The 72,089-nt window shown below is 36.6% G+C and overlaps 3 protein-coding genes and 1 long non-coding RNA gene across 5 annotated transcripts; all 4 read right to left on the bottom strand.

Annotated features, from left to right (window-relative positions):
- Nucleotides 1–2,501: 2,501 nt before the first annotated feature.
- LOC110930023 (ISWI chromatin-remodeling complex ATPase CHR11) lies at nt 2,502–9,678 on the bottom strand. 2 transcript variants are annotated; one of them, XM_022173232.2, is made up of 24 exons: nt 9,372–9,678; nt 8,720–8,848; nt 8,521–8,627; nt 8,121–8,233; nt 7,777–7,874; nt 7,499–7,678; nt 7,189–7,410; nt 6,899–7,033; nt 6,529–6,811; nt 6,354–6,427; nt 5,829–6,049; nt 5,653–5,740; nt 5,472–5,565; nt 4,896–5,084; nt 4,710–4,818; nt 4,543–4,632; nt 4,354–4,426; nt 4,151–4,205; nt 4,011–4,069; nt 3,677–3,842; nt 3,397–3,575; nt 3,098–3,313; nt 2,897–3,004; nt 2,502–2,756 (listed from the first exon to the last, which is right to left on the bottom strand). In XM_022173232.2, the coding sequence occupies exons 1-24, from the start codon at nt 9,573–9,575 to the stop codon at nt 2,739–2,741; spliced, it is 3,210 nt and encodes a 1,069-aa protein (XP_022028924.1). In that variant the 5' UTR covers nt 9,576–9,678; the 3' UTR covers nt 2,502–2,738. The 2 variants fall into 2 exon arrangements, with proteins under 2 accessions (XP_022028924.1, XP_022028925.1); XM_022173233.2 differs by having other exon boundaries at nt 4,357–4,426.
- Nucleotides 9,679–12,585: 2,907 nt separating this feature from the next.
- On the bottom strand, nt 12,586–17,493 carry LOC110930024 (sucrose nonfermenting 4-like protein). The gene is made up of 13 exons (XM_022173234.2): nt 16,811–17,493; nt 16,605–16,692; nt 15,669–15,851; nt 15,457–15,591; nt 15,303–15,362; nt 14,561–14,650; nt 14,315–14,449; nt 14,057–14,201; nt 13,800–13,973; nt 13,630–13,693; nt 13,470–13,539; nt 13,072–13,186; nt 12,586–12,963 (listed from the first exon to the last, which is right to left on the bottom strand). Exons 1-13 carry the CDS (start codon nt 16,930–16,932, stop codon nt 12,872–12,874), a joined length of 1,473 nt encoding a protein of 490 aa, XP_022028926.1. The 5' UTR covers nt 16,933–17,493; the 3' UTR covers nt 12,586–12,871.
- A 2,397-nt stretch (nt 17,494–19,890) lies between these two features.
- LOC110930025 (sodium/hydrogen exchanger 2) lies at nt 19,891–25,543 on the bottom strand. Its single transcript, XM_022173235.2, has 15 exons — nt 25,220–25,543; nt 24,825–25,076; nt 24,634–24,752; nt 23,897–23,994; nt 23,510–23,569; nt 23,365–23,411; nt 23,081–23,275; nt 22,957–23,003; nt 22,341–22,407; nt 22,042–22,142; nt 21,840–21,941; nt 21,562–21,700; nt 21,366–21,428; nt 21,043–21,126; nt 19,891–20,482 (listed from the first exon to the last, which is right to left on the bottom strand). Exons 2-15 carry the CDS (start codon nt 25,002–25,004, stop codon nt 20,135–20,137), a joined length of 1,650 nt encoding a protein of 549 aa, XP_022028927.1. The 5' UTR covers nt 25,005–25,076; nt 25,220–25,543; the 3' UTR covers nt 19,891–20,134.
- Nucleotides 25,544–58,855: 33,312 nt separating this feature from the next.
- Nucleotides 58,856–60,994, bottom strand: LOC118490194. The gene is made up of 3 exons (XR_004888580.1): nt 60,863–60,994; nt 59,412–59,469; nt 58,856–58,997 (listed from the first exon to the last, which is right to left on the bottom strand). It is a non-coding gene; the product is annotated as an uncharacterized LOC118490194 (long non-coding RNA).
- Nucleotides 60,995–72,089: the final 11,095 nt, after the last annotated feature.

Below are 72,089 nucleotides of genomic sequence, written 5' to 3'. Positions count from 1 at the left end.
ATATGTTATGCCGGTATAATGACATATAGACAAAAATATAAATACAAATCAGACGCTAAAGGGCTTATGTGTATTTTGATCATAACTATTAGGTTTTAAATTGAGGCTATAGTATGACTAATGGGGGTCCTGAGTCGAATGATGATTCAACGGCTGTATTTCTCTGTTATAGTTCTTGGTTTAAGGCTAAAATGAGTGTTAACTCCTGGCCAGGCTCATCTAATACTCATGATAAATGATTACTCGGCTAAGTGGGAGAATGTGAGATTAAATATATAAATATTGTAATATTTAATCTTGTAGCCATTATAATCATTTATATTATATAGATCAAAATATATTAATAACCTATTAATAATTAGTTGGAAATTGTTGATGGACCATATTACCCTTATTAACTAATTGGGTTTCCTCTTGGGTGTATATATAAGGAGATTATTAGAGAGTTTAAGGGTTAGACAATTACACAATACACACAACCCTCATAACATCACAATCGGCTCTCTCTCCTTAACCGATTCTCTCCCTAGTCTCGGTTCATCACCATCATAACTTTACACCCTAAGGAGGAACCAGATCATCCTGACAAGTATGTCGAACTCAATGGCTGCATCTCTAACTGGATTCTCTGCTGGCCTGTCTGCTGTAACAGGTATGTTATTCATGTTTTCCATAATGTTTAAACAGAACTGATCAACATCTTCTTCCCAAAACATCTTGATTGTAGCGGTCTCAGTTACAAATTTGGATGTTGTGGCTCATAATCTTACGGATTTGGAGCATAACAAGGTGCATAAAGTCAAGGGCTTCGATAATTCTATCTTAGCTACACCCTATAATGGCTCTCTTAGACCACCCGTAGTGGGGCGGTATTTTTAAAAAAAATTGAAAAAAAAACGCCGCAAAACGCCAGACCCCTATTACATGGGGCGTTATGTGGCGTGTTTTTTGAAAAGAAAAAGGGTTTGGCGTTTTAAATATAACGCTTTGAACATGTTTGACCCACCAATCACTTTTCAACTAACCCCCACATGGTCTGACAATCAATTAATGGAGGCCACTATTTAAGTTTTTAATTAAGAAAATAATAATTGGAAGGGGCGTTATTGGGCATTATTCCCACTACGCCACTTTTGCAATAACCCCCAATAATGCCCCATGCTGACTAGACTGCCACGTGTCGCAAAACGCCCCATGGTGGGGCATTATTGGGGTAAACCACTACACATGGTCTTAGGCTATGAGGTGTGGATGGAGCCCCATGGGGCTTTATCAAGTCCACATAGGATCCACGTCAGCTATGGAGCCCCCTTTTAATTTGGAGGGTGTGGATGGAGCCCCTATTAAACAAAATAATAAAAAAAAAACATTTGATTGGTCCAAATTGAAGGTTTAGGCGCTATAGAGTGTTACCATGATGGAGCCCCATGGAACACCCACATGGAGGGTGTGGTGATGGATGGTGACGTGGCAGGGATGGAGCCCCATGAAGCCCCCACACCTCATAGCCTTACAAGCAACAATAGAGTATTGAGAAGCAGGGGCCAAAAATCCTCTTCAGGAAATGCTGAATTGGATGCTATTCAAGCTCAGCACGTGGCTCATGATGCAAAGCTCCAACGGGATTTTGACAAGGCCCATGGCGTATCTCGGTCTTCAAGATCTCGTTAAGCAAAGGGAAGTCCAGATTGTTGGCTTTCTGAGAAGGGGTTGTCACCTTCTCTTAACTCTCACCAATGAATACCCACCGCAAACGTGAAGATTGTAGATCCCACGAACATGATAACGAACAACTACCATCAAAGCCACCACCCCAGCCACCCCATCTCCTCTTATTTCAGCCGTCCTCTTTTATTTTTCTTGTTCAGATCATTGTTGTGTTGAATGATAATGTTTGTCGATGAAGGAGAGGTGTATGATGGTGGCTTTATGAGGCATCAAAAGCTACAATGGTTTTGGAGCTGAGGGTTGGGTGGCTGGCCAGGGTTGCAGCGTTAAGGGTTGAGGTGGTCGAAGTTGGGTGGGGGTTGAGAAAAAACAGAGAGTTGAAAGGGTTGAGGTGGTCGAAGTTGGGTGGGGGTTGAGAAAAAACAGTTGAAGAGGAGTGGGGCGGGGTAGATTTGTTAATGTTATAAATATTATTTTAATAACATGAGTATTCTAGTCATTTCACATCCACTTAACACCCAAAACTAACCTCCATCCGTTTCAAGGACCATCCAAGAACAAATTTGACAAAGTTAGGAACTATAGCTACAATTTTGAAAATGCAGGGACTAAAGGTGAAATCCAAACAAATCTATCCAGGCACTTTTCTCTTTTTAAAAGAAAAACTTGTCCCTTCTACGAAAAGGGTTTTCTTAGCATCCAAATATCTGTTCAGAATGTTGCATATTTCAACTTTTCTTCATCACAATCTGAATATAGCTTTAGATGCATTATCTGCAATTTTGTTTAACATTTTAAATTCTACATGCCTCCTAAAAATCAACATATAAAGATACAAGTAAAAAAGCAGATTCACTTGCAAGTCATAACAAGAGTATGAGGTGATACAAAAACCATATCCAGTATTCATGTTTGGAATCTGATCACGTTCTGAAGCCCGAATGAACCAAAACCTAAGTGAATAGAGATCCATGGGCCTACTAAGGCATCATCTAACAAATGCCAAATCCATGTATATACTACTACAATTAATAATCCCAACACCTCAAAAATCAAATATCAGTAAACAGTCATTTGCCCTTCTTTCCCTGCAAAAAACACCATTCACTAACCATCAGTCATCACCAACTTATATATCAATCACACTGTAAGGTGCAACAATTTTATTTAAAAAATTATATATTTATATATCCAAAACTTATAACTTGACAGTAAGAGATGTCCTTACCGAGTTAACATAGTCATCCATCAAAGATTGCTTCCGTTTCTTCGTAGAAGAAGGTGGAGGACTCTCGGTAGCTTGTCTTGCTAAGGCCCGCTTTGATGGTGTCGAGTTCTGTAATATTCAAGTTATAAACAATAGCTTAGCAAAATATACAAAATTCAAGGAAAGAGATGAAACGCGTGAAACTTAAGCCAATAGTCAAACCTTGGCTAGCTTCTTTTCTTTACGAGCCTGCCTCTCCCTCTCATCATATTCTTGATTCTCCCTCTCAACCAAACGAATAAGAGTATCACATCTTCTTGCTAGTTCTTGTGTGGTTCGAGATTTCACAAACCAATCGAATCTGAACAAAGGTGATGTCCTAAATGCTGCCTTCAGCTCGTCCCAGTTGCCATACCCAAGTTTGTGAACCATGCAAATCTGTAGATTTAACATCTAGTTTAGCAAAAAGATTACAGGTTTGTAGAAATGTAGAGTATAAAGATTATGAGTGGAATCAGTACCATAAATCGATCGCATTCTTCATTGTAAAGCTTGCCTTTGTTCTGACCGTACTGAATTTTAAGCTCCAGCCAAGGATTCTTGTAACGGTCTAACTTCTTTCCTATTGCCTTCATTATTTCATCCTTACGTGAAATTCTAGCCTCACCTCTTTCTATATTTTTTATGATGCGATCATAATCTGTGAATACATGTCATACCATTAATGTGGATTCATATACATACATATATACGTATACGCATATAAAGTATAAACACATGCGCACGCGTATACACACTTACCATTCAATTCCTTGTATCTTTCTTTAAATACCCGAGCATATCTTTCAACTTCCTCTTCTGTTTTCCCTTCCATTTCTGATGCAATACTACCCACATCACTGCGGCCATACTTCTCGCAGGCCCTAATGAACGTATTGAAGTCTCTCCTACTCCATGTAGAGAATCCCTGGGATGAAAAAATACCAAATTTTTACATTTCTACTTTCAAAGATAATATTAAAAGCATTATAACAAATGAAGAACTGGCTCATAGCAAGACTTGAAATCATAAACAAAACTGAATACACAATATGAGGCTGTTGTATCATAGTGATCTAGATAAAAATATACATACTTCTTCAAGCAGCTTCTCCTTTTCTTCTTGCTCTTCAGCAGTCAAAGGGTCTCCCGCCTCTAAAGAATTAACAGATGATTATTCAACACTAAAATTGTAAAAATAAAATAAATAAACAAATATAACAACTTATAATTTACCTTCTGGCTCATCAACCTCTATTGAGTCTTTAACTTGATTCTTCTGCTGTGCCTGCTGAAAATTCATGAAATTGAAAAGGAATCAGTATTCGAGTACAAAAGTATCTGCAATCATACCCATGACAACAAGCAATAAAGAGAACATAGTGACACTTCAAAAAAAATGAAAACACACAAAAAAGTTTAGGATATAGAATTAATACCACCATGAGATAGCGCACTTCCTTCTCATAGAGTTCACTGAGTCTCTGTGTGTTGAAAAACTGGAAATCATGCCTACAATAACATGTAACAAGTTCAAGGGAAATGTTGCGAATGGAAATAATGTTAAATAAAAGCAAAAAAAAATTGAGTATCTAAACAACAAAAAACAAATTAAGTTAAAAACTTACAGTTGTGGCATACGAGGAATCCTTGGTTCCTTGGGTTTTGCGGGACCACTTTGACGCATTGTTTGCTTAAAGTATTCAGATTCTGAGTAGCTGGAAAAAAATAGCAAAATATAAGCAAATGATTACAAGATAGTTAAATACCATGAATCAAAATGAATAACTATTACTTTCGCTTTCGCTCTCTTTTTGGAGGCTCAACCCAATTATCACTGACAATCTTCTTAAAGTCAACTTTGTTCTCATCCTTATCATCATCGAAGTCATACAAATCAGCAGCTGCATGTTAAAAATATGGTAAGTTTGGTGTCTATAAATCTGCATTAACACAGAATAAGCATATTAAATATACGTACTGTCGTCCATCTTAAACTTAATTGCATCCTCTGTAAACTTCTTCATCTTAGCATCAAGTTCAGCAGTTGCCTCTTCTCCTTTAGCAATGATTCTATCAATATCTTCATCTGTGATTGTACTATCCTTAGAGCTGAACACCATTTCAGCTCCAAACCGCACCATTTGTAGCAACTCATCTTTGTTTACAGCTGTACCAAAAAAATAATAGATATAATAAGGCACATAGAAATCTAAAATAGGTATGAATATATGAAAATATAAGGCCACACGGGGTGGTCCCGTGATGGCAATGTATAACACGTGAAATGGTCACGCTACACCGCCGCCGGTGTGTTGAACACGCGTGGAATTCACAACGCGTTAAGCCGGTCACGCGTTGAACTTTTGATTTTTTCGAACGCTGGATCATTTAGGAGTGATAGAATTCCATCACTAGTGATTCCACCCCTCCTACATTTCTATCACTAGTGATGGAAATTTGATTGATGACATGGCATGATTTTATTGGACATTGAGAGTGATAGATTCTATCACTAGTGAACCACCCCTAGTCCCCTAATAGAAAAAATGATTACTCTTTTGCTCAGCTAAACGTCCTTGTTGAATAACCAAAGCATCAAGTGCAAGCTTCTTATATGCTCTTTCAATGACCTTTTCCTCTATCGTGTACTGCAATCACCAAATAAAATATACGATAAATTAGCAAAGAGTAAGTAGAGCAGCTTTTAATCAAATGCAGAAAAAATTAGAACAGACCTCAGTGCAGAAACGGAACACTTGAACTTCTTTTTTCTGCCCAATTCTATGAGCACGATCCTGAGCTTGCAAATCCACTTGTGGATTCCTGCACAATATTTACATTTATAGTAAATATAATTTTCCAAAAAGGAAAATGAAGAAAATCAAAAAGGAATTGATAAAATATGGCTTACCAGTCACTATCATAAAGAATGACAATATCGGCTGTAGCAAGATTGATACCAAGACCTCCAGCTCGAGTTGATAACAAGAAGACAAACTTTTCACTTCCTGGCTTATTAAAGGCTTCAATAGAAGCATCACGATCTTCACCACCAGTATTTCCATCAATTCGGCAATATTTATATCCACGATACATCAAGTAGTCTTCTAGAATGTCCAGAAGCCTTGTCATCTAAAAAATTAAACCACATGCTTTAAGCAAAAAATATTATAAAAGATATATACAGTACAGATATTGTTTTTGTACACATGTTTAGCAAACAATTTATAACGAAATTTTGGAAAAAAAACAAACAAACATGTTTCAACCAGCACACAATGACCCACCTATCTTGCCACCTTTAAAATACATACAATGACATTCACTAAAACTAACTAAACAACCTCCGCTGAGCTAAACTATTCTGTAATGGCTCCAACAATAGGCTGAAAATAAAAACATTCAAAATGAAAAACAGATATGCTAAAGTATGAACCTGTGAGAATATCAAGACCCTTGAATCACGCTCCTTCAATTTTGGAAGCAACTTGTCTAGTAGTACCATTTTGCCTGTGATTAAAGAATAACTGTTAATAAACAACAAAGTGGTGAATTCATGCGCATCAACTAATATGATACAGCCAAACAGAGAAAAGAAGTAAGATATTGACCGGCATTTTCTACAAGATGGTCCCCAGTAGTATAAGGAGGACCAGGTTCAGCTCCTTGAAAAAGATATGGATGATTACAACATTTCCTAAGCTGCATAGCAATATTCAACAGACGTTTTCTCTCACCACCAGCATTTACAACCTCAAGATCTTTCTGCAATAAAGCTTTGTAATACTGTTTTTGCATTTGAGACATTCCAACTTTGAGAATGGTTTCTTTCTTAGGAGGTAAACCTTTCTCAACATCAGACTTCAATCTTCGTAGTAGAAAAGGTCGTAAAACCTGACATGATTAAAAAGCAAATAAGATATATAATAGTACAACAAATAAAGCATGGACACTTTTCAAAAAACAAAGCACTCAACATACCTTGTGAAGCTGTTGAACAACCTCCTCTTGATCATTTTCACCAGAAATTTGAAACCACTCATCAAAAGTTTCAGCTGAACTGAAGATCTCAGGCAGTAAAAAGTTTAGCAGTGCCCAAAGCTCATGAAGGTTGTTCTGCATAAGGAAAATAGCAAAAAAACTTTGTGTTTGGTTAATAGAAATTGCTACAGTATGAGTCTAATAACAATGTATGAGAATATTTAACTTCTAACTAATCACCTAATATGAATCCCATTTCTAAATAAACATATAAATATCATTTTCAATACCTGAAGTGGTGTGCCCGTAATTAGAAGACGGTAATTGGTGTTGTAGATCCTCATGGTCTTTGAAAGAAGTGAATTTTCATTCTTTATTCGATGAGCTTCATCAATTATAATGTAGCGCCAGCTAAAACGACGTAGAGTAGACTTTTCTTTGATAGCCATCTCAAAACTAGTGACACAAACATCAAACTTTCCAGCAACAAGTAGCTCTTCTCGTATATATTTCTGTAAAAACAAATGTCAAGATTTAAACAAAAGCTTATAAAAGTAAAGCTAGCAATAAAACTAGCTAAACACAAAACCTGTGACCTACCCTTTCATCTGGGTTCCCAAGAAACTTTACAGGACGCAACACTGGGCAAAAACGTTTAATCTCATTCATCCAGTTTCCAAGTGTAGACTTAGGAGCAACAACCATGTGAGGGCCAGTAATTCCTCTAAATTCATGCAAATAACCAAGCAATGAGATGGTTTGTAAAGTTTTACCAAGACCCTGTACAATTAGAAAACAAAGAATAATTAATCAAGTAAGCAGAAAAAAAATGATTGCAATATAAAACGAATAGCAAGAATATAGATCACTGGTAGTACCATTTCATCAGCAAGAATGCCATTAATACCATTCTCATATAATCTTATAAGCCAATTCAACCCTGCAAGTTGATAATCTCGCATCTTTCCAGTAATACCTGTAAAAAAAGTAAGTTAATCAACATAACCCAAAATTAAATTCAGAAACCCACCTAAACCTTATGCCACTAGAATATATAAAAAGGCTGAAAAAGTACACTAAAATGAATACTTCCAAATAGCATACATATATTGGATTTTTTTAAATTGTGTGCCCCTCGAAATCAAGAGCCTTGTGCAGAGGTCCTCCCCACAAACTATCAAAGCCGCCACTGACTGAGTTATACCAAAAAAAGGGAACTTACAAGATGGCTGCACCAACAAACGTGTATGTCCTGCTCCAGACAAGCCATCTTCTTCCTCCTTAAGATACACCTCATCCTCTTCTTCTTCAGTCATTTTCGATGCATGACGACCCCTAGTAACCAAAACAGAGCAAGGACAACAATTAAATATGTCCATGGTATACTGACCAAAGTTGTTACATATAGATCTTTTTTACTTGTTAACTATCAATAATAGAAACAACAGAATAGCACCTCATAAGACCAAACGGATAAAACACTAACACCCCAACTCGTTTACAATTTTGCATACAACTCAAATATATTCTTTAATACTTCAGATATAAAAAACAAAAAAAAAAACAAAAAAAAACCCTCCACTATGAAGTGACAAAGTCCACAAAGTCAGCAAAGTTATTACCTTCCCTTCACCTTCTTCTGAGATGCAGATTGGTCACTTTTGGCAAAGTGGGCAAATAATTCTGTCTGCTGAAGTAAAAACTTCAATTTTCCTTTTCCCTTGTTATTCTGTCAATAATGTAATGTCAGTAACACACTCACATTTACCTCAGTTAACTTATAAAAAAAAAGCAACAAGTATAAAATCCTATATAACACACCATATCAGCCTCAATAGAAGCATTTTGTTGATCCAGTATATCTTGTATCTTTTGTCTTTTCAACCTCTGCATTTCCTTTAGCCTAGCCTTTTCACGATGGCTAATGTCATCATTTGCCTGTTCACCATCCTGCAAATAACACATAAAAAAAAACATGTAACTTATTTTATACACACAAAGATAACAATAACAATGCTGTTTCACCTTATTTATCCTTCAGTTACATAAAAAATTACTTAAAATCATCTCACCAATGTAAATAATGAAAACCTAGACAAATCCTACATTCCTACATACATATCCCTACTACCAGTGACGTAAAACTCAATTACATCAAGCATATCAAAGCATAAGTTCTACAAATCAATAAAAAAGCTATGCATACTCAAAGCATATACAGAATACATACAACAACAGAAAATGCATGTATAAACTGCAGCTACACATACACACCAAACCAAAACCCTATAAAAAAACAACTCAGTACCACACAACACAAAATCATACCAAACGAAACCAAATCCAGCTACATAAAACCACAAATCAAACAAATCGGACCATAAATTCACGTACCACTACAAAACCTAAACCTACAGCAACAAAAGTAACCTAACCTAACCACAAAACATCAACATCCAGAACAAAACCTAACCTCATCATCTTCGTCTTCCTCCGGCTCCTCGCCGGCGGCATCAACGGCGGGGGTTCCGGTGTCATCTTCATCGGAATCAGCAGTGCGAGCAACGGCTTCGAGTTCTTCCTCGTCTTCTTCCTCCTGAATGTCGACCTGCTCCTCCTCTGACGAATTGGAGAGAGATTCCTCCGTTGAGTCCTTGGATTTGGAGCGTCTAGCCATGGCGATCGACGAGGGTTTAGGTTTCAGTTTTCTCCAAATCTAGTGAGAGAAAAAGGGGGAATGCTGAGTTACGAAGAGAGAGAAAGGGCAAAATGGGAGTGTTAAAAAATAATATTTATAGGGGTTTTTTTGGTTTATTTTGGAGAGTGGGAAAATTCCCGCCGGGTTAACATGGGAATTGTTTGTTTCCCGCTTTGTATGGGTTTGAGACATTTCATAAGTATGTTGGGCCAGGTCATTTCATAAGTATGTTGGGCCGGGTCGGGTCATCCGGGTTGGCTCGGGTGAATATGTTGTAATAAATTGTTATCAATGTTTTATATACCGGTATGAACCGCCTGGTTATACCAGTTAAACTAGATACGGGACACAAGTCTGGTATGATAAGGTCGGTAAAACCTGAAAACGGTATGTGTTATGTGCCCGGTTCTACCGGTTCAAACCATTGAACCGGTTTGTATAATCTTAAGATTTGTTTTTTTTAATAAAATACGATATTAAGGCAATACATACATTCCATACTTCCGGTAATTAGTCTAGTGCATTCCATTCCAATATGGCAATATCCCGTCACTGCTGCAACTGTTAACCACATCGTCTAATGTAATATTGTTTATAAGTAATAGAAATGTTCTTAAAAATGCTTTTTACTTTTCTTGTTGTTGGATAAAACCGTGATTGGTTATATAAATGCTGATCGAAATTTGATTATTTTTTAGATGAATTCGTATCTAATTGAATTATAGGGTTGACTAGTGTTAATGCAACAAATACTAGACCAATGGTAGTAGCTGGGCTGGTTAGGCAAAAGGGTTGAAGGGTTCAGGTTTGCTTAACGTAGGTCGTGGGGTCCCCCCACGTTTGCAAGACGTGGAGAGAGGTTCACTAGTTAGATTTTGTTGTTTGCTCGAGATCCTCCACTGAAGTGTGTTTAGCTTCGAATGTAGGAGTAATGGAAATGTGTGTGTTGAATGTAAGGAAGAGTGACTTGCATGGAACAAGCACTCAAGAGCAAAGACCAGAGATCCCAATGGAATCAGAGCTGATCGGAATGTCTCCAGCTCTAAATGAAGTGTCATTATATAGGGAAGGTCATCGCTCAAAGAGGAAACCATTGACTAGTGAAACATGCTTGCAGTGGGGGACTTACCCTTTTGGGGGGTTGAAGCGTTTTGACCTGCGGGTAAAAGACTACACCTTGTGCACTCGTCTTACTTTTGCGGCTGGGAGAGTTGTTGAAGTAATCAGAGACATGACTGATTACTGTACACGTGCTGCTTTAGCTCAGTTCCCGGGTTTTGAACCTTTGAACCTTTTAATCCTTCAAGATGTCATTTAATCTTAGCCATTTTATTTAGATTTGGGCTACCCTCGTCATCAACTAGTAACCCGATTGAACCGCCTGGTATAACTCGGTTCAACTAGTTGAACCGTTTCAGAGTCCAACCCGATATGACTTAAAAACTGGTTTTTAAAACATTGATTGTTACTAAGATGGAAAAAAATGTTTATTTGTAGTGTCGCTGGATGATTTGATTTACCGTCGTATTGTTCTCTCTACCTGTTCATATTCTCCCCAAAAAAATTATTATGTAGAAGGTATACGGTGCTGGGTATTTATGTGTTGCTGCGATGACTTTTTTTCTACTTGTAATTAGTTGTAGCACTTTAAGAAATACCAAGAATGTTGTAAATTTAAGTTTTGTGAAAAAAAAAAAAAAAAAAAAAACTTTACGATGTGAATTGCTTGTGGGTTTTAAGACTTTAGGTACATGTAAGGTGCATATGATACGTATGGTTGATTTTATTTGTTCTAGACCCAAATGGGTGCTAGAGGATTATAAACGATTTTTTTTTTTTATTAAGGTCCAAATATTTTTTGATTGAAAACGAATAAACGATTATAATTGATTTTGAGGAATTAAATAAACAAATGAATTGGAATCAAAGGACATCGTATAGTCAAATGACCTAGCAATCTGAAACATCATTTCATATACAATATATTTGTGGCACATTTGCCGATAAACCAATTAGCTGCCTCATATTGTGATGGATATAACCATTGGGGTTGATGACCCAGTGGCAGAGGCAAAGTCACCTAGGGTTGGTGACCCAGTGACAAGTGACAATGACAGAGGTAGTTAAAGATGATTACAATTATTAGAAACCGCATAATGATTCGTGATATTTCATAGCTATATCTTGAACAACAATCTTTCAAGATTTTACATTTAAAGCTCAAATAAATGTTCGCTTCATATCATCTAAGCGTATGCAAAACATTTATCATATTTCACAAGCGCTAACATGGCGGGGCAAAAGAAAAAAAAAAGAAGGGGAATTAGGCGCTGACTCCAAGACTGATACGATACTTTGAATAAAAAAGAGATGTTAACCCTTCCAAGCTAACCAATAGTGTGGTAGTTAACCCGTCATGGCTATATCCCGATCAACAATCTTTCAAGATTTTACATTTAAAGCTCAAATAAGTGTTAGCTTCAAATCATTTAAGTGTTTGCAAACATTTATCATATTTCACAAGCCCTAACCCTTCCAAGCTAACCGATAGTGTGGTAGTTAACCCGCGTTTGTATTAAAATCATCTTTCAATATCCTATTTAACTCGATTGAAACGCTACCAACTTTGGATGATCAACTGGAAGAGCCATCTATAATTTTATCAACGGTAACCAAGTAAATACGTTGTCTTCGTAACAACTAACAATGTCTTGACAGTTGACTAACTGTTTACGTCTAGTAGATTTACTTGTGAAAATTGTAATTTATACTTGGAAACTGTTGGATACATGTGTATGTGTTGGGGAGCTTAAACATTTTCGCCAACTCATCATGTATCCAACAGTTTCCAAGTAAATCTACTAAAGGCCCCAAATTGATTGGTGACAGACACTTGCTAATACTATTTTTGAACCAGATTTAAAGAACCGCGGGTTCATAAAAGTTTGAAAACCAACAGTAGTAAGCAATTAAATGAAACCATAACCAACAACCTCAACACAAAACCACCATTTAATAAGTTCTGTTGTTTGGTTGTTTGTAAAAAGAATACCATAGTTGCCAGTAGTAAAACTGCATTCCACAAAGTGGCAAAACTAGCAGAGCACAAAGGCAAGTCTGAGTAACGGTCAGAAGGGTGGATGATAATGATGATGAACAAACAAAATACAAATGGGATTTACATGCCTTTTGCGCTCAAAAACCAATAAACGTTATTAAAACGTAAGGCGAAATTTGTGTTAATCTCGAAAGAATTGTGAAGAATTATTGACGGATTAGCTAAGCAGGAACCTGAATATGTCACCTAAAGAGATGATACCCTCAACCCGCTTGCTTCCAGCCTCCACAATCACAACTCGTCTTACCCCTGACCCAAAGCACATATCAAGTCAAACGGTCAAACATAGTAATAGAGTACGGCAAAGATCATAACAAATTAACAACCAGTAGGATTGTTCACAAGGCTTGTAAGTACCTGGTTTTGCTAGTCTTTCCATGACTTTATGCAGCGAATCCGAGCGCAGGCACATGTGGCATCTTTGTCCGGTTGTCCCATAAGAAGAGTACGGTTCTTGTCCCAACTGCAAAGCCTGAGATTACCAGAGACGTCAAACACGTACTTTACAAAAGAAAAATGAAAAAGAAATAAATGAATGTTGTAGCCGCATTGGGAGTAGAGTCTCTTTGCAGTAGAAGCGGAAAAAAGGCAGGTCACACGGGTTGTGTAATGGGCCAATCGGGCCAGGTGAAAACATTACCCGGATATACCCATTGATAAGTAAATGAATCGATATTGCCACCACCACTTTACAAATTATACCCTAATACTACTTGACTTAAGGTTAAACGGTTAGCTGATCAAATGACACTTACCTGATGAATAGTCATTTCTTCAAGGTTAATGTGTGTGTAGATTTTGTCTTTCGCCAAAGCAGTTATATCACTGTCAAAGTGTACACCAACATATTAGGACCAACGCTAACTCGATAACGTAATCCCAAAAAATATTAAGGATACATAAAGACTGATATACCTTCGAGAGTATACATCCAACAATGAATCGTTGTCATCAACAATTGGAATTGAGCTAACCTCAGCTGCAAAAAAAAGTGATGAATATGTAAAAGTGAGCATACGGTTACACACTTATACAAATATTTTAAAACTATTTGCATATCTTTTGATCATAAAAGAAAAAGAAACCTTGTACAAACAAATTTAGTGCTGCACTGAGAGAAGCGTTTGGTCTCAATATTGCCAACGGCTGCCTATTTGATTCTCCAATTTTCGGAACCCATGTGCCCAAAGGAAGCGAACAAACTGGCGATTGCAATATCGGCAATGAACTTGCGGAATGTCTGAAGTATCTGCATACAACTGAATAACCAGATATACTTAGTAAGCAATTTAGAGTGATGAAACATTGAAACCAAATTAATTAATTAAAAAAAAAACTTTACGTTTTAATGTATCGGAAAGTGAAGCAAGATATAACAACTGCGGATATGAACCATCGTCGGAGAATGAATGGATGACCGGAACTGTAGCAACTCGATTCTGCAGTATCTTTAACGTGACATCTTTCAAATTTTCATCCGGCCCAGCCTGAACAACGTATACATATAAACTACATTATGAATTACTTATAAAATATTAACTAGTCATTAGAATACTAATCATAAACAAGGATGTAAAGTTTATAAAAAAAAAATACGCACCTGCACTAATCTTTTAGAAAATCTTTTACCATGTTCTATAGTTTGTTTATTCAGATATAGCTTTGTTTCTTTCCAAGCAGATATAGTATGCTTCTGAAGTTCTTCCTCTGTCAGATTCGACCCATGATTACCAAGCTGCAAAAAAAAAAAAAAAAAAAAAAAAAAAAAAAAAAAAAAAATCAACCAGCCGTTTTAAACCAAGAATATGATAAATAATGTTGATAACTGGATTCGCTTTGAACTTACCTCCCGCAGAATTAAAATAAAATCCAACGCACTTATAACACCAACAAACTGACCCTTGCTGAAATCCCAAAGAGGAGCAGTAGAAATTCCCTGAAATTGTACGAATTTAGGAACCATATATATAAAGAATAATAATCAGAGAAAAAAGCACAAGAACAAACCAATATATAATTAGTAGAGCTAATATGAAAGAGAGATTTAATTCGTAGAGCTAATATGAAAGGAGAGAAACATACCTAGATTGGTGGTTCGTTTTAGTAATTATACTCGATAATGTTGTGACCTTAGTAAATAGTAATTATACTTTCTTGAAATGGGCTAGTTTGGTAATTTGAGCACCCTGATGCCTGGTTTCTTGCTTATGTAACTAGTCCCTTTTTTAAAAAGTATAATGACCAAACTACTAAACTAGCTCATTTCAACAAGAGTAAAATGCCAAAATCGTCCCTGAGGTTTGGGCACTTTTGCCTGTTACATCCAAAATAAGAACTTTTAGTTAACTGGACCCTGACGTTTCATTTTTGTTGCCATTTCCATCGAAATCACTAACTCGGTTAAAATGTATCGTTAACCCAGGGACGATTTTGTCAATTTTGTTAACTCAGGGACGATTTTGTCAATTTACCCATTTACTTTTTTGTTTTTTAATTTTTTTAATTTTATTTTTTATCTTTAAATAAAATTAATTATAAATATAATATATATACATATACACACACATTTTTACATATGTGTAGATTACCTGCTCATAAAGGATATGAAAAGCTTGTTTTACAGGTAGATCGACATCTAAAGCAATGACCTGGGAACAAGACAATTAAGATTAAAAAAATATAAAAAAGGACGATACAATTCAACTTAATTACGTTATTAAATACCCGATATTCAAATCAAACCTTGCCAGACTCAGGAAGCAGCTCGTATGCCATATGTGTAGACAGAAAAACAGAAATCCTGTGACGAGATACTTCCAGGTCAACTTCCGATATCATTGGCAACGATTCATGTGGTGTACTATCTGAAACCCTTACCTACAAAAGAATTACCAACAGTAAGTTATAAGAATATACATTTAATGAAAAAGATAATAATTTATGAAGTGGCATACCACTCGTTGAAATGTCTCATTGTCAACATCCATGCTTGAACCGGAAGTCATTTGTGGACTCAAGACTGCAGAGTTGTAGTCTGGTTCCCGGGTTAAGAGTACAGTATTCACAATACCGTAATTACCGGTTACGAAAGGTTGGTGCTCGTCATGTCGCCACTCGCCATCAACAATAAATTTATACTACAAGATGAAATAATACGTGAATATCATTTATATGTGATAGATTGTGAAGATAAAGTTATTTATTTTGTGCTCAAAAAGCCGTAAACGTTTTTTTTTTACGTTCATTACAACATGTGGTCTTGGAAAGAAACAAGATTTCTCCCAATGTTTTCATAACCAGACAGATCATCCAACTGGTCGCCTTACTGCTTCACTGGTCGGACCGGTTTCAAAAACCGAATGACATCATAAATAATAAGCCAATATAAAACGAAATATGAACCTCCTTTATCTTTTGGTGTGCATTTGCAATGTTAATAAAATATGAAGCCTTAAATAAACAAAAAATATGGGGCCTAAAGTAGTAAACGAGTCGGGGCAAGAGATTTTGGAAAAAAACAAATTAAAAAAAAAGTCCAATCCAACCAATCGGTCCGATTCACCGGTTCAAATGGAAGCAGTTCAAATAGACCGAACCAGACCAGTTATTCATACAATTCCCGATAAAACTGGCCAGTCCGGTCCTGTAAACATTGATTTTGACACAAGTAGCATAAAAAGTACATAAGATTTGTAAATGTTGCGATTGGTATTCCTTTCATCGTTACCTTAATTGCTTCATAGTTCATAGTACTAATCCAGTGAACTTGCTAATGTTTTTGTCGAAAAATATGCATGTGCTTTATGCAAGATTTTTTACTGATTGCAGAATCATATTTGCTTGTCAAGAAGCTTATCAACGAACGAAACGATACTAAAGCAAGAACTAACCTGATGGTAACCAGGCGGCAAGCTGCATATCGTCTGAAACACAGTCGGGCATCCCTCAACCGGAGTCATAGGCCAATGCTCAGACCATCTATACAAAAACACACACACACACAACCAATCAACCAATATTTAAATCCATTCATTCAGGCAATATCACAAACACTTGGCGTGCAACCTTAAAAACAAACATAATCACTAAAACTCACCCTGTAAAAGAGCCACTTAAGTACACACTCCTTCCCCCATACGGCCACACAAACCGTGCCGGCGTTAAAATCGTGCCAGCGCCACCGCTCTCCCGGCCAAAATCCATCCCTGAACCAGACATTCACTTTCCCACTTCTAAACTAAATCAACCTAAATGAACCTAAACCCACAATTTCCACTCAGATCAACACCAAAACTCTATTAAAGCTCAACTCTGACTTTCTTTATCAACTAATATTAATACTAATAATATTACTAAAAGCTCAAAAAACAACCTCATGCATAAAACAAATTCAAACCAATAAAAAAATCAAAGAAATTGAATTAAAGCATTAAACCCTAATGTGAACAAATCGAAAGATTATATATACTGTTGAACTGGATCTCAAATTGTGAATACAAACGTGAGAAATTGGAAGAAGCGATGAGCATAAAACCCTAGAGTGAAAAAAGATGGAAGCTTTAATGGTGGAAAAATGAAAAACCCTTGAATGTTTAGGAAAAAAGGATGAATCTTTTTTTGTATATAAAGGTTTTGTGTATGTGGGGTGAAGTGATTTGAGGATCTGGGGATGAATTGTATGTATTACAGTTGCGTAATCAACCGTTCATTGGGCAACAACGGATGTGAACCAACAACAAAAGATGGTGAAAACCTGACCCTTTTTTTCACTTTGCTCGTAAAATTAATTAATTAATTAAATAAATAAATATACAAATTATGATGAAGTTGACACAAGGAGCCAATCTAGAAAATTTTCGTTGATGGAATTTTTTTAGGGGTCGTTTATATGATAATTGTTTTCAGTATGGTTCGGGTTGGGTGATATTAAAGAAAGATTATCAAAATAAATTTCATATAATCAACAAAAGTACGTCAAACATAATTACAAAAATATATTAAAACAATAAAAATAACCATCAATTGAGTGATATAGTGATGGAAACCTTACCGAACGTTCTGGCTGGAATTTGGCTGATCAATGGTCGTTTTTTCTGGCTTCGAAAATTTACGGGGTTGAGATTTTCACATATGTGTAACATTATACTTGGTTTATTTACTAAAAGATGTCACATACGGCGTATTGGCGTGTTTCACACGTCTATTTCACTTTCAAAAACGTTTTTAATAAGGTTTTGATATGTTTAATTTGTTATTGGTTTTGATAGATATATCTTGTAGACATACAAATCATTTTCTTTATTTTTTCTGCAATCATCACTTGATTATTAATAATTTTGAGTATACTAATTTTTTTACATTTTAAATATTTGATTATATTTTTTTATTGATGGATGAAGTCAAATGCGCAAGAAAATCTTTTGAAATCTTTTTTTTCATACCATTAAACCCGAATTTGTCGGACTCCTTCGATAAGTCAACCATGGCCGTTTGACCTACATTTTCTATTCAATCAGATTATTTACAGGTTTTTTTTTTTTTTTTTTGTAGTTTCATATTTCAAGAGCTAAATGGGTCTATTGAGTAGATTTTTTGTTTGATTGAAATCGCAATGGTCATTCCAGTTGAATATGATCTAAACCCAATTTGACCCAACTCGTTTAGACCCGTTAGTTGACCTGACCCAACCATTTTCAGGCTTACGTGAGATGACATATATTGGATTATAGTGAGGTTTTAGAACTTACAAAAGTTACAAATCTTTTGTTTTAAGTTTTTATTCTTTGATAGGTTTTTTCTTAAGCCAATTTGAATTAAATTATTTTTGAGTTGTTTTTGTACATTATAGATCACCATGTTGTGTGCTTAAGGATGGCCACGGAAGATTAGAATTAGATTATGTGACGAGCATGATTAAAGATGTCACATACGGCGTATTGGGGTGTTTCACGGGTCTATTTCACTTTCAAAAACGTTTTTAATAAGGTTTTGGTATGTTTAATTTGTTATTGGTTTTGATAGATATATTTTGTAGACATATAAATCATTTTCTTCACTTTTTTCTTCAATCATCACTTGATCATTAATAAGTTTGACTATACTAATTTTTTTACATTTTAAATATTTGATTATATTTTTTATTGATGGATGAAGTCAAATGCGCAAGAAAATCTTTTGAAATCTCTTTTTTTTCATACCATTAAACCCGAATTTGTCGGACTCCGTCGATAAGTCAACCATGGCCGTTTGACCTACATTTTCTATTCAATCAGATTATTCACAATTTTTTTGGTGGTAGTTTCACATTTCAAGAGCTAAATGGGTCTATTGAGTAGTTTTTTGTTTGATTGAAATCGTAATGGTCATTCCAGTTGAACATGATCCAAACCCAATTTGACCCAACTCGTTTAGACCCGTTAGTTGACCTGAACCAACCATTTTCAGGTTTACGTGAGACGACATATATTCGATTATAGTGAGCTTTTAGAACTTAGAAAAGTTACATGTTTTAATGGTCAAATCTTTTGTTTTAAGTTTTTATTCTTTGATGAGTTCTTTTTCCATTAAATACATTTCTTTTAGATTCGAAGAGCGATGATAACGAAAAAGATGTATCATTTACTTGGCATGATCCTACAAGGAGGCTTTATTCATGCGTTTGTACTGATTTCCTAGGGTTATTATTTGTAATAAAATAAACCTAATTGTCAAAAGTTGAATAGAGTTTTTTTTACATAATATGTCACGAGCAACGACTTCTAGCAACGACTTCTAGTCTGATAAGATTTGTGGATGCCCATGAATTGTTCAAACCGAAGCAAATAAACATGTTTTATATGATTTTGTCCTTGGTTTGAGGTTTGAAAGGTCTGGCCAACATTTTGGTCTTAACCCGACCATGTAAACTAAACCGAGAGATATTTTTTTCTATATATATGTTTGTGTGTAGCGTTATGCATAGATCCCCTGCATATACGTATGTAATATAGATTGTTGTTCGAAACATATCCATTTTAAGTGGATAACCACCAAAACACTTTTACCTATTGCTTTATATATGATACACAAGATGGCTATCTCCCACTATTTCTGATTATGTTTCATACAGTACGTACAAGTGCATTATGCAGTTCTCACAATTCTCTGCTTAAAATTGATCAGGTATTAAAATAAAAGAAAAAAAAAAAACTGAATAACATTTATAATAAACTTTAAAATTTTTGAAAAACATACAACATACACAAATTATACACAGGCATAATCTACACTCCCACAAGTCATAAACTCACCACCTTAAACCAAAACTCAACACAAAGCAACAAACCTGTTCTATTGTGCAACCACACATACAATACCATCATTTCAAACAGAGAGCTTCCTCATCTGATCTATTAACAAAACAAACAGTCCTCGTTTGGATCTAGTTTCCGGTGGTTTCTTCATCAACGAGATGATGCGCACTTTGATGAAGACTTTGTTCAGTCGGTGAACCAGGGATGAAGGGCACAAAACCCCGACCACCAAAAACAGGACGCATAAAGGCGTTATCGAATTTTCTCCAATAATAATGGACGGTGTGAGTTGGCGTTGAAAGAAGCATTCGTAGACTGGAAGGACGGGGCATGTTGTCTATTGAATCCTGACCGTTTCCTAGAAGAGGTACGATGAATGATTTAGGGGACGATGGTTCAGAAGAAATCATCCGGCTCAAATGTTTGGGTACGGGTAGCAAGAGTCTCACGAGAGGCTGCGTGATTAGACCAAATACCTGTACACACGAACACGAGCGTGAGTCAAAAATATTAGAAAATTAGAGACTGCATTCCACATATTTAGCAAAATTTTGTAAGTCACCCATAGAATATTTTTAGCATTTACAAACTCTTAAATGGAGTTTATTCAACGATTTAGATTATTATAAATACAATTGTTTTCTAATATCATAATCCATTTATAGAAATAGCTAAAGTCTAGGCCAAAACGTGTTTACGAGTCAACCAGACTCGACCCGTGCTAACACGATCTGTTGTTTTGACCTAACACATTCTGACCCATTACCCGAACCTTCTGTCTTGACATGTAAGAAGTGGCAAATCAGGTAGGTTGGTTTCTTCTTTTATCTAAAAAAAACAAAATAACGATAGTTCCATAACAAGCAGACACCAAAAATGTTAAAGTATTTAAAGCTTAAGATATCAAAAGGGGTTTGCGGAGCAGCTTGTTGCCCGTTTACCTGCCATTCTTATGTAATTTTTCTATCGTTAATATTAGAAGTATTTAATCTAGATCCGTTTATTTGTAAATTAAAAAAAGATATATATATTTTACCATTGTGCTGAACAGGACAACGGTGATGGTGCTTGTAATCATGATTGCATTCCCAGGCATTGTTGTGTGACCTTCCTTGGTAAACTGTATGATAGAAGACATAACTTATACTTTTCTGTAGCGTTTAAATAAAAATAATATAAATAATTATAATATTTGTAATGGTAATAATATATTCAAATAACTTGTTACATCTTATAATCATTTAATATAGCAAACATTAATAAGTGAAACAATTGCATAAAATAAAATAAAAATGTATGAATAAAAAAGTTTACGATCTTAGTATATTGATAAGGTAAATAAGGGAACGAAGTACCAACCTGGTTATAAGCAAGAGCCATAGACACTGCACCTCTCATAAGACCAGCCCACCATATTAAAACCTTGAAAAAAAGCGACGACAAGTTAGCTAAAAAATTTTATTGACCAATTGGACATAAAGCGTAAAACCCAAATCAACCCATGAGTAAGTAAATGGGTCGACTTTGCCATGTTTAGAGTAGAGTAAGAACATACTTGCTGCCTAAAATCGATCTTCTCGTGTTGGGCCTTTTTGGTTAAATTGGATAAAAACGACAAGGGGAAGACAAAGGCTGCTCTTCCAACCAATACCAAGCCCAATAGAATTGCACTCACTTCAACTGATGTCCCCGGGCTGACAAACCAAAAACAACCACCAACGTGTTAAACTTGCATTCTTTACGCTCAATTAGCAAGTAAGCTAAGATAACAAAAGGTTAGTAAATAAGCAACAATGTACGGATAATAGATGGATCGTCAATTCGTCATTGTACCTGTCTTTCACAAAGCTCCATTTTTCAATATCTAAAGCATCCATACCGACGTAAAGGAAGATAAACAACTCTGCAATAAACGAAAACGTTGCAAACGCGTGCCTGCAAATATTGGCAAGTAGATACAAATGAACTTATTAGTTTGGTGAGGAGACATTAGTAATAATAATAATAATGGTACTAACTTGAAAAATAAACGTACTTGGTTGTTACTCTGGATTTCTCGGTGACATTATGCCAAGTGTAATGGGACATAACAATTCCACAGAAGAACACTGTGAGAATGCCACTCAAAGAGAATAACTGCAACAGTGATTGATGAGAATCAGTTAAGTTCCGTATAGGTGGTTGTCCTCTTTAGAGGTAGAAATTTGTGCAGGGTAGGTTGAAACGGGTCGGGTCGGGTCGGGCTAAATTAACCCATTTATAAGTAAATGGGTCGAAATTGCTCCTAATATAGAAAAAAAGAAGCTTGCAAGATAAGCAAAGAGAAAGATGTACCTCAGCTAGCATGTAAGAAAGATAAGCCATGAGTATCATGATAGCAACTTCTCGATCCGTTGAATGCCTAGAATCCAAAAGAAGTGTCGGTGTCATTAATAATGTATACATTTGAACACGCTAGGCGGCTTTTAATCCCTTTTATTTTTAGCATAAGTTTCAGATTTTACTTGTTTGACCCATTACCAAAGAAATTAAATAACAAACTTAACACCTCTATATATAATATATTAAATCTAACATCCTAATCTATTTTTTCATTACTTATATATTAATTTCAAACATTGGGATGAATAGTTTTTTTTTTGTCTTTTTATGTTTTTTTTTCTAATTTTTGCCCCGTATTGTACACAGAACGAACCGGACCGCACCAACCAAATGTCAGTACCGCCGCGTAGCGCGGATGTAACGTGTTTTTGTTCAAGTTTCAACCAGTATTGTACAGGTCACGAAACGGTACCGCCACCGCGTAACATGGGTGTAACATATTTCTTTTAAGTTTCAACTGGTATTGTACAAGTGACGAAAAGAACCGGACTGATACCGACAGAACGTCAGTACCTCCGCCACGTAGCGCGGATGTAACCCACTAGTTAACATATAAAAACCGGTGTACCTTCCAAAGTATAACTTCTTTATGATATATGCACTTAGTAGGCCAGCCTGTAGGAATAAAAAATATAACATCACATGGTCATATTATGAAACGTGAAAAAATATCGATGGGGGTAGATACTTACTCCTGCTCCTAGAAGTGTGCTTGTGATAAATAAATAGAAGAAATTCCCGAGCAACTGAAAAGCAACAGCGGTTGTGATCTGAGATAAATCGAAGTTTTGAACCGCATTGAATATGACAACTGATGTGGCATCGTTCACAACTCCTTCTCCAAACACCAGACTGTACAACAAAGGGGTCTGATCTTGATTGAGCACCTAAAATACGAGATTCGACACATTAGCGTTATAGCGTCTGCAAATGTTAATGATTATTATTAAAACACACTTAATGATGCTCCAAGTACCTGCAAAGTGCAAACAGAATCGGTTGCAGAGAAGATCGCACCAATTGCTGCAAAGACGTTTGAAAGTTTAGCAAATAAGAAAATACTAAACAAATTGCAAAAAAAAAAAAAAAAAAAAGTAGAGAAATCAAAGATCAAGTGATACCAAGATAGTCTCCCAGCTCAAGTTCCCCGATATTCATCTTTTTGAAAATCTTTATAGCAGCTGTCCAAAAATTAGTACAACTTCTTTAGATTGAAAGAACGATGCAATGTTACGTACTTACGTTTATGTTTCATAACTTCATTTTGCAATTATCGTTTTCACGATTATCTACTGTATACATAAAAGAAAACATTAAGGCATTGTGACTATGTTTCCTATAATATGGTAAAACTAACTTCATGAATAATAAAGAAAAAAGGTTTTGTCATCTTGCGAATAAATATTTCAACGTGCTACACAATAATTATTAGATATATGATATCGATAACCTGGAACATTTTATGAGTACGTATATAGCCGTTAACCAAGAATGATAGAGGTGCTTACCAAATGATATGATGGTGAAAGAAATCATGGTACCAATGGCACCGAATAGAACAATGGTCATGAAATTGCGAAAAAATTGTTTCTTCTTAACCTGGAACCTGTTTGTTTTCAATGGAAAGAAACATAAGGAAAGACAACATGATGTAAGCTTGTAAATTAATTTTTTTATTGACCGAGTTTATAACAACTATTTAAAATACATAAAACAACGATGCGATTAACTGTACATAGAATGCAGCCTGAACTTCTATCTTCTTTTTTCGTTTGAAAGCAGAATAATTAGATTTTATATGTCTCCGCATAACAACCAACGGAAATACGGCAAGATTTGTAAAATGGTATTTAATTTAGAAAAATTTGAAATAAGGCAACGATCCAATTATTTGGACCAGCCTAGATCGAGTTAACCAATAATTGTATGCTAACAAAATAAGGTGCTTTTCCATGTAAAGTATACAACAAACAAATGACTGTTGCTCTCAACTTTCCATTAATGACATCAACTAAAAAGAGTGTTGCTTCTTAAAAAGCGTTGGTTATACCTTTTCCACTCAGATCTCCAACATATCGCTATAGATTACACAACGTACAAAACACAGGACAAATATCGCAATACAAATCGTTAACTGTTAACATTATCAAGTCAACCGTAGATTCTTCCAACTTTGAATTCACAAACAACCTATACAAGAGACTCGACATGATAATTTACCGTATAAAAAGAAACTAAAACATACCCAGCATTGAAGATGATTGGTGGAAGAAGATAAATGAAGAAAAGATCTTCACTGAACACTAGAAGATGTGAACTTGTGCCTCCACTAATTAACAAAATAACAACTCCTGTGCAGAGTCCCTAACCATATTCATCAAAAAGTCAGTTACAGAATCATAACCAATATTATTAAACAAACAAACAAACACTTACGATAAGAAGAGCGGTAATCGACTCGTTCATCCATCGATTCTCCTCCAAAAGATGACCAAGCACAATACATCCACAAAGAAGAGCCACAAACAAGTTCATAGACACAACAGAAGAGTACTCAGAGGTAGCCAATGTACTGCTTCCCATCTTCTCAAACATTAATCCCATATCAAACACCATATTGGCCAATTAATTTGGCCAGTCAAACAACACACTTCAGCAGCAGTTAATCTTCAAATCAACTTCTTAAACCTAATCCCAGATCACCAAAAGCAAAATAAAATATTAAAAATCACAACTTTTAAACTAAAGATTAAAAAGATCACAGCTTTTAGACTAAAGATTGCATCAGCACACACACCCACATGAAGAATTAAATAAAAAGGTATAATTACCGGATATTGTGGCGTAAAAAGATGAAATTGAGATGATGAACAGTGAAAGTGATCTGGGTCGATCTAAAAATTGAATCTTGGGGGGTGGATTTGTTCTGGAGAGTTCGAGATTATAAATTGAACACGGAAGGAGGAGAAAGTTGAGTTGAATTATAAGAAAAGATAGAAAAGTAGTAATGGAAAGCACGTTATACGCAAAGGGTTCAACTGTATTTGGTCCTTTATATATGATTCTAGATTGAGATTGGTGAGAGAGACGAAACGATGGGATATTTTGAAGAACACTTCTTTTTATTTTGCCAGATGGCGACTGACAAAATGATTTCTTCAAATAGCAAAGATGTCATTAATAAATTTATAAATATTCACATCCCTCTCTTTCTAACTTTGAAAAGTGTTATTTGATACTTCTTGCTTCTTTCTGGTTCAAGAGATGGTTCAAGAGAATGTTTGTTTTACAAGCAGATGTCTGAATGATCAGACATTTGTCTCTGAATGGATAAGATTTATATAGAGTCTGAATGGTTAAGACCTCGGTGAGACATTTGCCTCTAAATGGTTAAGCATTATAAAGGCTCTTAATGATTCAAACCTCTTACTGGTTCAGCACATAACCATTTAGATGTTGCCAAACAACCCCAAAGTTTAGTCATTTTTTTCTCTAAAAGTTTATTTATTTTTCTCTTTTTTTTTTCTCTCATTTGTGTTGTTAATATATTTAGTTTAACTTATAGTATTTTTTTAAACACAAAAAGCTACTATTCATTCCAATCAACAGGGCAAATTATGGTGTTTGTGTTGTTAATATATTTAGTTTAATTTATGGTGTTATGTATTATTATAAAAAAAATTGATACCTTTTGATTGCAAGAGTTGGTATAAAATTTTTTGGGGTTCGGTGTTTTAATTTTCATTCTAAATCGTACGCAATAGGCAGTGGCGGATTTAGGGAATACAGAGGTCAATTCACGTTTGTAAATTTTTAGTTTTTACATACGTTTGAAAAATGTTTTTACGTACGTTGTCGAATGTAAAAAATTTTGCGCACGGTATCGAATAACGTTTTTTAACGTACAGTAAAAAAAGTTTTTTACGCCCCTGATTGTCGGTCGGAGCTCCTATAAACGTCACACGTAAATCCATTTTTACACACGTTTGTAAAAAATGTTTATTTTACATACGTTTTAAAATGTTTTTATGTACAAGTGTCGAATGTAAACGCTTTGTTTTATGTACGGTAAAATTGTAAATTTTAGTTTTTATATATGTTTGTACATTTTTAGTTTCTACATACGTTTGAAAAATATTTGATTCAATAAAGATAGATTTATTATCTAGTGGTGATTCTTGACGCTTTTGTATTGGTGTTTCTTTGGTGTCATGTAGTCTACATCTTAAATATGGACAAATACTTACAATAAATAATTTTAATATTCATCTGATAATTTGCATGTAACTTTACAAAAAAACATATATACATTCTTCTCAATGAAGTACCTAGTGCAAAATATGAAATAAGATTCTAATAATAGATGCTATAGGTTTCTAGGTGCTCATCTGGTGACTAACTGCTATGTAATTTTTTGACACGAGACAAAGACATATTGTTTGGAAATTACCTTCATATGTGAATTTTAAAGACCAAGGGTATAAATGGAAGAACATGACAAAAGTATGTGAATTAGATATACATTTGTTCTTGACCTTTGGTATGCCATCTTAAAAACTTGTACAAATTATAATAAGAGTAGAAAACCTAGTTTTCTTTAATAAGGTACTATAGATATAGATATATTATGACGAATTTTTATCGGTTCAACTAATTTTTCTATAACAATCTTTTTATTTAATTGAATTAACCCGATATCATTAAATACTAGATCGTATGAATATGTTCAAAGTACCTTTTTGTCTCTAATTTTTCAAAGAATAACGCAAGGAATATACTAACAAATTACTAAAAGATTTTTTTTGACTAAATACGTTAGAAGGTTATAGATAGTTGAATACATTTTAATTGAAGTTCAACTCTTTGGCCATTTATTTGACTTGGATAATTTGTAGTGATTTTTGTTTGTTTAATCACTTATTGTTAATACAATATGCATTCACTATGTCATCTTTAATTATAAATGATAATATTTTAAGTTTAGAAGTTTAAATGTTTAAAATAGTTTAACTAACCACGTTTATTAGGTTTCCTCTTGAATTGGTGTACAAGCATTATAGTCTAGTGAAGATGGATATAATCCAATGGTTCTGCTAGTGGCACGATAATATTTCAATGGTTCGTCAGTGATCCAAATTTACCCTTAAAAAACTATGTTTTTTGGGTATTTATAGAATTTATTTAGGGAGGTTTTAAAACTAAATATTTACATTATCGGGTTTTTTCAATCATATTAATTCTTTGGCATATATGGAAGCTCTTTTAAATAATTAATCTTTAATTGTCAACTTTGGTTGATTAATAATAATTGATAAAGCCTACACATTGGGTGGCGTTCTTTATTGACAATCATATTATTTTCAAGGGAAAATATCAAATAGAAAGTTAATTTTGCCTAAAAATGATAGAAAGTCATAGGATTATGACATGTGACAACATTTAAAAAAAAGAAAAATGGTATTTTAGTCAATCCAACTACTTCTTCTTCCTTTTTCAAAACCCAGTAACTTCAAAACCCACCATTTTCAAAACCCACCATCTCCAACCATTTCTTCACTTTCTATCTCAATAATCACTACATTATAGTGCGATTTTCATCACCAATCAATTATTCAAACCCCGATCAATGTGTTCTTCAGCTTTTTTGAAGAAAACCCAATTTAATTTCATAAAAAAAATCTTGTTTTTCCCGGTGATTTTGGAGATAATCACTCGATTCGTTCGATTCGATCGATTCGAGCGTTGATAAGTGTTTCTATCATTCAAAATTTGTCAATTGATGAAGAAATCGGCTTCGATCAATATAAGAAATTCTTTAATTTCATTTTCACGATCTGGGTTTTTTATTTAGACATTGCGTTTTACGATCTTGGCGGGGGTCCGGGGGCGGCAGCCCCTGGTAGCGGGATCCCAGGGGCGGCAGCCCCTGGCGGGGTCCAAGGGGCAGAGCCCCTGGCTGGGGTTCCAGAAATTGGCTCATTTCGAAGACAGTAATTCGTAGACAATTCAGACAGTTCACAGTGAGAGACAATTTTATGTGTCCATTGCGTTTTAGAAATAAGAGAGTTTTATGTGGTTTCTGGCTATTGCGTTTTAGAAAAAAACACATTTTAAGTGTTTTTAGTCATTGCGTTTTAGGTAAAACACATTTTTAGGTGTTTTCAGTCCATTGCGTTTTAGAATGAGTCATTTTTAAGTGTTTTATGGCCATTGCGTTTTACATATAAGACATTTCTTTGTGTTTTTGGTGCATTGCGTTTTAGGTAAACACTTTTTTATGTGTTTTCTGGCCATTGCGTTTTACAAATAAGACATTTCTTTGTGTTTTTTGTGCATTGCATTTTAGGTAAAACACATTTTTATGTGTTTTCTGGCCATTGTGTTTTACAAATAAGACATTTCTGTGTGTTTTCTGGCCATTGCGTTTTACAAATAAGTCATTTATTTGTGTTTTTGGCGCATTGCGTTTTAGAAAAATGTCATTTTTTAGGTTTTTTTTATTGCGTTTTACGTAACTGGTGGTTTTTCTATTGCGTTTTACGCAACTAGGTTTTAATTTTTTTTTTAAATATAGCAATAGTATACTCGTTTTAAAGATAAAAAAACGCTCGTTTTTTTTGGTGCAATTTTTATAAAAAAATAATGTCGTATGAAAGAGTTATTAACGTTTAAAAAATGGGGGGGGGGATTGGAGGAGAGAGAAACTATTGACTTGGATTGACTAGAATGCCCTTAAACAAACTCGCGCGCCTCTTTTCTTCCTTTCAATTTCCCTGATTTAATCTTAGCCCTTGATTAACTTAATAGATAGTCAAGATCACTTCCTAGCATTCCTAACCAACTAAACTTCCTATTGTATCTCTACCCTTATTTTCAAACCATTGTGGGCAAGTAAGAGGCATTGAGTCTTGTTGTTTAAATTATATTATTATAAAGTGGTTATCTTATACAGATGCTATTACATGCATATACAAACGCCATTACATGTTACTAAGGATTATACAAAAAGGAAAGTACGTCTCAAACTCAAAAAAGATATAACATGTATAACCCATTGCAATAAACACAAGCATACAAGGCGTGTGATATGAGTATGTATGTATGCATATGTATATATGTATTTACTTGTATAGTTATTGGTGGTCACGTAATTCATATAACAAATCTTTCTAACATAGACAATATCATGGATTATGACAAGATATGCTACTTAAGAGGATAGCCTGGTGGTAAAATGGTGTACTCCTCAACCAAGTGGTTATAGGTTCAAATCATGCAAAGGACAGGTGTGGTGTGATTTTAGCCGTTCAAAAAAAATGACAAGACATGCTACTATGGCTCGGAATCTACAATTTCATTCACCTTCTGCATTTTGTATGTGTGTGATGTATGCATTTTGGATTACATTCACAAGTGGATGGAAATAGTATATTTGCTACGCGTTTTAAACTAGACCACCTAAAATATGGTTCGTTGACCCTTACAGATGCAAATGTAGATATGTATGTGCATGTGGATATATATACACACACATTTTAGTGAATATGGTTTCTTACAGACACAAATATCTTAATATATAATATATTGTAGATTATAGATAATATAATGTAAAACTAATTAAAAAGTAAATGAATGAATATATAGTACATGCTCCTCTTTGGCTATTTGATTATAGGCACGTTAGTCTAATTGGTATCACTATAAAACTATATTAAATATTTTGTTCAATTGTCTTATAAAGGTCATTCATTTAATGGTCACTGATGGGTTTCGTTAATTAAAGCTATTCATCATAATAAAAGGTATGTTTCAACTTTACCCTTAAATGTACCATTACTTAAGCTTTGAAAAAAACATAGGATTAATTGAGGATGAGCCATTAAAGTAAAACATAGACGTCGACAACCTATTAATAGGGAAAGTTGGTTGTGGCGATAACAAATTAACTACTGTTTTCTTGACTAACTGGAGGGATGAATGGAAGCTAAAAGATTTACTCCCTTATATTATTCAATCTTGAAATGGTAGAAGGTTGTAAAACATAAGTTAGCCTAGAAAATTATCCGAATTCACGGGTTTTGAGTTGGTTATGGAAACACAATCCGGCTAACTTGGTGGAGTCGTTGGAGCTAACTAGTTGTTGCGCTTTAATGTCTGATGTCAACACAACCAACAACAAAGATAGTTGGCCATGGCTCGATGATACATTAGAGACTTCAAGGTCACTTCGTTAAAACAGAAGATTGACGACGTGTCCTCGATCCAACAAAATTACCCCCATGGATAGGTTAAATGGGTGTCGTTAAAAATTAATTGTTTTGAAAATCGCCAAAATTTTATCGGATGTCGAGGGACCGGTCAAAGATAGAGTTTAAAAGTGTTCCTTAATACCCTTAACTATATAGTTAGCAGTAAGAAGGGTGTCGAACCATGAAGAGTTTGTGGTCGGTGTTTGAATCCTAATTGATTAAACAATATATGAACCTTGTTATTTTATCTTTTAAAATGTGTTTGAACGTAGGAACCAACAATGTGATTCAAATTGGTTTGTAGAAAACAAGACAATGGTTTTATTTGGAATAATGGTTATCAAAACGGTAATTGAAATGAATTTGTAAACAATATTTGGAAAAGGATCACACCCGGGTTTTGGATTTACAAGTATCTAAAGCTATCTTACACAAATGGTTTGATGGATTTATGAAACACAAATGATTTATTGAATTTATTAATTTGAAACTCTAATTGTAAACATCAAGAATCATCTATCATACGCAAATGGTGCAAGAAAACCATCACAATATAAATTAAAGACAATTGTATATTTTATAGGTCAAGAACAATGAATAAACCATAGTATGAATCAAAATAAATAGTAGTAATCATATCTCAATGTCAATGATGCAAAAAAGAAAAAAAAATCTTAGCAATTGTGAGTTAAAAACAATACTAACAATTAATCCACACAACTTCAATCAAAAGATTACAAGTTCATTTATCAAACCAAACATGTAATAAAAAACTTAGAAAACTCTCAATCCTACACCGAGGATGATCTTAGAGAAATTAGCCACTCGTAGTTGTTGTTTGATCTTTAAAAAACTTGATTCAATTTTGAGATGTGTGATGGAACACGAATCAAGATGATTTCTAGAGCGAAAAATCACCCCCAAAGGTCCCCGAGATTGGGAAGAATGCCATTGAAATCCTCATTAAAAGTCAAACAATTATTTCCGTGTCATGTAACTGGCACCAGCTTCTCAGACTCTGGTATGGGCGTCCCAATATCATCAAATCATTCTGTCTCAATCAAAATGGTTATTCAAAGTTATCGAATCGTTTCGTCTCAATCAAAATGGGTATTCAAGGTATATTTTTGGCCACTATTTGGTTTATTTGGAAGAAGCGCAACGATGATATCTTCAAGAGTATTTATCCATCCAAATCAAAAGTCTATGGGGGAGATTATGCCCCAACATTTTTGTTTCAGTGAAAAAATATGTCAATTAGGCTCAATGGTGTATACAAATACTTCATTCACTTTAAATGAAAATAAAATTAAATATTAATGGTCGCGGTTGTATTGTTTTTAATATATATATATATAGAAAAAGTATATCGTACATTACGGCTTAACGTACTTCACGTACGACAACATGCTTGATTTGTTCTATAACATGCGTGATTAATGTTTTCTGTATGCGTGATTATTGTGTTTCAACATGCGTGATTTTGGATTTTTGAGTTATAACGTGCGTAATTTTAAAATGAACGTGCGTAATTACCTGTCGTACGTGATGTACGTTAAGTCGTAATGTACCTTAACCTTCCTCTATATATATATATATATATATATATATATATTATAAGGTTGACTTTTAATGTACTAGATTTCTTTGCGATTATTTATAAGGCAATTAATGTCTCTTAATTCAACAACTTTTTGTTTAGTTTGAACATCACATACACCTTTTATTACAAAGTTGTACCATCTTCAACAACTTATACCTTTCAAGGTAAAAGTGAGCCCCCTACCACAAACCACAACCAACCTTGTTCATACACAACCACACCATTACCATTAGCCATGCCATGTCATATAATAAAAATTTAGTTGTCGTCCTATCAAACCCTTGGCTAATATTGCATTGGCATCCATGTTGTTAGGCATTGTGGAGGCTTAGGTCGTAAGCTAGGGCAGCCGAGCCTAGCCTAAATCAAGTAGGGAGTATATATGGCATGTTAGTGTACTTTTCGCTTTCTTCTTTAATTAAGAGGACGGAAACCCTAATCCCTTAATTACAACTAGATCATAATGTACTTAAAATTTCTTAGAGAATCTAAATAATAATAATATACCGCTAGTTGCAACCCATATAACTCACACATTGAATTATGTAAATTGTTTGTGTTCTATTTTCTTTTCATTTGTTGTTCGTTTATGAGTTGTGTCAATTCCAACCGCTAAAGTATTGTTGGTCAACTATGGTCAACGCTGACCATTCAACAAAAAAATCTAATTGTGGATTAAGTGACAACAGTCCGCTATTGTTATTATGTTTCGTCTCATTTTTTCTTACACACACATGTTGCCACCCCTACAATGAACCACCAACTTCGTTTCTTCTCACTTCTCTAACCAAATCTTAGCCTAGAAAGGCATGAGTTCCTTAAAATTATATCTTTTTTTTATTAAAAAGGCATAACTTTCATTAAAACCCAAAGGAAATAGGCCCAACAAGGAGTTGGGAAAGCCCTTACCAACATACAAATGGAAACAGAAAGCTAGAGAGACAGTTACAACAAAAAACAAGACAGAAACTAAGCCTCCCCATGAAACTCCAACTCAAAATCTGCCCAGGCCCTCTATTTGAAACAGTCGTTTTCGCACAGTTGGAGATCCAGAGATATGCCAACTCTTTTATTTCTAGGACCACCATAATAGTACCAAGTCATACTTAAACTTCCACAAAGCTGCATAAACCACCACCAACATAACCTTTTAACCTCGCACCCGAACATGCCCAGTTAAGGATAAAATGCATTGGATTTGAGAGCGTAGTTGAGGTAACAAATGGTGGGATTTTATGTGCACAATTAGATCCACACATCTTTATCAATATGGCGATTTAAAAGAATATGGTCTACGTCTTTTGTTTTGGCATTACAAGTGCAATAAAGGAGACTACTGTAACACTTCACATTTTTGTACTTTCCTTATTTAGAAAGTGTAACCGCATTTCTATCTATAGAAACTTGTATTGGTATCATGTTCGTATTCCATTTCCAGTTTAGTAATTCGAGACTTTGATCATAATGAAATTCATATTTTATACATACTTGTTATTCATACAATCGATCATTTAAATACGTGTTTACATGCAAACCAATACTTGTTATACACGCAATTACTCATACATACATTTACCATACTTGAATTATACTTACGTACGCATTCTATGCTTAAAAACATGTTAAAATACCAAGTTATTGTATAAAATGATAAAAATGGAAGTTCAGGGGCCAAAATGTAAATAAAACAAAGTTGCTAGAACCAAGGGGCATGAGCCACCGCCTTCCTCTCACGGGCCACCTGAGGCCTTGATCCAAGCAAGTTGTTTCTTGAACATGGGTTGGTCACCTTTTTCCCACTTTTTCCTCTCGAATCACCTTTAAACCTCATTAAACTCTAAACTCTGCTAACCCATTATATAAACAAGCCTCCTACACCTCTCTTGCACTTTTCCAAACCCTCAAGCACTTTCAAATTACTCCATACTCTACTGGAATTGCAAGAAGAGGCATATTTGTCTTAAGTCTCAAAGTGAGTTAAAACTTTTCTTTATCATTTTTTCATCTTTTCTTCCACTACAAAGCTTGGAACACCTTCAGGAGTGTTTCTACAAGTTTACCATGGTAAACTAAGGTGGAAAATCACCATTTTGATGTCCAAACTTTCTATTTTGGAAGAACTTTATGTAAATCATTATAAACTTTACTTTTTCATGGGAATCTTGTGCCTAACTTGTCTCTAATCTCATCTATAATTATGGGACTTGTTTAAGGTTGATTCTCATAAGTTTAGAGGTCCAAGAACCTCATAAACTTTTTGTTTTAATAGGGTTTAGACAACCCGCAAGTGATTAAACCATCCAAGTCTACCATAGTTCATGTGGCAAGACTGGTGTTTTGGTAAAAGTGTGATACAGGGAAGCCTTGGCTATCCAAACTCATTCCTCCACCTCACTTGATGTTTTATCAAGATATTCCAAGTAGTTTCCTAGTCCTAAAGTAACACAACCCCGCCACATCTCCAACATTTTCCATGATGGGTATGAATCTAGGGGTGTTCAAAATCGGATATCCGAAAATTCGGATATCCGTATTTCGGATATCCGAAATTTCGGATAGCTAATTTCACTATCCGAATCCGTATCCGAAATTTCGGATACGGATTCGGATAATGAAACGGATATCCGAAATTCTAAAATCAAAAAATTGTTTCAAAATAAAGCCTACGTACAACATCATTCTTTCCAATTTCACAACCAAATTGTCCAAAATAAATAAAAGTCTTTTGCACTAATCATCCATTTTATTCTAATACAACAAATGAATATATGCGATGTTCCAAAAAGAAAAATAAATAAGCATAATCCTTAATTCCTCTTGACCTTTGTTTACCTTCTGAACAACTTAATTTCCATTGACATTTGCCCATGGGATGGTATCAAATGTGATAAACATATCACTGCCATCAACCTCCCTTCCTTATCTTCCATGGAGCTCAAAACTCTATCCCTCAAGCACAACTCACTCTCCGGCGACCTACCCACTTTATCAAATCGTTCTCTACTCATTGAAGTGTCCTCGGTTTCCAACAATTTCACTTCCATTCCCCAAGATTTCTCTGTAGGTCTCATAAATCTTCGATGTTTAATCGTTCGACCTTCTTCCATTTGGAATGGTCTCGACTTCAATGTTCAACCATTCGATTTCTCTGTGGGTCTCATAAATTTCTCTTTGGAAACCATTGTTGCTTCGTGATTCGTGAGGTAATGGTGGCTGAGAAAGTTAGAAAGCGTATAAAGTAGGCTAGAAATAGGGTTTTAGTTGGCATATTGTTAAATATTAAAAAAATGAAAAGAAATATAATTTTAAATTTCGGATGTCGGATATCCGAAATATCTGAAAATTTACAATATCACTATCCCAATCCGAATTTTCGGATACCCGAGATTCGGATATCCGAAAATTCGGATAATTCGGATTTTTTTGAACACCCCTATATGAAACCCCCGGGTTGATCTTACTTGGCTACTTGATGAACTAGTTAGACTTTATTTATTTTCATTCATGACCAACCGGGTTCAACCACTATGTTGGTAAACTTTGTGCTTTGGTGAATCATACAATGAGGTATATCATACCTCCATGCTTGACTTACATGAATTCTATAATATTATATGATGGACAAATAATAACTTATATTATATGATATATAACGTATATATATATTTAACCGAACTTGTGATATTAACCGGATTATGGTTATAGAACATAGGTGTCACACCCCAACCGATTAGGGGTGTTCTTCGGGTTTTTTAATCGGGTTTCGGGTTTTTCGGTTCCTGGGTTTTTCGAGTTTTTAAAACTAAATATTTAACCCGATAACCAAACCTTTCTAGGTTCGGTTTCTTCGGTGTTCGGGTTAAATGGTTTGGGTTAGAACGGGTTGGGTTAGATCGGGTTTAATGAACTAGGTTAACATATAAATACAACCTTCTAAAATTTAAAATATCAATATTAGTTATTAGCAAACACTACAAAAACAATTTTATAAAACAACTCTTCTATAGTAATTTAATACAAATTATAAATTGTAAAATGCATTCTGTCTTTCAATTAGAAACAAATTATTATAAGTTTGATATTCTTCTTTACTCTTCACGGTTGACAACTTGACTATGTGACTATATGTAGAAAATATGGAATTAGTGATTTAAAATTCTTAGAAGATATGGTTGGTTGCATCATGGAATAGGAAAGGATATTTGTTCCTTTTAAAAGATATGACTATATGTAGAAAATATGCTAATTGTTTTAAAGTTATTTCGGGTTTTTCGGGTTAAACCGTTTACCCTTTATTCAACCCGTTAACCAATCCATAGAACTATATTCGGGTTCGGGTTTACAGTTATTCGGTTACTAGTTCTTCGGGTTTTGTCTACTTCGGGTTCGGGTGACTTCGGTTTTGGTTTGGGTTTCGGGTTACGGTTAAAAAAGACAGCCCTACAACCGATGGCGGAATCATCGGGGCGCGGCACTGAGCGAAACAGATTGTCCAGAAGTCTCCACAACAACTATTATTACAAATTCAGTTAAGGGATACGTCCCATACCGTATCCCAAATAAATAAACAAGTTATCATAGAAAACAACTAAACAAGCAGTACTGTTTCGACAACTCAGATTCAATTTATTACAGACCAAATGTTTTAAAGTACTGCCCAGAGTCATTAAGACTCATCCGGACAAGATCTACAGACAACTAATGCCATAGATGCTTGATCGAACAACTCCAACGGCTCCATGGCTAGAGTTTATTCGCTTCTAGAGACCCCTAGGTAGGCTACGACCTACAACTGCTAAATGGGCTCTAAAGCTTTATTATTGCCTCGCTTTCCTAGCAAGCTAACACCTTAAGCACCTGTCACATACGTTAAAATAAGGTCAATACATATAATGTAAAGGTGAGCATACAAGTTTAATAATAGCATATAGAGTTCGAATAGTTTACGCATAACCAGGCACGTACACAGAGGAAAATGATGCATGTTAATTATCGACATGGGACCATCGATACCAACGACTGCGGGTTGACCGTCCGAGACGGTTCGCAATACATGATTACCACCGTAATCCATGCAAGTATTTGTCCTTAACAACCCCCGTGTGAACGGGTGCTGAGTCCAAACTATAGTACTATGTTGCTAAGGCAGGTAGATAACATTCCACGTGTAAACATAATAAACAACATTCATTTAGTCAAGTAGCACATGCAAATGGTCAGCGTTCAAATAGTTTGTGTTTGATTGTGACTTGATAGGTAACGTATGTAACACCCAAAAGTGCTAAAGCAGAAAGGGTTCGAGTATACTCACAGTGATTGATTGTGGATTGAAGGGAACGCTGAGAGTAAGATTAGCCTGAATAGTTCGATAGCATAACGATAAGTAACGCGGAAAAGTAAACAAGTATGGATGGATCGAATGGGCTGGTCGATCGAACGGCAGGTTCGATCGGACGGCCTGTTCGATCGGCTGGTATATCCGATTTGACAGTCCTGTTCGATCGGCCGGTTGGCTGATCGGCTGGACCATTCGAGTGGATTGTTTCTTCCTCTGGTGTGTTTGTGTTAGAGGATTTGAACTTTGGGAGTTTTTGTTGCAGTATTTGAGAACACTGAAGTGTTCCTACCTTTCAAGTCGGTCGATCGAGCGGTTCGTTCGATCGGCTAGTTCACTCGATCGGCTAGCTCACTCGATCGGCTAGGAGCTTCAGGGTTAGTCCTCAACTGAATGTCACTCGATCGAATAGTCTGTTCGATCGGCTGGCATTCCCTACTACGAACAAGTTGTGAAAACGATTAAGTGTTGAAGCATAGTGTCTCATGATCCGAACAGTAATGTTTACCCATCAGGTGACCCATTCGATTGAACATTACTTCGTCAATACTATACTTTGAAAGTTTGGAAGTGTGGGACCATGTGCTAACCGATCGACTGGCATGGTCGATCGGCTGGCATGTCCGATCGGCTGGGCTGTTCGAACAGCCTAGCCGTTCGGCCAGTATTTCTGACCTGGTCGGCCTTTCGTCTAACACTTGGCTGTTTGTTTGTTTGTCATTCTTTCAAGGTGTCTTGACAACGTGTTGAACTATGATAACCTTCGTTCCCACCTGTTCCCTTGGCTCGAACAGGAATCACCCAAGTCCGGCCGGTTGAACGGTTCGGAATGTCGGTTTAGAGTTTAACCCGAAATCGGTGAACCTTGTTCATAGAACCCGAATCTTGAACCTTCTAATCTATTTGAATGATTAGTTAGCCGGTTCAAGCTCCGTTTCTATCGGTTTGAAAGCATTGAGTGATTTCACGGTTAGAATCCAAGTTTTTGAAAGATAAAAAGGTGTAGAATCAAGTAATGATCAAGAACGTACAAAAATTAGAGTGAAAACTTACCGGGATTGAGAGAAATCTGAGAAAAGATGAAGAAGATAGCTGGTTCGGTCAGAGCTTTCCAAAAATGGAAAGTATGATAGTGACAGCCCTATTTATAGGCTTCCAAAAGAGGAAAGTGGCAGCCGATCGGCTGGGAGATCCGATCGAGTGGGCTGCTCGATCGGCTGGCAAGGTGCTAGCCGATCGGCTGGCCTGTTCGATCAGGATGTTTCCTGTTCGATCCGCCACGCACTTCGAGTATTTTGCGACGATTTTCGACGTTTCGATTCCGACGTACGATGATACGATTACGATTTCGATAGAGTTCCTAGTCAAATTACTTTTAATCCCAACCACTATATCTAACATACAATCTTCGTTAAGTCACGTTTCGATGTTGGTTTTGATTGAGTTCGATTGCTTTTCGAGTTTCGATTCGATTTTCGATTGATTTGCTTGAATACCACACCAAACATAAAGTAAGCACGCACAAGTAACACATAAGGCACACACACTCGTATAACAATACCACAATTCAATAATTCAATAATTCGAGTCTCGAGTTTGATTGATGGTTAGATCGGTTTGATTACTGATTAGGTTAACTTTATCGCATTGTTACTTCCTACTATTCACAGTGGTAGATCGGTTCGCGTTTAAAACACATTCGATTACTTCGATTCTTGCTGATTACAACACTTACCCCACATAATACAACTAAAACACAAAATCGACTATCTACAGTCAAAGAAAGTGAAAGTTAACTTGGACTTTGACTTTGACTTTGACATTCGAAAACACGGGGTGTTACAGCCTCCCCTTGTTTAGGGAATTTCGTCCCGAAATTAGGCTCGAAGGCTACACGACACCGTGATTTACCAATTTGACGCTTCAGATCTATTTATTTAAACAACTGCGGGTACTTGGCCTTCATGTCGCTTTCGAGTTCCCAAGTGAACTCCGCACCTCGTTTGCCTTCCCATCGGACCTTCACGATCGGGATGCGAGAGCGCCTGAGCTGCTTGGTTTAGCGATCCATGATTTCGACAGGCTTTTCTACGAAGTGTAACGTTTCGTTGACCTGAAGATCATCGAGTGGTACGATTAGATCATGATCAGCAAGGCATTTTCGGAGGTTAGAGACGTGGAAAGTCGGGTGGACGTTACTGAGTTCCTCCGGTAATTCAAGTCTGTAGGCGACTTTTCCGATTCTTTCCAGAATCCTAAAAGGTCCAACATATCGAGGCGCGAGTTTCCCTTTCTTGCCGAATCGGACTACACCCTTCCAAGGTGATACCTTTAGGAGTACGTAGTCACCAACTTCAAATTCAAGGGGCTTGCGTCTTTTATCGGCGTAACTTTTCTGTCTGTTCCGAGCTTTTACCAAGTTGTCTCTTATCTGGTGGATTTTGTCAGTCGTTTCTTGTAGAATCTCGGGACCGGTTAGTTGCGAGTGACCGATCTCGTGCCACACAATAGGCGATCGACATCTTCTACCATACAAAGCCTCGAAAGGTGCCATTTGGATGCTGGCATGATAGCTGTTATTGTACGAGAATTCCACCAATGGCAGGTGTTTGTTCCAACTACCACCAAAATCTATAACACACGCTCGGAGAATGTCTTCAAGAGTACGGATCGTTCTTTCAGTCTGTCCGTCGGTTTGAGGGTGGAATGCAGTACTCAGATTAAGCGACGTACCAAGGGCCCCTTGAAACGTTTCCCACAATCGCGAAGTGAACCGAGCGTCGCGGTCCGAAATGATGTCACGAGGCGTACCATGATTACGAATGATCTCGTTGGTGTAGATTTAAGCTAGTCGTTCCACCTTATAGTCCTCTCGTATAGGCAAAAAGTGGGCTGACTTCGTCAGACGATCCACTATGACCCAAATACTGTCGTGACCTGATGGTGTGGGCGGGAGCTTCGTTATGAAATCCATAGCTATACTCTCCCACTTCCATATAGGTATCGGCGGTTGTTTGAGTAAACCAGAAGGTCTTTGATGTTCAGCCTTGACTCTTGCACAAGTTAAACAGCTTCCAACGTACAGAGCGATATCCCTTTTCATACCCGGCCACCAATACTTATAACGCAGGTCCTGGTACATCTTATCTGCACCGGGATGAATAGAATACCGGGATTTGTGGGCTTCGTTCATGATAATCTTTCGCAAATCGGTCCGCTTAGGGATCCAAATTCGGTCCAGATAATAGAATATCCCATCTGGTTTGCTTACTAACTGAGCTCCATCGTGATAGATCCTTTCTCTCTTCAATGTACGCTCGTTAAAGCAAGCATGTTGAGCTTCTCGAATGAGGGTTTCGAGGTTGTGCTGTGCTTGGATGTTTCGAGTACTGAGCACGTAACTCTTTCTGCTGAGAGCGTCAGCAACCACATTCGCCTTGCCTGGGTGATAACGAATCTGACAGTCGTAATCATTGAGAAGTTCTACCCATCGGCGTTGACGCATATTAAGGTCTCTCTGATTAAAGATGTGTTGTAAACTCCTGTGATCAGTGTAGATTGTACACTTAGTGCCATACAGGTAGTGTCGCCAAATCTTCAATGCAAAGACAACCGCGCCTAGCTCGAGGTCATGGGTTGTATAGTTCTTCTCGTGGATCTTGAGCTGACGAGATGCGTAGGCTATAACCTTGTCTCGCTGCATGAGAACACAGCCGAGACCAAGGTTAGAAGCATCACAGTAGACAATGAAGTTGTCGCTTCCGTCGGGTAGTGTAAGAATCGGCGCGTTGCACAGCATATGCTTGAGGGTTTGAAAGGCAGTCTCTTGTGCGTTTCCCCACACAAAAGGCTTGTCCTTATGGGTAAGAGCGGTAAGCGGCACAGCGATCTTGGAGAATCCTTCGATGAATCGTCGATAATAGCCCGCTAGTCCGAGGAAAGAACGAACTTCTGACGGGTTCTTAGGCGTAATCCAGCTTTTGACAGCTTCAATCTTCGCAGGATCGACATGGATACCCCGACTATTCACTATGTGACCCAGAAACTAGACCTCCTCCAACCAGAATTCGCACTTGGAGAATTTGGCATAGAGTTGGTTCCCCTGAAGTAACTCGAGAACCAAACGTAGATGTTGTGCGTGTTCGGCTTTCGATTTGGAATAGATCAAGACATCGTCGATGAACACGATGACGAAACGGTCAAGATAAGGCTTACACACACGATTCATGAGATCCATGAAAACCGCGGGCGCGTTGGTTAAACCAAAGGGCATGACAACAAATTCGTAATGGCCATAACGGGTTTGGAAAGCGGTTTTAGGAATGTCTTCCTCTTGAATCCTTAGCTGATGATATCCTGAACGCAGATCGATCTTAGAAAAACATGCTGCACCTTGTAGCTGATCAAACAAATCGTCAATTCGGGGCAAAGGGTATCGGTTCTTGATGGTTAGCTTATTCAATTCCCGATAGTCGATGCACATCCGGAACGACCCGTCCTTCTTTTTGACGAAAAGGACTGGCGCGCCCCAAGGAGAGGTGCTTGGGCGAATAAAGCCTTTTTCGAGTAATTCCTGGAGTTGGTTCGAGAGTTCCCTCATTTCGGATGGAGCGAGTCGATAAGGGGCCTTGGCAACGGGGTTAGCTCCAGGAATGAGGTCGATGCGAAAGTCGATATCACGACTTGGTGGTAGTCCGGGAAGATCGTCAGGGAACACCTGAGGAAATTCACGAACCACCGGAACATCTTTAACTTCAACTTTCTTTTTCTTTCCCTTCTCCGCTACTACGATGTTGGCCAAGAAGGCTCGGTATTCCTTGCGGAGATACTTGCTAGCTTGAATACATGACATAAGCTTGAGACCTTTCGACGTTGTTTCACTGTATACACATAGGAGATCACCATTCGCGAGCGAGAATCGAATCATCTTTTCAAAGCACACAACTTCAGCATGGTTTTCACGAAGAAAGTCCATACCGATTATGACATCAAAACTTCCAAGTTGCATCGGAATAAGGTCGATCGGAAAGATGTGATCGTTGAGTTCGAGAGTACAATCACGGAGTACTGAGTTAACAGCAATAGTTCTCCCTGTAGCAACTTCGACTTCGAATGACGAGGATAGATAAGAGCGCTTACGACTAAGGAGCTTCTCGAATTCAAATGACACAAAGCAGTTATCGGTTCCAGTATCAAACAAACATGATGCATAAATACCATTCACAAAGAACGTACCATTAACCACGTTGTTATCCGCCTGAGCCTGGCGGGCGTTGAGGTTGAAAGTTCGGGCATGGGCTGCTTGCTGCTGCTGCTGAGACTGCTGTGGTTGCTGTTGCTGCTGGGGCTCTTGCTTGACTACCCTGTTCGGGCACCTGTTTGCAAAGTGGTTAGGGTCACCACATGCAAAGCAGACTCGAGCATTGACTGCTGGTGCTGGAGCTGCTGGTTGGCCTTGAGGAGCAGGGAGTAGGGCTTGGTTGACAGTAGCTTGAGCTGGGGTTTGTCGGGGACTATAACGGTAGTTCATGGTGAAATGACCGTAGAGGTTGCAGTGAGTGCAAAAACGAAAAGCTAGACCCACTGGATGATGATACGAACATGTCGGGCAGAGTGGGTGAGGGCCTGTGTATGCACGCTTTGCTGGCGGTGCATTAATCACTGGAGCTGAACGCTGGTGCTGCTGCTGTTGAGCTGGTACAGATTGTAGGGGAGCAGCGGTGGTTGCGGCAGCACAGCTCTTGTTGCTGGAGCTGTTGTTGTTCTTCTTCTTCCTTCTTGATGACTTGGAGGATTGAGTAGAGGAGTCGGTGGGTGTTGCGGTGGCTTGGTGCAGAGACTTGGTTTGCTTATCCCAAAAACCTGACTTGACTCGCTTATCGTTGATCTCGGCAGCGAGTAGGTAGGTTTCCTCGATTGTTGCTGGCTTGGCTGCGTGAACAAAATCGGCTACACAGTCGGGTAGGGCCCGGATATACTTCTTGATGGCTTGATCAGGACAGATAATGCTAAGCTGCTTAAAGCGAGCAGTGAGAGCAGCGTTGTCTCCATCCTTCTGCTTGATTCCCCAGAACTCGTCCTCCAGCTTTTGGCGCTCATGAGGAGGGCAGAATTCTTCGATCATAATCGCTTTCAACTCCTTCCATGATAGCCCGTAAGCTGCATCATTTCCGTGCTTGTTTCGTTCGGCCGTCCACCAGTCTAGAGCACGGGACTGGAAGACGCCTGTTGCATTGAGTGTACGGAGATGCTTAGGACATCCGCTCTGGCGCAGAGTGACTTCGACCAAGTCGAACCAGTGGAACATGGCTGTCGGACCATCTTCGCCAGTAAACTCCTTTGGCCCGCATGCTTTGAACTGCTTGAAGCTGAAAGCAGCCTTGCTTGAGTCCTTAGGGATTTCAGCTCGTGATTCTTCAGACGACTTGCTGGCGTTCTCATACACCTCACTCACAGCTTTCGCCACAGTTTTGGAGATGATAGCAGCGAGACGTCTGTCCCTCTTTTCCTAACGGGTAAGTGGGGCTCGGGGTCGGGATCCAGACGACGACATGGTCTGCATTAGACATCGTCACGAGTCTCAACACAACGAAATCGAATCTCACCTCACACGTCTACTACTATCTAAAGCTTAGAATCACGTCGAAACACATATCACGTAAACACATATGCACAAACCACAGATGCACGTAAGCACAGGAGCACATAAACACAAAACACGTAACCATTTAATCACAGAGCAGTCAGAAAACAGAAACCTATCCTTCAAAGTTTGAGTGTCGTTCGAATATTGTATCGAATTACCTAACTTAGTCGTATAGCACAGTATGATATCGTCTAGATTCGCGATAGCTGGGTGTCGATTAGGGATAGAATAACAGTACGAGTCGCGTGGTGTTGAGTAAAACGATAGCAGAATCGAACATAATCCCAAAATAAAACAGAGAAGCAAATATAAACACAAAGCAGAGAAGGCACACATAAACACATAAAATCAACAAGTGTACCAGACGACTTTGTCAAATTTGAAATATATAAAATCGGGAGATAGATTGTCTGCGGCTACTAGACTTCGACTACCCAAGGCAATTCGACTATTCGCAGTAGACTTGTCGTCACTTTCGACTCTAGAGGTCGTGTTTCTGCCTCGATTCTCGGGCATTCCACACGCGTTCCCTAGGTCATACTTGTGAGTTCAGGTCGTTGGAGTCTGTCGAGTGCCTTGGTGAGATAAATAAAGTACAGAACAAACTGCCAAGGTCAGGGTTTCACCCCTTGGCTTAGCAATTTCTTCCTTGTTTTTGATAAAAATAGAGGAGATTATGCATCAAAATATGGATTTCACTCCTGATTTGGTATAATCTCCCTTGTTTGTTGGTAAAAATAATGAGATGAGCATAAATAAACGAATAGAATCGGCATAAGTCAGGCAGCTTGGTCAGGAGTTTTGCGGCTTTCACACCTATTCCCAACAAAATCTACTGACTTTATTCGAAAACCCAGGTGCAGTGATAGGGAAGAATTACAGAACAAGGCGCATAAACTGGGTTTGATGGTTCCTAACTATAGTCTAGGTCTCTAAGACAGCGACCCGAACTAGGTCGTGTCTGCCTAATTCCCTATAGTTATGGCTCTGATACCAATCTGTCACACCCCAACCGATGGCGGAATCATCGGGGCGCGGCACTGAGCGAAACAGATTGTCCAGAAGTCTCCACAACAACTATTATTACAAATTCAGTTAAGTGATACGTTCCATACCGTATCCCAAATAAATAAACAAGTTATCATAGAATACAACTAAACAAGCAGTACTGTTTCGACAACTCAGATTCAATTTATTACAGACCAAATGTTTTAAAGTACTGCCCAGAGTCATTAAGACTCATCCAGACAAGATCTACAGACAACTAATGCCATAGATGCTTAATCGAACAACTCCAACGGCTCCATGGCTAGAGTTTATTCGCTTCTAGAGACCCCTAGGTAGGCTACGACCTACAACTGCTAAATGGGCTCTAAAGCTTTATTATTGCCTCGCTTTCCTAGCAAGCTAACACCTTAAGCACCTGTCACATACGTTAAAATAAGGTCAATACATATAATGTAAAGGTGAGCATACAAGTTTGATAATAGCATATAGAGTTCGAATAGTTTACGCATAACCAGGAACGTACACAGAGGAAAACGATGCATGTTGATTATCGACATGGGACCATTGATACCAACGACTGCGGGTTGACCGTCCGAGACGGTTCGCAATACATGATTACCACCGCAATCCATGCAAGTATTTGTCCTTAACAACCCCCGTGTGAACGGGTGCTGAGTCCAAACTATAGTACTATGTTGCTAAGGCATGTAGATAGCATTCCACGTGTAAACATAATAAACAACATTCATTTAGTCAAGTAGCACATGCAAATGGTCAGCGTTCAAATAGTTTGTGTTTGATTGTGACTTGATAGGTAACGTATGTAACACCCAAAAGTGCTAAAGGAGAAAGGGTTCGAGTATACTCACAGTGATTGATTGTGGATTGAAGGGAACGCTGAGAGTAAGATTAGCCTGAATAGTTCGATAGCATAACGATAAGTAACGCGGAAAAGTAAACAAGTATGGATGGATCGAATGGGCTGGTCGATCGAACGACAGGTTCGATCGGACGGCCTGTTCGATCGGCTGGTATATCCGATTGGACAGTCCTGTTCGATCGGCCGGTTGGCTCGATCGGCTGGACCATTCGAGTGGATTGTTTCTTCCTCTGGTGTGTTTGTGTTAGAGGATTTGAACTTTGGGAGTTTTTGTTGCAGTATTTGAGAACACTGAAGTGTTCCTACCTTTCAAGTCGGTCGATCGAGCGGTTCGCTCGATCGGCTAGTTCACTCGATCGGCTAGCTCACTCGATCGGCTAGGAGCTTCAGGGTTAGTCCTCAACTGAATGTCACTCGATCGAATAGTCTGTTCGATCGGCTGGCATTCCCTACTACGAACAAGTTGTGAAAACGATTAAGTGTTGAAGCATAGTATCTCATGATCCGAACAGTAATGTTTACCCATCGGGTGACCCATTCGATTGAACATTACTTCGTCAATACTATACTTTGAAAGTTTGGAAGTGTGGGACCATGTGCTAACCGATCGGCTGGCCCGGTCGATCGGCTGGCATGTCCGATCGGCTGGGCTGTTCGAACAGCCTAGCCGTTCGGCCAGTATTTCTGACCTGGTCGGCCTTTCGTCTAACACTTGGCTGTTTGTTTATTTGTCATTCTTTCAAGGTGTCTTGACAACGTGTTGAACTATGATAACCTTCGTTCCCACCTGTTCCCTTGGCTCGAACAGGAATCACCCAAGTCCGGCCGGTTGAACGGTTCGGAATGTCGGTTTAGAGTTTAACCCGAAATCGGTGAACCTTGTTCATAGAACCCGAATCTTGAACCTTCTAATCTATTTGAATGATTAGTTAGCCGGTTCAAGCTCCGTTTCTATCGGTTTGAAAGCATTGAGTGTAAAAGAGTTGAAAGAAAGTTGGAAATTCCTTCTTTCAATCCTTCACAACTTATGGATGTTTAGATCTTTGATAGATCTTAACTTGTTTATGTGGAAATCGGTTGGATCTAAGCTAATCATAGTGGAATAAGGCCAAAACATGATGTTCTTCAAGAACACAATGATGACATCACCCAAGAACACTTAGATCTTGGTGATTTCACGGTTAGAATCCAAGTTTTTGAAAGATAAAAAGGTGTAGAATCAAGTAATGATCAAGAACGTACAAAAATTAGAGTGAAAACTTACCGGGATTGAGAAAAATCTGAGATAAGGTGAAGAAGATAGCTGGTTCGGTCAGAGCTTTCCAAAAATGGAAAGTATGATAGTGACAGCCCTATTTATAGGCTTCCAAAAGAGGAAAGTGGCAGCCGATCGGCTGGGAGATCCGATCGAGTGGGCTGCTCGATCGGCTGGCAAGGTGCTAGCCGATCGGCTGGCTTGTTCGATCAGGATGTTTCCTGTTCGATCCGACACGCACTTCGAGTATTTTGCGACGATTTTCGACGTTTCGATTCCGACGTACGATGATACGATTACGATTTCGATAGAGTTCCTAGTCAAATTACTTTTAATCCCAACCACTATATCTAACATACAATCTTCGTTAAGTCACGTTTCGATGTTGGTTTTGATTGAGTTCGATTGCTTTTCGAGTTTCGATTCGATTTTCGATTGATTTGCTTGAATACCACACCAAACATAAAGTAAGCATGCACAAGTAACACATAAGGCACACACACACGTATAACAATACCACAATTCAATAATTCAATAATTCGAGTCTCGAGTTTGATTGATGGTTAGATCGGTTTGATTACTGATTAGGTTAACTTTATCGCATTGTTACTTCCTACTATTCACAGTGGTAGATCGGTTCGCGTTTAAAACACATTCGATTACTTCGATTCTTGCTGATTACAACACATACCCCACATAATACAACTAAAACACAAAATCGACCATCTACAGTCAAAGAAAGTGAAAGTTAACTTGGACTTTGACTTTGACTTTGACATTCGAAAACACGGGGTGTTACAATAGGTTACTTTGTCTTTGTTCTAAACTCATCAGTTTTGATTCTAATGGGCAAATTAGGACCCATGAAATCACATACTGTAACGCTCTGCGTTTCCATAACTTTTCTAATTTAGAAATCGAGACTTAAAAATCTATTTTAGAAGCTTGCCTCTTTCAAAAATTATAATCCGTTATATCGTCGGAAATCTTTTATCTTTATTTTAATTCGTTATAAATATGGTTAATTTTTCATTGTTTAATTAATTAAATTAATTAATTTTACAATTTAAAAAGTTTATTTTTTATATAAACTAAGTTAGTCTCGTTAAATTTTAAAGTTAGTAAACTAACCTAGTTAGTTTGTTTTATAAAGTTAGTTCCTTCTTTAAAAAAAAAAACTTGATTTATCATTACAATACATCATGCCTAGCAAAATAAAAATAAAAAATCCATACTTAATTACTTGTAAAAGAAATTTAAATTCTTGTCCTTTATACATGTTAGGCTTTGTTTAATAATAGTTATTATACATTTAAACATCAAAAATAACCTAACCTATACCACTTAATGTTACATATGACTAAATGGGTCATAACATGATAATACCTAATCTATATTGTCAAAAAAAAAACATAATAAATAAGAAACAAATATATAGTGGTCAAAATGTAGAAGCATATGTGCAGCCCCTTGCCCGAGGCCATCCACTTGCTTCTAATTGTTGTCTTTTTTATATAATTCACTTATTTAATTATTATACATATTAACGTGTCACTACCAAACTTAAAAAACTTCATGACAAAAAAAAAATAGATAACGAACAGCCCATGTGCAGCCGCAAGCTGGCCAGCTTATTGGCTGTGTTATTTGGCTCTTGTTTTCCCACCTAGTTGTATTAAATACTTAACCATTTAAACCCTAATCCTTCTCCTATAAATACCAAGCTAATCCAAGCTCAAATCACTTTACAAACTCATCCAAATCATTCTCAAAACATCAAAAATCGCAGCTGATTCGGAAGTTCGGACAGAAGCATACGCCTTCACTAAGGTGAGCATAACTCACTTTTCTTATCCGTTTTACCTCATTCTTTTTCCTATGTGCTTGGATTGACCTTAGCTTCGATTCCATGGGTTTTTCACAGAGAATAAGTCCCTGGAACTCCGGAAAATAGGTTCCAAAGTTCACTGTTTTCATTTATCTTTAACTAAACATTGTTTATACTTGTGCAAACTTGAGTTTAACTCACTCAAACCCACATCCTTATGCTTATAACCTCTTCCATGGTTAGTTAAGCTTAAAAACGAGGCTGAGACATACAAAATCAGAGGATAATCCTCAAATACTTTCTGTTTTGTTTAGGGTTTTTGACCCACAAGTGGTGTTCAAGCTTCAAGCTTGATAAAGGTGTGATTGTGGACTAACTTGGGTTGTCCAACATATAATCCCCACATCCCTTGATGATTTCTCATAGTGTAGTTGTTTCTTATTCTTGTATTAATATTAGTTTATGACCCTCCTTGTATGTTTTTACATCAAGTGTAGTGGTGAACCATAAGAGGTACCTAAATGAAAGCTTGTTCTTCCTACCTCCTACATGACTTCCATGATACTAGAGGTGCCTAAATGAAGAATAATCTTCTACCTCATGCTTGATTAATGGACTAAATAATACCTATAATACTTATACCTATACATACTATTCGAACTCTTGATGGTGGACTTATGTTCATTTGTCAAGATATTAGAATAACATCATCTAAGGCATAAGACTTGTTACGATTCTAATGAGTATATTACTCATGAAAACATTAACCCTTGAGGTTTTATATTGTCAAGAACAAGTACTTAATGTTAAAAGATGATTACTTTTGAATACTTATATTCTTGTGTTTTAACTTCCTAAATCCCTAAACAAACACATTCAACCTTCTAACCTCATCAACTTCGTCATATTGGATAATCGGAAAGCATATGCAAATTTGTGAGTATACTCACAACCCCCTTTTTATGTTTACCACTTTTGGAGTGTAACATGTGTTGGATCGTTGTTGAACCCGAATGAGTCGATCAGAAGAGTTGTATATCCAATTCAAAGGCGGAATCAATGAATCAGACGCTCAAACTAATTATAATGCTTTCTTTTATTGATCTAACAACTTTTACAACCTGAAAGCAATTTGGCAGCACTTCGTTATAATTTCCAGAAGTTACCAAATGAACGACCATGCACCTATATATACTAGTGGCTGGTTCGCTTATAGAGACATCCGTATAAGCGGACCTATGAGCTTGTGGTTCGCTTATATGGACATGTCCATATAAGCGGAACTACATGCTATGGTTTCGCTTATATGGCATGTCCGTATAAGCGGAACCTCATGCTTAAACACCTAATTTCGTTTCTAGAACCTCGTGCACCGGATATCCTATCCTATCCTATACTATTACATGATACAAGACGAAGTCAATAGACGTAATGCACTAACAGACTCCCCCTCGGATATTGACGAAGTCTTCAGTGACCATTCTCTGTTATGCCACCTCTTCAGTCTTGATCATTCTGCCATCTCGTTCAGATTGTAACAATGTAAGCATCCATCATTCTTTCTCTTTGAACAACTTCACACTTTGACATTTTCACCAGAATCTCATTACTGGCTCTATCATCAACCACATCATCATCAGCTGGCCCCCCCTCTCATCAAGCTACCGTGCTTTTTAGGGATCGACATCACTCTTTTCAGCTACAAGCTCATCCTCACTGTCAGCTTGTCTTCAGACTCCCCCTCAGACTTTGCTTCCGGGATCGTAATCTGGTATCTTTCTTATCCTGCAATCACTCAAACATTATATAAGTAACAACATTTTAAAAACCATCAATCAATTTCTCTAATCTACTCCCCCTATCAACATACATTATAGATATGGCAGCATTAAAGAATCCAACTCCCTCACAGTTTATCATCCAAATTCAAGTCAATGACCTTGGAGATATCACAAACTGTTTTTGAAAATTTTGATTTTATTTCAAGTATCAAATTAATGAACTTGTTTGATTTTCAGAAACACAATCAGCTTACTTAGATTTTGAAACTCATCATTTCAGATATCGGTTGTCGAAAATAAAGCAGAAATCAAAATCTTTTTGTATTTTCTGAAAATATAAAGCAGTAAGAAATATGTACAAACATATTTACAGATAATATTTTTGTTTGAGTATGCGTCAGAGGATCATACCAGTTTTTGACAAGTTACGAGTACCGTTGAGCTTAGTTACACGTTAAGAATTAAACAATTCACCTCGATTGTTGATATACTGATCCATCTTAAATTTTCATACAAACTTCAACTGATTCAGGATACGAATTAGATGTTTTAAGAACTTAAACTCATTCATGTGTCCCACCTCTTGAATATACTCCCGTATCCAGAACCCAGATATTCAGTCTTACAGGTGAGTATACCACAAATGATATCTGTAAGGGGTTAAATGCGAGGGCCGTGAGAGCTCAGCTCGATACTTCCGTATACGCAGAGAGATGACGGCTTCGACTTTTCGGTGTATCCCCTTTAGAGGATCTTTTAATTACAACAGCAGCGACTATCAATTTTATTGTTTCATCAGCTTGCCGAGGGCGATGCTGTGTTTGAAGCATTTGCAGAAAGTATTATTCGGGGACTAGGTCAGTACTTCCATACAGCAGAAGTCCCGGAATAATACCCCAGATATCACTGAGTATAAAGACCTAGTATCTCAGAATATGGGACCTTTCAAACGAGATTTCAGGGGTTACCTATATATCCAAGTAGTGTTCCCCACGAAATAAGCAAGTGTTTGAATTTAGATTTATATCCCGAAAAAATTTACTAAGTGTATAAAAACCTATCGACATATCACCAGTGAGACTGTTTAACACTATTTAATCATTACATTTCTTTAGCATACTGTAACTGTCTACTGATATACTATCATTTCCTCTTTTTACGCAAAACTCAAATTTTGAATTTTATCATGTTTTTGGCTTTTTCAAATTTTCTAATGTTTTTGCATTTTCTGACAATTTTTCTCCCCCTAAAATGCAAAATCATTAAAAGAAATTTGACAACACGATACTGATAGCTTTGTCTCGCCATCCATGTTCTGCTAATCATGCACTGAGTCATACTAAAAGCAGTAATTACCCCCATGATTTACAATACATTGATTTTTAACAGTTTGAAAACCGTTTTTCAATCTGATGAATGTAATCATGTTTGTTCAGCCGTGAGGGTTTCGGCGTATTCAAGTAACATTTATTCTATCAAAAACTAAAACATAACATATTTTTGGCTTTTACTTTTCATGTTTTTAGGATTTTGAAAATATTGTTTATTTATGTACAAACCACAATCAAACTAAACTCCCTGTTCAACCAAACCAGGGTCTTGCAACCTCCTCATGTGCCAGGTTGCTCCAACTATCAATCTCACAATCTTTAGCACCATTGAGCACCTGCACATTCAAACTTTATCAATCATTTGAACAATTTAGCCCAGGTCTGTTGGACCTTAGGCATTTCAACACAATAATTTTCATTCAGTTTTGGAAAATCTTTGTCATTTAAAACTTTTCCAGCTTTGATCTCAACTTTTTCATCTTTTACCGACAACACTTGTTTCTTAACACTCCACACTTGACCTCCAGGAGTACCTCTTTTGTAAAAGTTTGTCGCTTTTTGAACCTTTTGATTTTGAACAACATTTTTAGGTTTCCAAAACTCTTGAGGTTTTGTCATATCAACAGATGTTCTCCAACTCTGTGTCGTTCTCAATCTGGGTGTGTGAGAATTCCAGGTCTATCTTGAATCGAACCTTTTCAGATTTGATTTCCAGTTTTGATTTGAAGCAAACTTGTTTGTATTGTACCTCCAAGTTTGTTTCAAATCAAATCGGGTTGACCTTGGTTTCACACTCTCAGATTTCTGTTTTTCAACATCAACAGACTTTGGATGTGGACACTTTCGTGCAACATGTCCAATTTGATCACACTTAAAACACACTTTCTTTGAAACGTCCTTGGCCTGTTGTTGTTTCTTTTTCATAGCATCAAACTCCTCATTAGACTGTTGTCCAAATTTGAGTTTTTCCTCTTCTTTCAAGTTTTTCCCTTGAACAAAATTCATCTTTTGTTGCAAATTTTGTTGTTTACTTTGATTCCAATTCTGTTTCCTTTTATAACCCAAACCAGTCTTCATGTTTTTCTTCATAGAACCAGGTTTGTTATAAAACGATTTATGACCTTTACCAGCAAACTTCGGAATCTCAGACTTCTCAATCTCAACCATTTTGAAAACTTTATTGACCTTTTCTAAAATCACATTCTGAATCGGGAATACAACATCTAAGAATAATTTGTCCGATCCAATCATGGTATAAACCAATCCCTTTGAATCATCATTCAAATTTTTCTCGGATTTTGTGTTTTTCAGATAACCATCATAAAGATTTCCTTCATCTTCATCCTGTGATTCAGACTTACCTTTTGTAGACTCATCTTTCAAAACACTATTAACCACCTTACTTACCACCTCTGAATCATCAGCATCATCAGATTTGGTGTAAGTCACATCAATACTTTCAGGTAATTGGTCAGCTATATTCAAACCATTTGCCACCTTTTCCTCATCATAAAAAATATAATTGTTTCTCAATGGTGGTGGTACCTGATGAAATTCTGAACCAATACCCTTTTTGCAATTATTAGTATCTTTGTCATCTGGTGTGATATTGAAAATGCGTTTGAGAATGTACGAAGAGTTATGATAACTTTGAAGTTTTGTAACAATCTTTTCTTTTTCAGCCAGGACTTGTTTAAGACTAGCAATTTCATCAACACACTTGTTCAATTCAATTTGCTTTTCTTTAAACTTTCTTTCATACATTTCTTTGGTTGTTAAAGTTTCAGACAGTCTTTGATCAAAATTTTTGACTTGGCTCTTCAAAGTATCATAAGCTTCTTGTACTCTCTGACTCGACCATTTTAAAGAATCATATTGTTTTTGTAACTCAAGAAACTTAGATTCTTTCTCAACACAATCAACACATTTTGCGTCACATTTTTCTTTCAAAATCTTATTTTCTTCATCAAAATCATGACATTTCTGTGTTAACTTCTCAACTTTTAATTTTAAACTTTCTTCTGTTTCAATTCTTTCTTTACATTTTATTTTTAAAACATTTTCAAGTTTGTTCATTTCATTATCTTTTGTTTTTATCAGTTCATCTTTATCAATACAAGCTCTACATGTTTCCATGCATTTCTTGCATTGTTCAATTGATTTTAAGATTTTAGAATCAGAATTTACCTCGGTGATTGATACCTCGGCGTGCTCAGCTGCCTCTGTCTGTTTCATCTCTTGTATCTTCTCGTTATCAGCACCATCATCACTGACAATCTTCACCTTCTCAATCTTTTCTTCAATCTCTTTCAGCACCAGTCCTTCTTTCTTCTTCTGTTCTTCCTCAGCTTTTTGATCCTCTTCAACAGCAAGCTTTGCAACAATCTTCACTTCTTCAATCATCTTTTTCAATTCTTCTTCTTTTCTCTTCTTCATGTCTACCACCTTCGGTAGACTTGCTTCAAAAACCTCTCTTATCTTCTTCTCCAGATCAGGCAGATAACTTTTATCAGAAAACCTTCTTGTGTTGAAAGTTCTCTCACTTGGAAACAAATTGGTTACAGCATCAAAATCCACTTTTGACGGATCAACTACTGGATTACCCTGTGGATCCATGTAACACTCCAACTCTTCATTCCATCTCTTGGCTCTTTGTGCTTCTTGAAATGGTTCATTCAACTTGCTAATCTCCCATCTCGCACTATCTCCTCGCCACCAGGTATCATGATCATCATTTGCAACAAATGCATATACAACTGCATCTTTTTCTGGTAGAACCTCTTTGCTCCAATCATACCCTTCATCATCATATGTAACTGCAAGAGCCCTTGATTTTTCTTATGGCTGTTTCAATCTTGGTGGCTCAGACTTGTTCTGATGGTAAATCGCTTTCGTGTAATAATCTTCGTTGAACGGGTTCTCAGAATCATCAGCAACATACGCATTTCTGCACTCGCGCTTAAAGTGACCTTTTTGTTTGCATTTGAAGCATGTCACTTTGGATTTATCAAATCCCAGTTTGGTAGTTGGTCCACCAATTGACTTTCTCCCTGTGATCTCCATGAACCTCTGTGCTCGACGAACTGCACTGGCCATGCACCATCTTATGTCCATTAATTCCATCTCCTCATGGTCTAATTGATCATAATCTTCTTTCGTCAAATTGGTATTGCCAATCTTCCCTGCAACGAGGCATTCATATGATTCAAGTACAGATGCCAAGAAAATCATCTGTTGTTTCGCCGATTCTTCGCTGAAGTTCTGTCCAATCTTCAAATCAACTGCAATATTACACTGGAATAGATTCTTTGAAGCAGATTGGTCTAAAGTGTTTAAAGAAGATCCACTGTGAAAACCACTGTGAAGACTTTCATTGTTCACTGAGCTTGAACTTTCTGCAGAAAACGCTGTTTTTGGAGATCCAGCCTGTGGTATATTTCCTCTGTAGTAAAGCTCCACATTCTGCTGATAAGCTGGACTGTTGACTTTAGATCTTTTTAACTCTAATTCATGGCTTTCAAGCCTTTCAATCAGCAAATCCACTTTTAAATCATCTGGCTTGATTGTATTTTTCAGCATTAGAGCGAAGTATTTCCACTCTTGATCATTGGGCAATGAATCAAACAATTTATCCACCATCTCTTCTTCAGAGTATTTAATTTCATATCTGGCTAGCTCCATTTTCAGGTGTCCAAATCTCTCGATCATTTTACAAACAGATTCATTTTTCATACAACTGAATACATCAAATTCTTTACGCAACAATTTCTTTTTATTTTTGACAATTTCATTACTACCAACACACTTTTTCTCTAACGCTTCCCACAATCTCTTTGAAGTTTTTTCTTGTTCAAGTAACGAGATAATATCCTCTCTCACTGACTGTTTGATCAACGTTATCATTCTATATTTAGCCACAACATTTTTTATATCTTTTTCAGTAAAATCTTTCTCATCTATTAACTCTCCTCCTTCTTTCTCTGGTGCTTTATATTCACTCACTAATTTTAACCAGCTTTCAGGAGCGAAAGCTTTTACCCAACCCTCAAATCTGTTTTTCCACCAGTTATAGTCTTCAACTTTCATTAGCTTTGGTGGCTTCTGTTGACTTCCGTACATGTTCTCAAACTTCAAATTCTCTGAAATTTCTCTTGAATATTCTTTCAACTCAGATCTTCTATCTGACGATTCGGAAGTGAAAGCATTGTAGAATGTGTTGTAGAACTCTTCACCGTTGTTTGGCATCTTTAATCACCTGAAAGCAATCAAACAAACTTAATCAGTTTAAACAATATCAAGAAATCTGAAATTCACTGACACTCGATTGTCGTGAAATAATCTTGACACAATAAAGTTCACTTTCAAATGAAATATGACACACGGGCGAAATCAGATCGAACGTATGAGCGAAACCCTAATTGTCTGTATAAGCGAAACCAGCAGATGATAAATAAGCGAAATCTGGTTGGACAGATAAGCGGAACTTCTATTGGACTAAATAAGCGAACCACACAAGCGGAACCTTTGAAACGAAACTATCAAATGTTCGTTCAAGCGAAAGCCAATTGTCCGTTCAAGCGAAATTACACAGTTCAAACAAGCGGAACTAAAGACCTTTGAAGCGGAACCCTGACAAATGATGACACTCAAGCGAAACTATCAAGGTGATTTGGAGCGGAACTAATGTATTTCAAGCGGAACTATGTGCTTTTCAAGCGGAACCCTTTGAACTTTTGTTCACTGAAGCGGAACTATATGGTTCTATGAGCGAAACCACATGTTGTTCGAATAAGCGGAACCACATCCGAATGTCATTTTGTCCATTTTTAATTCGAATTTCATCTTCAAACTTTCAAGGTTTGTTATTATCCACTAATACACATCCTGTGAAAAATTTTGGTCAATTTTAGCCGTGGAAACTTGTCCAGATTGAAAAAGAAGGTGTAGAAGATAGAAAACAGATCCAATTTGAGCTAAACTCTTCTTCCTGAGCTCTGATACCACTTGTAGGATCGTTGTTGAACCCAAATGAGTCAATCTGAAGAGTTGTTTATCGAATTCAGAGGCGGAAACAATGAATTAGACGCTCAAACTAATTATAATGCTTTCTATTATTGATTTAACAACTTTTACAACCTGAAAGCAAATTGGCAGCACTTCGTTACAATTTTCAGAACCGTTGCCAAATGAACATCAAGTGCACTATTTATAGGTGAAAGGTTTCGCTTATTTGGACTGTCCATTGAAGCGAAACTGTTGTTATGGTTTTGCTTATATGGCATGTCCGTATAAGCGGAACCTCATGCTTTAACACCTAATTTCGTTTCTCGAACCTCGTGCACCGGATATAGCGTTATAGGAGTAACGCACCGCCCCCCTTAAACTTGTGGTCATGTCGAATTAACTAAACTTTCTTGCGTAAACAGAGGATTGGCTAGAAATATTGCATGCCATGTTTGGTTGATCTTGTATAAACTAAGTTGCCATGTGGATTCGTTTTAAACTTTATACTTATACTTATTCTTAAACTTGTATACTTGCCTTTGCTTTTGCATTGAATTGTATTTTAAACATGTTACAGGTTGATGATTGATGATGCTAAGAAATAGATTAGCAAAAGATGCCTAGATACTCACTTAGACGTTAGGTTTAAAGTATTGTATCAATTTTGGTTATGTTATATTGAACAATGTTGTATTTGGATTTTTTTGTAATGTTTGACAATTTATTTATGAAATGAAATCGGTTGAATTAAATATTGTCACAGATAGTGTTATGAAGTCTCTTACAATCTTGAACAAGTCCCACTCCGATGATTTCACCATTGGTTGGGGTGTGACACATACGAACTTAGTGTCAAAACGAGTATTTAGACAAGATATACTTTCGTGTACTTATACTTTTATATACTTAAATTCCGAATCGAATCTTCCACAAAATCCAAATACTCATACACCTTCGTTTCCCCATGTAGGGTAACTTCGGTGTTCTAATCTCAACAACTTATCAACTTCGTTGTTCAAACTCGGAAAGCTTGCAAAACCGTGAGTGTACATGACCCCTTTTAAATTTCCGTCACTTTGGGTGCAATACGTATACATTATGAAAATCACTCAATCACATACTTTATGCTTAAATCACAAACAAACATCCCGATATACATGCTTAATACGTTATGCTATGAATTCATACATGCTAAAACTTATTTGCACTATCCTTTGTCATTAACTTCAATCAAGCCTCCCTTAACATGTATAGTGCTATAGGATTAATGCACCGCCCGTATTCTTGAGGTCATGTTAAGCAAAAAAATCGATCTTATCGTTGCTATGATAAGATTACGCTAGCGGGAATCTTTGGGTTGACAAGTAGGAGTTGCATGCTAGTATTGCCATGATATATTACGTCACACCCCCAAAATACCACATGCGAGAACCCCCGCGAGGCGTGTGACGTACCAAGATCCAGCCATCAATCATGTTGAACTCATAACATTATTTCAAACAACTTTCATTTATTAAAATCATTGTTACAAAACATTTTTACATTACAGCAGAAGCATAATACGTTAATTAGAGTTTCATAACCCAAATGTACAAAAGCCATTTGACGCGCCTCATGATTCCATGCAATTCGACCCATGACCACTCCAGCATCCCAGACATCAAGTTCCTGTGATACAAACCTACAGACCTGCAAGCATGCAGACAAGTGTGTCAGACGTCGCTGGTGAGTTCAAAGTTTGTTAATGTGTTTAGTTACCAGTTACCAGATTAAAACGTTTCAACGATTCGATGTTGTTAATCACACGCTTACCGCCGATGGCTCCAGATTATTTTCCCTAAACCCCAATGCCTCTATCAAAGCAATGGTCAAGACGGGGGTCATTAGTTCACTCCCGACCTCCTCGGTGCGGTGTGAGGGTGCCAAACCTAAATAACGCTATTAACTAATACCCCGTTGCCCGACAAGCATCAATCGGTAGGAGGGACTTGAGTGATAGATATATGTGTATTAACTAACAACCCAGGTTTAACATTCCAGTCAAACCCATTACCCGACATTCCTCCCCAGAACGCATGCTTGGAAAAAGAGCAGTGAACTCACCTTTGATTTGCTCGGTATGTTTAGTTATATTTCCCGTTCCAAGTTGGCCAACCATACCCTACCGTGGTTACCAAAGACGGTCAGTTACACATGGATCACGGATTCTTCTCACACGTCATTCAAGTAACGAACAAGTAATTTACACATCACCATACATATCACCATACATGGCATACCAGTTAATCATGCAACTTATCAATTCATTTACCTCATACAAGTTATAACAGTTTATCATGAAGTCCATAGTCCATAACACACATCATTTTCCTCTTAACACCTAGCATATGATGTAAGTCATTTTTATAACATATATCGAGTAGTGCAAGTTCACAATTTATGCAATAGTTAACTAATCCGCTACATCAAGCATTCATGTATGTGAATACCTAAGTGGTCTCTTTACACGGTTCGACCCAACTACTATCTATGTGTATGTGTGTGGCCCAGCTCTAGCGTTCGGCCCAAGCAATGCCAGCCCAAAGCCCGCGCGGCTGGAGTTGAACTCACGGCCCATATGCAACCCAGGCCCACCCGGGTATGCGGCATGGTTTAAAGCTGTAGTCCAATACGCATGAGAGGCCCAAACCAAGTGTAAGTGGACGTTTTGTTTGTGCGATCCCTCCAACATTCGGCCCAAGTTTAATGTGTAATTTATACAGTGAATTGATTAGTTGTTTATTTTGCAATTGAGTTTATACAAACCACATTCAAGATTAGTAACATTTTTCACAACCAACAAACATAACACAATCATCATCCAATCAACATCACATATTCCAAACCACTATGCAACCTTAGTTTTTATCATTGAACCCCATAATCATCTCTAATAATTATGTCACAGTCATAAATATTCAACCAAGATAAACTAAACTAAATCCTATAATATATATCACTGGACTAATCATCTTCACGATTATTTCATCAGTTCGACAAGTGAAACCACCATATAATCACACAACAGTTTCAATATCGTAAACAAACAAGACTACATGGCGAAATTCCCTGATATGGCGAAAGTCTCAATCTTTCGTTGAGACCAGGTAGTGACGAAACACCATGTTTCGCCGAGAATGTGTCGACGAAAAATCAAGAGGTTCATCGACCAGTTTTTCGTCAGGAGGTGGTATGGTTCGTCGCTGCCTAACAGTTTCATCGTTACAACCCTAATTATCTCCATGTATTCACATTATCATATCAATAGTAATAATGATTTGCACATTATCAATTATTCACAATTCATAGTGATCACCATCGATCACCACCAGTTCAGCTTATAACCAAATACCCATCAAAATCACTACCATCATGCTCCCTAAAACTAATATTTACAACAATCTACATATTCACAGAGCTTGATTTAATCATATTCCATTTAATCACATTCAGGACAGTTACTAGCACAAAATTATAATTAACAGAAAATGATTCATGCCATTGATAGATCATACCAGTTGAGTGGGAGTATGGTGCGAACATGGCAGGTGGATTCCACGAAGAGAATGTTGCAAGGTGGGGGCTGCCGTCTAGGTAGATGAGAAGTAGGGTTAGGGAGTTTGTGGTTTTGCAATATGTAACTACATGAAGGCCCTCAAAGTCTACGTAGGGAATTAGTGGTGTATGGGGGGTTGGGCTCGAGTTGGGCTCACAAGATGTGAGTGGGTCGAGAATCAAAGTACAAGAGTGGACAGTTGTGAGTCGGTACGTGAATTGGGATGTGTTCACATAATATTTAATAACACTACTACATTCTAATCGATCAATTAAGTATAAACCAACACATCGTCCATTCCCTACAACATACACGTGATCGAAACGTAGAACAAAGCATAAAGGAATTTGTATAAGGCAAGGAAAGACCTTGAAAATACGAGTTGTCACATCATCCCCAACTTCAAAGAAATTTCGTCCCGAAATTTGACAAGTAATCCAAAACAGCAAGATGTTAACTCAGGATGACTGTGGATTTTCCGCGGGTACCACATCATCCCCAACTTGAAAGGGATTTTCGTCCCGAAATTCACCAGTCGCAGCAGAATTCGATTCTGCAATTTTGAACGATCACGGATACTTAAGCCTCCTCAGATTCTAGTGTTCCCACATGAACTCCGGTCCACGTCTTGAGTTTCAACGAACTCTCACGATTGTCGTACGACTTATGCTAACGAACCCTGACTTCTTGGTCCATGCTTTCGATAGATTCCCTAATAAATACAACTGGTCAGATAACCTTGGACTCTGGTAAAGATATCACAAGTGTTTCATTGGACAAACACTGCCTTAGATTCGAGGCATAAATATCATCGCGAACGTTACCCAATGCGTCAGTTAACTCGAGTTTGTGAACCATGTCACCGATTCGTTCCAGAAATCCGAATGTCCCAACGCATCGTAAACTAAGTTTGGCACATTGTCTATAGCATACCGCACCCTCCCAGGGTGAGACTTTCGATTATAAAACGTTCGCCTACAGCGAACTCCCAGTGTTTCCTAAGCTTATCAGCTTTCCTGTCGGTCACGCGTTGTCGCCCAACGATTTTTTGATCGAAACAATCTTCCCAAGTGGTTCGAGTACAAATCATGGATCTGTGATTAGTTTGTCACCCACGTTAACCCAACACGGATGGCATTATTGTTCACGCAATGCCTCAAACAGAGCTGTCTAAATACTAATACGATGACTGCTGCAGTAGAACTCAACCAAAGGTAAATGTCCTTCTAACTCTTACTAAGGTTAATCACTCACATGCTCGCAACATGTCTTCGAGTGTCAGATGGTTCGTTTACTCAGACCGCTTATCCTACGGTAATAAGCAATGCTCATGTCTAGACGTGAGTCGAGGGTGTTGTGTTTTGTCCGCCATAATTCAGGTATAGTTCAAAATTGGAGGTAACAGGAGTTGGCACCTCGTGCCTAAAAGCCGCCTCTCTCAGAGGAACACTTACGGCTGTGAAGACTCATCGGCTTCCTTGATTGCGAGAAAATGTGCTGGTAACGTGAGGCAATCAACGATCACCCAGGTGATGTCGTTTCCGTTTAGAATTTTAGGTAAATCAGTGACAAAATCCATGGCTGTCTGTTTAATCTCCAAATGGGTGTTTCTGATTACTGACACAAACCAGAAGGTTTCTGATGTTCCACCTTAACTTTAGCATAAGTCAAACGTCATTCACATGCTTCGCTGTCTAGGCCTTTAAGCCCAGTCGCCAGTACAAAATCCTTAGATCCCAATATATTCCATAAAAATCCAGGTGACTTGAATATCGAGGCTGGTGTGCTTCGCTCAACACAAGTTCCCTATGATTGCCGTATAGTGGGATCCATATTCGTTCCAGGAAGTAGCGGATACCGTCCGGCTTGCCAAAAGTTGCTTCTCCGTGCCCCGCATGGGTTCAACTTGAAAATCCTCTTCCTTCAGTTTCCCAGTTTGAACAGAGCGAGTCTGATCAGGTAGGTTAGAGTCGATATAAAGCTCGTGCACATTTAAGTTTCACAGTCGTAATCATCCAAAAGTTCCATCCAGCGATGCCATTAACTGATTTAGCTCTTTCGAAACTAGGGTACACGGGAGGCCCTTGTGATCGGTCTAGGTGGTGCCTTCGGTACCGTCCAAGTAATGCCTCCAACTTAAATCCAAAGGCCACGATTTCCACCGCAGATTGGGTGTCGTGCAGTTCCTCTTCGTAATTCCATCACGTAAGTCACCACTCTCTCGTGTTGCATCGGTGTGTAACTGGGACTCTGATTCAGAGCATCATGGTATACCACTAGATCATCCGTACCCTTAGGTAAAGACGATGCTCAGTGCATTGCAGAGTTGGGATTCGAAAGCTGAAAAGACGTCCTCCTGTTTTGTCTCTCACGAACGCAGTTTATCTTATTCCAACTCTAGCCGAGCTAGTTTGACCTTGAACGCCGGCCTAGAGCCATCCTTCCTTTGCCACCTATCTTCCGAGTCCGAAGGGGCGGGAGAGATGTTCACGATACGGTTTCAAACCGTGAAACCACCTGAACCAGTCATTGGCTTGGTTTCATGGTCGGTTTTTCTTTAACTTTCGGTCGGTCGGTTTCAAATTCAACCGTAGTAAATGGTTTAGTTTACGGTTTATACAAAAACAGACCGTATAAAATCGAAACAAACCGTAAAGTTTAATAACATATTTTAGCTTTATTATATATTTTAGCTTTATTATATATTTTAGCTTTATTATATATTTTAGCTTTATTATATATTTTATATTACACGTATTTAAATATCTATATTTTTGTATTAGGTTTTCTAAAAATAAAATTATGATTATATAATACTTATAACTTAACTATTTTTTAATTAACTGTGATTTTGTAGGTGACAAAGAAGTCTCATTTGTTTAAATATTATTCTACACCGAATCTATCTACTTTAATAAAAAAAACCAATAAGTGACACGTGTCATTCATTGAAGACGTCTACATTTGTAATTTCCTGCCTTTTCATACTTATCTGATATCAATTAATTAAATAATAAATAATCAATTAATATTAAATCTTATCTTACTTTGAATGTCGGGTAGAATCATTCTATTTTTTCTAATAATATATTATCTTCAAATCTAAGTTATAAATTAATGATATTTTTTTAAATAATAACACAAAACAATAATCTTAAATTAAAAAAAACAATAATACGCTCATATAAAAAATTTAAAGTACAAACAAAATTTACAAAATAACTTATTATACATTATATCAAACTTTCAAAAAAACAATAATTAGGAAGAGAAGCAAATAATATAATTATGTTTTTGATGTTTCAAATTGGGGTTCTAATCAATTCGAATTAAACTTAACCAAGTTTGTGATTTGATTCGAATTAAACCGAACCAAATTTATGATTTTTTAAACGAATCCAATAGCATATTATTTACTATACAAAATTACATTTATTTAACCCGTGTAATACATGGTGTTTTTAAAGATATAACTTTTTTATTATTTAGTATATATTCGCCCCGCATGCGGTATACACGGTTACAAAATTACATTTATTTAACCCGTATAATACATAGTGTTTTTAAAGATATATTTTTTATCATTTAGTATATATAATTAGATTTATTCAACCCGTAAAATACACGGATTTTTATTATTTGGTATATAAAATTACATTTATTCAGTACAATACATGGGTTCTTAGAGATATAATTTTTTTATTATTTAATATATAAAACTACATTTGTTCAATTCATGTAATAAATGAGATTTTTAAAGAATAACTGTTTTAATTTAGTAGATAAAATTACATTTATTCAACCCGTGTAATACATGGGGTTCTAATCTAGTAAATTATATAAACGTTGCTTAAAAGTTATTAGTTTTTGTTCCCAAATATTTTTTTTCATTTGTAAATTGATTAGTTCAAAATGTTTTTATGTGTTATGCCTTTTTTTAATAAAAGTTGGTTTTGCCCAAACCGTGAAACCAAACCAGAACCAAATCAGTCATTCGTCGAGTGAATAACAGAGGTTGAACCATCCTGCACAAGACGACCTGGTAAATAGTCCAGTACCATCTAGTGTTTCATCAGTTTGGTTATTGAGTAAATCTCATGATATCAATTTTAGGACGACATCTAAATGGCTATTGTCGACCCAACACTCATAATTGAACAATGCGTTTTAAGCCACACAACACACATAATTGAACAATTGTGGTCTAGTGGTAGGAGTCTTGAATTCTTCAGTGGAGACCAAGTTCGATCCTCACTTGTGTCACTTTTGATGGATTCGGGCAATAAAGGATTTGAGCTACGCATTGTGCGAGGTTTTTAGTTCGAATCTCGAGTCCACTCGGGTTTCGTCTCACCTTATGTTAAATGACAACCGACGGTATGGTTTTTTGGTGGATGCCAAAGCCAAACTCTGAAGCCAGCGTGGACCCACTTAAGATAACACAGTCTGGCCGAAATAGGGCAACGAAACTGTCCAATTTAAAAAGTGCGATAACCAAACACAAGAATGTAAGAAAGTCGTTCCAAAAAAAACACACACACATACATATAGGAACTTTAAATATAGGAACGTAGGGTTAGGATCAAATACAAATGATAAAATAAATAAGAAGGGTAAGAAGGATTCCAGTCCATTGATCTTAGATTTGAAGGGTTGAGATTGGTTGTAGGGAAAAGAAGATAATAGAAGGGCATAAAGGGAATCCTATATTTATGGATTTTCTCTCTCCACATGCAAGGCACATGCCAATTCCCCCATCGATTTAAAACGTCCATAACTTTTTCATACGACATTTTAAAAAAAAAATTCACCATAATGACAAGCGTTTTTTTATCTTTAATATGAGTATCATATTATCATATAAAAATAAAATAAAAAATTTCATTTTTACTGGGTTTTTTTTGCATTGCGTTAAAGGTTCAGGTAATTGTGTCTTTTAACTGGATTTTGGTCAGTAGAGTTTCTATAAATTGTGTTATTATCAAAACCTATAACACAATGTTAATTTTGGTTCTATCCATTGCGTTTTTATAAGAACCTATAACACAATAAATGACACAATGAAGACGGTGTTATATCTGGGTTTTCTATAAATTGTGTTATTAGTTCAGGTCATTGTGTTTAATATGTTATTCATTGTGTTTTAATATGTTGTCCATTGTGTTTAATAATTTGTTCAATTTTTTCTATTATCTTTGTTCATTGTGTTTTAGTTTGTTGTGTATTGTGTTTTTAGTTTGTTTTTCATTGTGTCTTCGTCTGCTCTCCATTGTGTCTTTTATCTATTGTTATTAATTGTGTCTTTTATCTGTTGTCATCAATTGTGTTTTTATTTAGTCTAATACTTATTGTGTTATATGTTATCGCCATTGTGTTATACGTTATGGTCATTGTGTTTTTGTATGTTGTCCATTGTGTCTTTATCTGTTGTCATTGATTGTGTTTTTGATCTACTTTACATTGTGTTTTACATCATGTCCATTGTGTTATTATCAAAACATATAACACAATGTTAATTTGGGTTCCATCGATTGCGTTTTTATAAGAACCTATAACACAATATATGACACAATGAAGATGGTGTTATATCTGGGTTTTATATAAATTGTGTTATTAGTTCAGGTGATTATGTTTAATATGTTATTCATTGTGTTTTAATATGTTGTCCATTGTGTTTTAATAATTTGTTCAATTTTTTTTATTATCTTTTCTCATTGTGTTTTAGTTTGTTGCGTATTGTGTTTTTAGTTTGTTTTCCATTGTGTCTCAATCTGCTCTCCATTGTGTCTTTTATCTGCTGTCATTAATTGTGTCTTTTATCTGTTGTCATAAATTGTGTTTTTATTTAGTCTGATACTTATTGTGTTATATGTTATCGCCATTGTGTTATACGTTATGGTCATTGTGTTTTAGTATGTTGTCCATTGTGTCTTTCTCTGTTGTCATTGATTGTGTTTATGATCTACTTTACATTGTGTTTTACATCATGTCCATTGTGTAATATGCAACTGGGTTTTTGAATTTTTTTTAAAAAATATAAGAATATGGTACTCATATTAATGATAAAAAAAACGCTCGATTTTATGGTATATTTTTTTTTTAAAAACAAATGATGTATAAAAAAGTTACAAACGTTTAAAAATTGGGGAGAAATAACATGTGACTTGCATGTGCATATTTTCTTTCCTCTTGTAGACAAAATTACCCTTTCCATTTAATTGCCCATAGGACACTTGTCACTCTGTGATGGCTTCTTATCCTTCTTATTTTTAAATACTTTGTATTATAACTCAACCCTAGGAACGTATTAAAAGTTCGAGTGATTGAAAAAATAACCTAATTATTTATATTTATAAAACTTAAAATATTAAAGTAAACAGTTACATGTTCAAATCATAATAATCAAATAACTTAGTCTTAAACCACAAATTCAATCACTCCTTTTAATATAATATTATTACAGTAGATACGGTCCATATGATAAGTGAAAATTTTATAACTGATGTCAACTTTTACGAAACTACGTTTATAATGTCAAATATTTACTCATATCTCTTGGTTTTGATCCTAACATTAGCTAGCTGACGTTCAAGAAATCTGTTAAACATTGACTTATTAGAGCAATAATTCGTATAATTTACTCTATTTTCATATAATTATGATGATTATTAATTAAATAAGTAAAATATAAAAAGGAAAATAAGATGACAGATAATCGAGTGATGGAGCAACCATGGTGTGCCACCATGATAACTTATCACGGTTTTGTGGGCTACCTTTCAGGAGTTGTTGGTGGTGTCCAATTTGACAGCTCCTTCTAAACAAAAGTACAAATCTAGAAAACGACTTCTCGACATGTGACTGATGCTAACAAATAAAAAGAGTTAATTGCCAAAATTATTCTTAGGTTTGGACATGTTTGTCATTTTTATTTAAAATGATTTTTTTGTATCAAATAGCCCCCTATATTTGTAACCTTTTGTCATTTTCATCCAAATGTCTAAATGAGTAAAAAACAACCGTTTGATGAGAGTTTCTTTTTGAAATTTCACAAATACAAGGCCTGAAATGTAATTTCTTTTTAAACTCTAACTTTATAAAAGTAAAGATTTACATATAAAACAAATTAGAGAATTATATAAAACAATTGTGGACAAAAAATAAAATACTTAATTAATATTCATTGGCGATACTCCTTGTTCATATCTTGAAAGCTTAAATAAGCCATGAATAGACACTGTAACTTTATAATTCAACTCGATCATATTAATAATTAATGAAAATTTGTTTAGACCTGCTTAAATCTAACACTCATAATGAAGATGGCTTTAGATCTAACACTCATTACAGAGATTCCGATTCAAATCATAAAGTTTTCGTTCTAATTTTCGACGAACCGTGCGGTGGATTCAAAACATAGAGTTTCCGTTTTGATTTTCGACGAACCGTGCGGTGCCGATTCAAATCATATAGTTTCCGTTTTAAATTCTGGCGAACCGTGTAGTATCGATGTAGGTCATTTGACCGCACAAGTGACGACGACGACCTTTAGCAGGTAAAAATTTGTTGAACGAAGCTGGTCAAAAGTTGTGTCACAACAGAGATGAGATCCTCCACCGGATTTGTCGCCGGCGACCTCATCAACGGCCGGAAGTTCTTACGAATTTCACGTGTTGATCTAGCATTCTTCTGCTGATTATGAACATGATATCTCCATCTCGTTCTTCAAGCTTAGAAGGTAACATTCTGATTACCAAAAGCCCTCCAAACTACAAATCACAAGCAAAAATACACAAAACAATGAGCATTACACGATGGAGGTGAGTAACGGTGTTCATCCACTTCCAGGTTGGTAACTTTACAAATCTAAAATGTTACAAAATAAAATACAATATATTGAATAAATTCATTATTTTTATTTGAGTTAATTGCCAAAATCATCCCTATAGTTTGAACATGTTTGCCATTTTTGTCTAAAGTGAATTTTTTGTACCAAATAGCCCCCACGTTTTAGAGTGAGGGTAAATTAGTCCGTTAAATTAAAAGTGGCTTTTAGAAGAATTATTATAATTGTTTAAATGCACTTTTGTAATCGTCCAATTCGTTCATGTAGATCTTGACACCTTAGACGCACGCATTACTGTAGTGTTAGACACGTTGCCTTAGGTTTCGACACAATATTGTAAATTGGTAAGACACAACGTTGCATTAGGTTTCGCATTATGCAGTTATAATATTTTTTACATTGTAGATATGTAGAAATTTCCTAAGGTTCTACAATGAATCTAAAAGATGGCAATATATGAATTGACTTAAGAACCTGAAAACAACTAGATTTGAAATGATAAAAAGATTAAATGGTATTGTAATTGTAATGAACTAAGAAGAGAAAAAGGTTTCAGCAGTTGAGAAAGAGAATTAGATTGAAGGGGATGAATTGGGAAGCAGTCCCATATGAACAAACAAAAAAGAAAAAAAAAAAAGAAGCATATGAGATTTTTCCATCTTACCATAGTTTTTCTTCGTCAAATCTTACCATCTCATTTGTGTCATATTCATTTAAACTTTTCAGAAAAAAAGAGTATATGAGATTTTTCTTTTTTCATAATTCGTGCAAATTGTATTGCATAAGGGTAAAACATTATTAATTAAAGCGTTGTCTTCTAGGCGATGATGTAAAGGTAGGTTGGTTTAGTAGCTTACTAAGACCATGTGTAGTGGTAATGCTTTTACCCTTGGGCGTTTTGTGTCATGTGGCATCCCAGTCAGCAATGAGGCATTATGGGGCGTTTCTAAAATGGGAGTAGTGTGGATGTGGGACATTATGTTAAAAGAGGTGTAATAAAATTAAATAAAAAAACCATAAAAAAATCTTATTGGACAAACAAAAGGAAGATGAAGGGTGATTGGCTAAAACTAATGGACCAGGGTGTGGAAAAAAGCACACCAAAAGCAATTTTGTTGAAAAAAACTCCCCCGGGGGTGGGAGATGGGCGTTATGGGGCGTTTTTTTAGGGGAAAACACCCAAAAAAACCCCACTACTCATGGTCTAACTATTGTATTGTCCGAAAGTTTGGTGATAAATAAAATGTTGTTGTTTGCCATTCAAAAAAAATTAAAACGTTGCCTCGTTACCCGAGAATCATTCACATGTGAAAAAGGCTATGGCAAAAGAGCATCAAGGACACCACTTGTTATCTCAAAGGAGCCTCATAGACCGTCTGGTCATGGGAATAAGACCCACTCAATTTGGATTGAGCCCTAACTTATCACAACCATCACAAATTTATTCAAAGTTAACCATCTACGTAACTAATTAAGTTTTGATAAATGACATACGATGTAATCAATATAATTTCGGATTCTAACATAATTTAACTTCGGTAAGTTCCAGGTATGCAACCAAAAACATCATATATTGACAAGATTTATCGTTTCATCGTTTTCGAAACATAAGGGTGTGCGAGGAGTGGGTGAAGTGTTAAAAATACTGATAATACAGTTTAAATGCTCGTTATCTTATTTCCTTTTGCCCTTTATTTATTTCCTTTTCACTAAATATTTCCTTTATTTATTTCATTTTCTCTAAATATTTCCTTGTTTATTATTTGTGAGGTATGGGCTGATGATCTTTGGGCTTATAGCGGTTATGTCAAGATTGTTGCTGTCATTGGGCTCTCGTGTTTCTCGAAGGCCTCTTAGGGCTTGGCCCCTTATAAAAGGGAGGGAGGTTGGTGTGCTACATATACGAGCTCATTACTTCACTTGGTTTCATCTTTCGTCATTTGTCTTGATTCCCTTTCCTCACACGTCCATTCATGAGACTAGGGCTTGCTTTTATCTTATACGGATCATCCTACTGGAGATCCTTACTTGTATTACAATCTGTGTTGATTGGTTCATCTATTGCTTGTATCTGATTGCTGAAGATTTATAATAAAACTGTATTGTGTTTTCATCCTTGAGTTCTGACATGGTATCAGAGCTCTGAGGTTAAGTCGGTGCTCTGGTGATCTTCTGCTGCTCCATTTCTGGTCTCGCCGCCGATCGTGAAGATTGAAACCCTAATTTCTAAGGTTTGTGGTTCTCCTCTGTTTCCAAAGCCTTTTGACTTCCTGGAGACGGATCAGGCTTTGAAAGCTGAAACCCTAGTTTTTTGGGGGCTTTGTATTACTCTCGAAGAAGACTCTCGTTGGTCCCTCTTTAAGGCAAACCAACAGATCTTGTGTTTGGTTTTTTTTCTGATCAGAAGCTTGTAACCCTAAGTGAAGGTTACAAGCCTGATTTGCCGGATATTATTGCACCCGCTGTGAGTTCGTTCCATCTTTCCTCCTTTTACTTTTCCCAGCATCATTTTATCTGTTTGAGTCTAGGCATCTTGATACCGGGTTTTTAGGCAATACCGGTTTGATATTGGGACACAGAGAGGGTTCACTCTATTGCATATAGTTGGTCAGTTGTGTCTTGGCTCCCTGGATTACGTCTGCGGAGGCATCTTGAGTGACGAACCTCTGATCGGACCTCTGTCCAGGCTTCGCCGATCCTTTTTGCTATTACTGATTTGGTTTTATTGACTGTCTTTGCCTACTGTGTTGCCTGCTTTTGTTCTTGTGTTACTATCTGTTTTTATCTGCTTAATATGACTGATAAATCTGAATCATCTGTTACTTTGGTTAGTAAGCTTGATGCTAGTGATCCTCTATATCTTCATGCTAGTGATTCTAGTGGTCTTACTGTTGTGAATATAAAATTAAAAGGTACTGAAAACTACGTGGTTTGGTGATGCTATGAAGCTTGCACTAATGGCTAAAAACAAACTAGGTTTTATTGATGGTACCTGTGTTAAATCTAAAACTGACGATGTTCTAGCTAGTCAATGGGACAGATGCAACTCTATTGTATTAACATGGATTTTGAGCTCTGTTTCTGAGGAGTTATATGTTGGACAAGTTTACTCTAGACTTGCATCTGAAGTTTGGGATGATTTAAAAGACACTTATGATAAAGTTAATGGTTCTGTTGTGTTTGGTCTGTTTCAAAAAATCAACTCTATGAGTCAAAATGGTGCTAGTGTCTCTGAGTATTATCATAAGATTAACACAATGTGGAAACAATTTGATGCCATGTTACAACTGCCCTCTTGTACTTGCAATGCTTCCACTAAGTTTAATGAATTCAATCAGTT

The sequence above is a fragment of the Helianthus annuus genome, chromosome 3 (assembly GCF_002127325.2).
Source record: "Helianthus annuus cultivar XRQ/B chromosome 3, HanXRQr2.0-SUNRISE, whole genome shotgun sequence".
Lineage (NCBI taxonomy): Eukaryota > Viridiplantae > Streptophyta > Magnoliopsida > Asterales > Asteraceae > Helianthus > Helianthus annuus.
The sequence above is the reverse complement of the archived record's forward strand: the minus strand, read 5'-3'. Positions and strand labels throughout refer to the sequence as shown.

What these genes read in the sequence shown, in the direction of transcription:
- LOC110930023 (XM_022173232.2), bottom strand. Translation starts at nt 9,575, where the DNA reads ATGGCTAGACGCTCCAAATCCAAGGACTCAACGGAGGAATCTCTCTCC. An exon ending in CTTCTATTGAGGCTGATATG is followed by an intron (nt 8,628 to 8,719) that starts GTGTGTTATATA and finishes CATTATTGACAG; the next exon opens with AATAACAAGGGAAAAGGAAA. An exon ending in TTGGGAACCCAGATGAAAGG is followed by an intron (nt 7,411 to 7,498) that starts GTAGGTCACAGG and finishes TTGTTTTTACAG; the next exon opens with AAATATATACGAGAAGAGCT.
- LOC110930024 (XM_022173234.2), bottom strand. Translation starts at nt 16,932, where the DNA reads ATGTCTGGTTCAGGGATGGATTTTGGCCGGGAGAGCGGTGGCGCTGGC. An exon ending in TGCTTCCTGAGTCTGGCAAG is followed by an intron (nt 15,363 to 15,456) that starts GTTTGATTTGAA and finishes TCTTGTTCCCAG; the next exon opens with GTCATTGCTTTAGATGTCGA. An exon ending in TTATTTTAATTCTGCGGGAG is followed by an intron (nt 14,450 to 14,560) that starts GTAAGTTCAAAG and finishes TTTTTTTTGCAG; the next exon opens with CTTGGTAATCATGGGTCGAA.
- LOC110930025 (XM_022173235.2), bottom strand. Translation starts at nt 25,004, where the DNA reads ATGGTGTTTGATATGGGATTAATGTTTGAGAAGATGGGAAGCAGTACA. An exon ending in CGATTACCGCTCTTCTTATC is followed by an intron (nt 24,753 to 24,824) that starts GTAAGTGTTTGT and finishes GAATATGGTTAG; the next exon opens with GGACTCTGCACAGGAGTTGT. An exon ending in TTGTCCTGTTCAGCACAATG is followed by an intron (nt 20,483 to 21,042) that starts GTAAAATATATA and finishes TCGTGTGTACAG; the next exon opens with GTATTTGGTCTAATCACGCA.